Source organism: Pteropus vampyrus, unplaced genomic scaffold (assembly GCF_000151845.1).
Source record: "Pteropus vampyrus isolate Shadow unplaced genomic scaffold, Pvam_2.0 Scaffold1000001848, whole genome shotgun sequence".
Taxonomy (NCBI): domain Eukaryota; kingdom Metazoa; phylum Chordata; class Mammalia; order Chiroptera; family Pteropodidae; genus Pteropus; species Pteropus vampyrus.
In genome coordinates, this window is record NW_011916250.1 from 1 (window position 1) to 53399 (window position 53399).

The 53399-nt window shown below is 42.5% G+C and overlaps 1 protein-coding gene and 1 pseudogene across 1 annotated transcript; both read left to right on the forward strand.

Annotated features, from left to right (window-relative positions):
- The first annotated feature begins 3079 nt into the window (after positions 1-3079).
- Positions 3080-35995, forward strand: LOC105311203 (putative G antigen family E member 3). The gene is made up of 8 exons (XM_023526981.1): positions 3080-3110; positions 11928-12064; positions 26681-26772; positions 27270-27378; positions 29849-30004; positions 31111-31236; positions 32411-32536; positions 35421-35995. The coding sequence occupies exons 3-8, from the start codon at positions 26689-26691 to the stop codon at positions 35441-35443; spliced, it is 624 nt and encodes a 207-aa protein (XP_023382749.1). The 5' UTR covers positions 3080-3110; positions 11928-12064; positions 26681-26688; the 3' UTR covers positions 35444-35995.
- Positions 16941-20186, forward strand: LOC105311201 (annotated as a pseudogene).
- Positions 35996-53399: the final 17404 nt, after the last annotated feature.

Sequence of the window (53399 nt, forward strand, 5' to 3'; positions counted from 1 at the left end):
TCACATTTTGGGCATCATCTCTGTGTCTTGAAAACTACACCTAATATGGAACTTAAAGATCTCGTGTGGGTGACATGATTGTACGGAGCAACTATGGAAAATTAGGGGAGAGACAAGAAGCTCTCATCGCCTAGCATCTCTACTAGCTCTCAAAGAAGCCCTTTTCTCTGTCTTAAATTTGTACATTTAATTGTTTGATTTGGTTTTTAAAGCCATATCTCAAGAGAGAGGGAATTGTCTAGTCAAGGGTCTTCTTAAAGAGGACTGTTGTGAAAAGAGTTGGCTAATTAGTGCTTCTAACCCTCTCCGTACAATACACTATGTCTTTCTCCAGTGATAAGCTGCAGTCTGAAACTTTCTACAGTACTAGCAAAAGCAATATTACTGACCAAAATTATTGTGATTTGTGGCACACTCACTCTGTCCAAGCAATTGTGCTAAGTGCCCCATGTGTGGGATTTCATTTAATGCACATAGACACCAAGGCAGTATGTTCTATTGAACTCACACGCATAGACAAGAGGCAGTACATATTGTAAGTAATTCCATTTTATAGACAAAGAAACTGAAGCTTATAAAAGGGTAAGCCACCAACACAATATCATATAGACGAAACTTGGACAATCTAGGACTGACACCTAATTTGGGGCAAGTCGACCACTTAGCCCCTCAGTGTGTTCTATGCAAAATGACAAAAAGATTATCTACATGCTTGGAATGTTTGGAAGTTTTCATGGGGTAGCACATGTTCAAGTACCTACCCCAGTGCCTGGCACACAAGTACTGAATGAAAGTTTAGAGTAACAATGATGAGGATTAGGGCTGCTTTGTATCCAACACCTATTATAAAACGCAAGCCCAAGACGATAGCTAATTTCATCAATAGACTCCCAAATTGCACTTATTCTACACAAGCAATGACAACTGTTTTCATATTGTTATTCATCAGTATATTGCTATGTGGATATAGTTCTAACGAAAAATAACATTTGGGCATTGAGACGTATCACGTGGCACAGAATATTTTGAGTAGTGTTCCTTAGCTTGGTGAAAATCTAACCTTTCTGTGTCTCAGCTTTCATAACTATGTTTAAAAGGCATTACACAAGCTACATTGTGAGGTTGAGAAGGTAATAAAACCAGAATTTTGCAGTGCTACCATGACATATGGATGCAATAATGGGCCTCATTCCTAAAAGCATCATTGGGCGCCATCAGTATTCAGAGTTCTAGAGATGTATTGTCTCATTTAACAGGCAGAACAGTCCTAGGACATAGGGCTCATTAGTATCCCCATTTAACAGATAGGAAACAGAGACTGAAAGATTAAGTAATGAATAATCCTGGATTTTCCTTCTTCCTTTATCACCATTCTTTGCAGTCTGGGTTCTTCCAGCTGCACACGTCCCTGGCTGCCGCCTGGAGCTTTGAGAACCTTGATCTTCACCTTGTGTCTGGACCCAGGGGCTACCTGGAGCTTGGAGTGCGGACTAAATTTCCATGGATGCACTCCAGAAACATAGCTCAACGTTGATTTCTGAATCTTCTCCTGATGACGTCTGAAGAGACTTCCCGGGAAGTCACAGCAGCCATTCATCCTTCCTTCTCAGAACTGCTAATGCTGGGCCTCAGTGACCTGAACCCTTGTCCTGGCTCCAACTCAAGCCCCTCTACCGGAAAGGGAGCTCTAGCAGTAGGAGGGAAAGGAGAACTCTAACTAGAGAGGCAGCAGGAAAGCAAAAGAATAGTTCAGAGGCTCCTCAAACAGTGGTTAAAAGCATACTGACACTCCCACCCCATGTGACGGAGATCCAAATGGCTTCAACACGGACGCTGGTCTTGCCAGATCCTGGGCATGGATTTCTTTTGGGGACCAAACAGTAAGCAGTAGTTGGAGGAGTAACTCGACGAGTTTATGACCAAAAATCCTATCAGCATGAGCTTAGATCTGATCCCAGAGAGATCTTCATCTTTCCTGCCTGGAATTGGATCGCTCCGGGGCATTCTAAGGCCAGGGAAACTACGTCTCAGGGGTCCTTAGCTACTATATTATGTCTCCTGTGATGCATGTTGTCACCTTCACAACCTGGATCTCTGTCTTTCCTCCCAACACTATGGTCTACGAGATATAAATTGTCTGCAGTGTGAATGCCTTGGTGAGGTCCATGTGCTTTTGTGCCATTTTCCAGACTGCTTCCAAGAAGCAGCGCTAGGTCTGCTCGAATGCACGGCTGCTAATCTGAGATCCTTTCAAGAATCTGAGGCTAAAGAAAGTGTGCAAAGAGCATGTGGAATTGGAATGTGGTGGTTCACCGTTGTGTTCTTCGTGTAAGCCGTTATGAATTTGAGCTAAATGCCGATAAATGTTTCACTGCTCTATAACACTGAGTAGTAGTTTCCCTTGAAGGAGTTTTCTGAAGGGTTACCTCGTCGTGGATACCAAATAAATATCCGTGTTAGAGGCAACTAACTTAGAATTCAGATTTGTTCAACCATTTTGGTTTGTTCTTTGTCAGATCTGAGCAGCAGATCCGAGTTTATCAAGAGGAGCATATTTGGAACGGGGCGTGGGGGAGGACTCCAGAGAACATGTCAAGTCAGTTTGGGTGGCCCTGCCATAGGACTGCCTTGCAGATGATCCAGGTGGGGGAAATGGAAGCGAGTCCTGCTATCCAGGGAGAGTTGGAAGCAGAGTCGTGTCCACAGTAGGAGGTTTGGAAAGATGGGGCCCCATGTGGGATGGTGCTGGGTACCCTGGCGTAGGGCTCCAGGGGCCAGTCCTTGTTGTGTGGTATCCCCAGTTTGGTGAACGTGCTCAGCAGTTTCGTGCCTCCTGCATGAGAACCAGAACATTATTGAGTTATTAAGAGTCGTAATTTGGACATAATGCCTTTTCATTTCAGGAGACAAGAAGGATTGAATATTCCTCTCCCTCCCCCTTCCCCCCTCCCCCCACAGAATCCCATGAATTATACCCAGAATGTGACCATGCAGTTCTTCTGAAAGGAAAATAAATTCTACATTCTGTCAGTGTGCTTTCTGGTGGTCCTCAGAGCGGTATTGCAACAAAAATCTACGAGTGTCCTGCAGACAGAAGTGACTTGAAACAGGTATGTTTGTTTTTTTCGATTCTGAACTCGTGATCCCATCAGAGAGAGAGGGGGCTCCACATCTTGCCAGTCTAGTCGCCCAGTCCCAGGGGAGTAGGTCAGTAAAGCAGGGCTTCTCCGTTTTAAAACACAAAGGCCTTACTTCAGTCCAGTCATTTGGCATGTGTTGAGCAAGACAAACGGCATTTCGCTTTCATGGATCATTTACTAGGTGTCAGGCAATATTCTACATATTTTTAGCCAAAAGAGAATGCTAGTGGAGCCTACACTTTCAAGAAGCTGAGACTGAAAATAATCAAGAGACAGGGTAGGAGAAGCAGAGGGCTGTGTGCTTCCAGGGTAGGTTACTTGACTGTCCCCCCTAACGAGAGAGAAAACCACAGGAAGCAGGTACCAGAAATCCCTAGGGATCCCGAGGACTGCTGAATGGAAGACAGTGTCATGGAGACTTAGGATGAGCCTCGCAGGAGAAGCTTTAAGTTGAGGAAGGAAGAATGAGGGTATCCAGCAGCAGTGGGCTTGCAGGAAGACCCCCATCCACCGTCCCATCCCACGCCCATTCTTACCTCTGTGACCCACGGAGTTCTGGGTTGGGCCACACGATATCTTCCATGTAAAAGGCCTCAATAGGTGGTATCAGAGGCAAGTCCAGTTGACTTGAGTCAGAACACAGGGATGTCCTGGCAGAGGGTGTAGGGCGTTTTGGCAAAGGGGGCATAAGAATGAAAAGGAGTTCTGCGAGGGGAGTGGACAGCAGTTCTGTGATGAGGACAGTATATACCAGGTACTCGGTTTGGAGTGATGGCAGGTGCTGGAGACGTGGGCATTGGAAGGACCTCGAGACTTAGACAAAATGGCTCTTTCAAAGGCATTTCTTGGTTTAGGACTTTAGACGTCCAGGAAGCTGTGAGAAGGTAAAAGAGCTTTGCGTTGTCTAAGTGCCGAGCGTGGATAGACTGGAAGCATCTGTGAGCCTAAGCCCCGATGAGGCCTTGAGGACACATATCTGATGATGATGAGGCTGTCCTTGCGGTTCTGTCACGTGAGGAATGAGGGCCTGGGGCACTTAGAGCAGTAGAAAGGGGCTTGTGGTTCTGGCTCCGGCAGAGGGGAGATATCCATCGGGTCTTCAGATGACAACAAAAGGGATGCAGGGCCCCGGGTCCAGATGGATTGTTGGATGTGCAGGGAGAGACGCGAGTCTGAGTCTGCAGAGATCTTACAGGAGGACCACAGGTACCAGGCCAACATGATTTGACGACGGGGTATGCTCTCAGGTGAAGGAGCAGTTCCCAGCTCACAAGAGATTTATGCCGGGCGAAAGAGTGGGCTCCAACCCACAAGAGAATTCTACCATTGTTACGTGTTCACCACCCCGTACCATCAGAACTCAAGGGCTTTGTCAGGGAATCCGTGTCTTTCCAAAGCTCCTTAACCCCTGTTTGGTGGTAAGTGAGGGGAGGACTAGGTGTGAGACAGCCAAAGACGGGTAGAGGGGATCAGGCAGAGCATGACTGTGACAAGAGGCGAGCCAAGACCTTCCTGCACATTGACCACTTTCGATCCCTCGGTTGAGATGTAGGAGCCCAGGTGGCTTCCTGAGACGAGGCCCTGGTTTCCATTTGACATACTCATGGACCTCAGATCACTGCTGTCTCTCCTTGGTGATTTGCAAGCACCAAGTGAGACAATGAGTATGTACATGGTTTCTAAGTCACATAGCTCCACAATAGGTACGCCTGTTACAACCGTCCAGTTGTTGTTTTTGGTCCTATACCTTGGGCTCTCCTCGATGGAAACAGACTCAAGGGGCCAGGGCCCCCCAAGGTGCCAAGTAGTACGGACCTGTGCCTTGCCCTTTACTTGTTGGGCCTGATCGGTGCTCCCTCACCAAGCTGTTTAGAAAACATAATGCAAAGATTACAGGTATTCATGGAGGGAAGGGTTAGTCATGCAATTGTTTTTACAACAGGAAGGACTCCTCCCCTTCTCCATCTTTGTTCTGAGACTTGCCTACTTGACCCTTCATCACCTACCTCCTGCCTGTGTCCTACATGCTCCCACCATAGGCGCTAGTCGGTTGATGTCCATCTTCTCAGAGGCCTTAGAGGGAGGAGGCTGGTCGACCCGGGCCGGAGATTACAGTGATGACATGGAGGAATGCCAGAAAGGGACTTCGAACAGGAGCTCGGGGTTCTCTGATGCCAAGTCCCATGTCCTTGGGTATGGAGATGTTCGCTCGAGTAGAAGGGGACTATCTCTAAAGACAGAGAAGCTCCAGGGTTGACCAAGTCATGCTCTTGGGTCTTGATCTGGCCGGAAATGTTCCGAGGAGTGAGGGCTGAGAGGAGGAAGATGATTATGTCACTGGTCCCGAGTATCCACAGGTGGGGGCAGTGAGCCATTGGAAGATGTCGTGGGGATTGATACAGGTCGCATACTTGAAACAGAGGTGCGGCTGGGGCAATTGGGCAACAGGACCTGGTCATCACTTGTTTAGTCCCTCGACTGAGCGTTTACAGCAGGGTGAGGATAGAAACTTCTAGCAGACGCAGGCTCCAAGACCAGCACTGACCTCACTGGGCTCCGGAACAGAGACCCAGAACCCGCCAGTGGGAGCATAGATCTGGTTGAACAGGCCCCCGAGTCCTGTCACTGGGATTTCCGTGCCTTTGCTCCTACAAGAGGGCATGTCTAAGGCAGCAGCGTGCTTCGGCCAGTTCGCAGGGGTCTTGGCTGGTCCTTGTTTTTCCTGAGCCACCACTTTTGGTGCCTGAGACACCATCTGCTGTGTAGTTTAGGACAACTAGGGAATGAGAGGGAGTTACTTCTCCAAATGGTGGAGCTCAGTTTCTTTGGACTCTAGACAGCAGTGTTGAGTCATGAAAGAGCCTCTTGCCCCGCCCTTCGTGTTTGAAAAACACTGGAGGAGTCCTTTCTAAAGGGACACCCAGCTTATTTCTTGTGTAGCTCCCTGAGTTAGAGTAACCATGGGGTGACTGACTCCAAAGTAAAGTCCCTGCTGAAAACATTGTGCCTTGGGTCCTTCGCATCTTCTATTTCTGCTTTTTCGAATGTTCTTGTCATGGGTTTTCAGCTAGTAGTTTTAGGCTTTTATCAGTATATTCTTCAGTCACTCAAAACTTCCCAGAGAAAATTTGGAGGACCGAGAAAATATAATACAGTACTCGAAACCATATTCGCCTCACCCAGGGATGACCATTACTAATGATTTGTGATCAATTATTTCAGTGATTTTCTCATCCATACAGGCGCGTTGTAAACAGTAGGAGATTCATATCGCATTGTGAATTCAAAAAGTGTTATTAAACTCAACATGTTTGCATGAGATAGCCTTTCTAAAAATCATTTCGAAACACTTGAGGTTTTTACGCACTTTTCCCCCTAAAAGTATGAGTAGTGTCAAAGAGTGAAAATGCTATATTTCATAACTGAGCTAGCAGGCAGGAATAACCCCTGACTCCTATCTCAAAGGCACACAGCAGGCTGTAACCTTCCTTAGGACAGGAGCTATAATTTTTGCTCGGTTTTTTTAAATTTTCTATTTTATTTTACTCATTCATTTTGCTTAACATTGTATTTTCAGTGTTTGAAATCCACTCCTTTTGTCCTCCAGCATCCTTACCTTGTTGTCCCCATGGTGAGGGCCAGCTGCTTACTGGCTCCTGTCCTGTGGGGCTGGGAGTTTACAAAACCCCCTGAGATCTGTCATAGAGTCACTCCATTATTTTTCCCTCAGGCTATGAAAGGAAATTCTTCTGATTTTTGTCATTTGGGAAGACAGAGAAAAGACAACAGAAAGAAAGAGTAATCATCCTTGACCCAGCCACTTTCAACATGTTTTGCAATCCCCTTCATTTTTACATCCTTGTGACAGTACAGTATCTAGAGGGAATTTTGAAGTTTTAAGGGTTGACAGTGGGTAATTCATCTATTTCCTTGAAATTCAACTTTCCCTATACTCCAGCTCATATACCTTCTACCGCTCCTACGTTGTTTTGCGATTATGAAAAGTAGAGCTAGGACAAACTTTTTTTTTTTTTTTAAGAAATAGGAAAATCGCCTTCATTACATTCTTTGTTGTTGTTGTTATCTGATACCCTGAAATGTTTCCAGGATGAAAATAGTTTTTTTCAATTTGTTATTAGGTAAGCAGTAGGTTCCATAATGTCCTGAAAAGTATATCAGTAGCAGTCACAATTATTCATTTTGTAAAGAGGAGAGGGTCTCAAAAGGTATTCTTCCTCCTTAATGGAAAAAGTGAGAAATTAACTGACAATTAATAGGTTAAGACGAGTTGCAGGAATAGACACATGAACAAAAGCACAGGAAATATATACATACATTCCATACCATATGATAGCATACCTGAAACCCACCTGAATTTTGTGACGTAATAAATAGGCTCTATTTAGAACAGAAAAGCACTTGAATTTTTTCTTTGGTTATTGGCTCTACATCTGTCCTAGAACCATTGTTAATTTTATTAAAATTAGTTATTTGTTAAAAAAGTGAGTGAATAAATCTATGCCCACATTTTAGATAATTTGCCTTGCAGGGATTCCTACAGGCTGACACATATTGCCAAATTCCTTTAAACAGAAACATAGGCCAGTGCCTGCGTCATTGTATCCCGAAAGTACTGATAATTTTTTTAAGGGTTGCTAAGCTGAGAGGTAAAATATGTCATTATTGTTTTAAGAGAACCTTTTTATTTGTGAGTCTTAATGTCCATTGCTATATTGAAACTTATGTATTTACTTTTACATCTTCTGCCTGTAAAATGGATTGATGAGAATTCATATTAAGAGATTTAATTCATTTTAAAACGAGGGCTTGAAAACCTGTTTTTGAAGAACCACAGTTCCTATTCGAACTGCTTTTCAGGGACAGTGGGAGGGAGAGTGGAGAGAGGAGAGGGGAAGTGGTGAGACAGAGACAGAGACAGACAGAGAAGAGAAAGACAGAGACAGAGACGGAGAAATTGAGACACTTCCAGTATCCACCTCAAGGTACTTCCTTAACAGAAACCTAATGGATGAGGGACACCTAGTAGTCTGTGCAACACTGTGTCTTAACTTACTTGCAAACAGCTACTTTCTAATTTGGGTCCTCCAAAATGTCTTAAATTTATTATGAAACAGAAATTATATTTTTTAACTTTGTAGCATTTTTATTAAACACTGGTTGTGAATTATTTACATAATTCAGGACATGCATTATTTTATCAATTTGCCGTGAAAGAGTTTTCACAATACGACTGACAACACAGTCCATTTATGCTCACTGTAAGACAGAAATTTGGCCGTTTAGCACTAATAACTTGCTGTTACTTTCACTGCTTCCTTCTGAATGAGATGCGTGTATGGAGTGTGAGACATAGGGCCTGTGATCCCAAATATAACTGATTTTTCTTTGTCTTGCAGAACAAAATTTTATTCTAAAAATATATTTCAGTGTCAGTGAAATACCAAGGGTTTGTTATTGTGGTAAAAAGAAAAAAGTAAGAGGAATTAGCTTAAATTTTTTGTTTGGAAGATACAATACGATCACTGTAATATACTGACAACACCTATTTATCTGCATTTGAATTATTAATTTTATGAATTATCTAAGGAAATTTTAAAATCATTGATTGAATTCTTCCTAATATTTAGATATCATCTGGATTGGTTTATCTTCAAGAAAATACTTCCTCGAGGAATGCAAACAAAATCAAGCATTTGCTCTAGTGAACATAATTTGGAAGATAAATTTATGGATAGGAAATGTGATCCAAAGTAAAATATTGCTTCGCAGCACTGTTTTTCTCAATTACTATTTTTGCATATAACCAAAAAACCTGACCATATTGAAGTACTGGTATTTGACAGTAACCAATTCTGCATCTTATTTACAGAGAGCAGACGAATAAATTATTTCAACCTGAAAGCATGGGAAACTTTAAAGGCATATAATGACATTATTACTTCAAAGGGTTTTTTTTCCTGTATTTTCAGAGTGCTAAAGAAAGGGGTACTCAAGAAAATTTAAAGCCCATCTACAAAGTTTCGATTGATTTGACTACTGAAATATCAAGAATGCAGGGGACAAAACAACTTATATTTAAAAGGCTCCCATTACTATAAAAATGTATCTAAAGTATAATTTGCAAAGATATGAAAACAGTGGTTGAAAGACCAGTTTGGGGTATTTTGGTAACCTACAATTTACCTATCAGCCCACATCTTTTTTCAAACTAATGTAAACGATGTTCCATAACATTTTTGCGACACTGCATTGTGTCACATACATCCTGTCGCATACACATGATGGGCAGTTTTTATCATTCATACTCATCGCATCAGTTGGCCATAATGCACAGTGAGAAGAGATGATCTTTTTATATCAAAATTCTTGACATAGGGTATTCTTGTAAACCAAAAGCAGATCTCAAACACTTCTGACTTCCGTTCAAGGTTTTTTAGGAGGGATGAGCAAGCAGCCATAAATTTCTTTTTTTCTCTATAACGTCCTCCGTTCATTTGACAGTCAACAGATCTCACTCAGATGTCCCTCCAGCTGTTTGATTTGTCTTAGACCCCTAGTGTTATACATAATAACAAGTTACATCTCTGAGTCCTCATTCGCATCTTTACTCCCCAAAAACCATTTGTGTAACTAAGGACTCTATTCAGAATCTGCCTTACTTAGGGGGTGGCACAAGCTCATAAGCAGCAATTATTATTATTTTTACTTAATCAGCTTTAAAAACATGCCTCCACCCACGAAGACTGAAAATCTCTGTTCAGATGAAAAGATAAGAGGTTATCCCATTTTTCCAAAAACTATGTTAGAGGATCCTGGGTTGTGGAACTCGATGAAAAAAACTAGGGCCTAGGTAGTAGAAAAGGGAAAGGGACCAGGGCGACCGCTGAGGCAAAATTACTTGGGTCCCACCTACTCTGTCATTTTATATGCTGTGGCATGAAATAGGCAAGGATTTCCATCCTGGCTGTGACACATCCTGACTGTGATGGTGGGAAAGTATTTACATGCTTTGGTTCTGTTTTTCATTTCAGAAGAGAAATTACGATATTTGCACCAAACGATTGCTATGAAGAATAAATAACCCATGAAATAGGAATCACATCGCAGATGGATTTGGTTCATATTCCATTTTTCATTTAAACTTTCGAGTATTTTTATTTCATTTTACCTTTAGAAATAACGTCTCTAGCAAATGATAATTAATATTAAATTTCAAGTAGGGATATAAGGCTACCTTTCTAAATGAATTTGAGTTCAGAAATGTATTTTATTTGAAAAATATAATGATTAAATGGCACTGTAGCTAGTGTGCGGCATGGCATCCATTCTGCTCTTGGTTTGTAAATAACTGAGATCAGACAGGGCTACCCTGAGTCATGGTATGGGCTGAAAACTGCTCCTTGCTGTGTGTGATGCCAAAGAACATAAGGAAATATTGTGCTCATGCAACAACATACAACTCAACACCAGAGTCTGTGTGTCAAGCAGTCAGGCAGTCTTTGTGTACCACTGCAGGGGCCTACAGGGCCACCAGGTTCCCTACTGCAGTTGTTAGGTTGGCTTGTTACACTTCCATAGATTCTTGCAGTAAGGAGACAATGAGCCCAAATGGATTCAAACAGTTTATTACTTACAGACATGGCAAAAACAAGATTAGCTTGCTGTCACTTGCCTCTGTCTCTGGTCCCACAGTTTGACAGTGAATAGAGGTGTTCACTGAAACAGACATCAAGGTGGTGGCTCTTTCTGCCGGTAAAGAGCCCCAAACGGTACCTCAAGGCACTGAGCAGTTTTGTAGACCACAGTTGTATTCTCCCGTGGGGTAGGACGGACATCTTGTCCACAACTGAAACCAGGGATGGATGAGTAATGACCTCGAGTCAGCCTCCAGCTATGTACGGAGGGAGGTAAGAAACTGCCTGGTGGCAACTCCTCAACAGGCCGCTTATCTCCCCTTGCTCCAAGAGGAATCCCCAGGTGATCCGCCAAGATTCAGGTCTGCTTGCAGTCTAGCCCTGCCTACATGGCCTAAGTGGGCCCGTGCAGAGTTGCCAGGGCACCAAGGCTCCTGTGCAGTGTGTCTGGCACTGAACAACTGGCCATATGTATTGTGGCTACAAATACGGCATCTGTAATACAGATTTCTAAATGGAAGAGATATTTTTCCTGTTAGGGTCACTACAAAGAATTAATTGATTCCATAGACATGCATTGTTTCCTGCCATGTTTATGGATTATCTAGGATGCTGGAACTGAAAAGACCAGACATTTGGTGTTTGCCATGCGGAATATCACACTGTTGGGGCAGACAGACACATAAGAAGAAAAGCAGTTGAAGTGCAAAGGAAAACACAGAAGGGACCCAGCAGGAAAACAAAAACAAACAAAACAGTGGGTGAGATGACCAAGAAGCAAGAGGAAAGCAAGGGAAGGGGACGCATTGTGAGAGTGAAGGAGGGCAACTGGGCTTTTCACATCCACTGATCACTGGGTTTATATACTTGATTCTGTCGATGTAAAGCTGTTGACATCTATGTCTCTGCTATGAACTGAATTGTGTGCCCCTGCAAAAAAAAAATTCTGTGTTGAAGACCTAACCCTAACCCCCAAAGTGATGGTATGTAGAGACGAGGCCTTTGGGAGATAATAGAGTTTAGCTGAGTCAATGAGTGTGAGTGTGTTTTTCATGATGCGATTCATGCCCTTTTAAGAAAAAAACACCAGCACTTATAAGATTTTTCTCCTCCGCCTCTCTCTTTCATTTAGAAACAGAGGTGAAAGCACAAGGAAACGTACATGAAGTTCATCGGTGGTCAAAGAAGGAGGCGGGAGAAAGCAATGCTGGGAAATCTCTGGGACCGGACAGAAAGTCAACTGGAGACATACAGACTTCTTTTCCGACGGTTGGTACAGGACGGTTAACATTTACCATTAAAAGTAAATAGAGATGGTATGTGGGCAAAAAGATAACTGAGGAGTTTCGTGGTCTTGGGCTCTGGTGCCTGTCCTTGTTCCTGGGAGGGGTCCGTAAAAGAAAATTTCTCTGACATTTCACAGATACGTTATCCTAGATACACAAGACCAATGGATGGCACCCGCTTAAGGTAAAGATTATCCTTTTGCTGAAGAAGTTTCAGGTGTTGGACTTGACGACCTCCCACGATCTTCCCAGTTAAGAATTTACGATGAGACCATCCTGTGTGGTTACTTTTGGTCACTGAGCTTGTCAGGCTTGCCACATAGCCTCTTACGCTTATCACGTCTGCCCTGTAGCCCCTTTTCCGTTCACAGGAGTGTAGCATGCCTCCTCATGGGTCACTCTTTGTAACTCACCTTTAGAGACCTGCTGGGACTAGAGTCTATTTATAGGTCTAGAAGCAAAGAAGAACGACAGGGGTGAGTTCTGAGAAGAGTTAGCATTGTGTTGCATGTCCGCTGCATCAGGAGAGGTCATTACCCTTTCCTAAGGCAATGCAGGGTTAATCCCCACAGACAGAGTTGGAAAGGCCTGTCCTACTGTGGTTGGGGAAGCTCCCACTGGACGTGAGAAGGCCAAATCCACTGGGGTGGGATGGGGAAAATCTTCCACAGGCAAAGAAGTCTCATCAGACTTTAGGGGCTCAGTGTCCTCAGCTTCATCTGGGACTTTCCCACAGATTCCCATCTCAACTTAGAGGATCCCATCCTTTCCTAACCAATTACCCTCACTTTAACAGTAGACACCCTGCAAAGCTAGGACTTCGACATGCATTGTAATTCAGCCAGTTGCAAGATGAGGATCTGCATTTGGTTTTCAGCAATTTCGGCCCTGTGGACACATGAGATTAGGCTCTCCTTTGGGGCACATGTAGAAGATCTCAGGTCATATTGTTGCTCTCATGTTGGGAATTCAGATCCCACAACTCATTCTTTTCTTTTACCACTTTGTCCGGGGACATTAGAAGAAAGCAACGAATGTCGGTTTTTCTTTAGTTTAACAAAAATGTTCAAAACTATTATATACAGAGTCACTTAGGTCTTTGCTTCTTATACGAGGTTGAGTAGGAGTATCCAATGCAGACACTTTCCATGTCTCTATGAAGAGGATATGGACGATCAGGCCTCCCTTTCTACTGCAATCGTCTTCATTAATGTCTTTAAATCTAATCAGATTAGACAGCCAATTCCAGAAACACAAGACCAAATCCTGAAAACTCATTCTTAAAACGTGTTTCCCCTACAAGCACTCTCAGTACCAAGATGTGCATTAGCCAAGGTTCTCCAGAGAAACGGACAGGATAGGATGCACATAGGTACATATAATAGGATATCTGTATAAGAATTTGCACATGTGATTATGGAGCCTGAGAAGTCCCACGATTTGCTGTCTGCTAGCCGGAGAACAAGGAACGCCACTGGTGTGATTCAGTCCAAGTATGAAGTCCTGGGAATCCGGGGACCAACGGATCAATCCCTGTCACAGTCCAAAAGCCTGAGAATCAGCAGCGCTGATGTCCAAGAGCAGAAGAAAGATGTCTCATCTCAAACAGAGAGAGCACATTCTCTCCTAGGCTACATTTTGTTCCACAGTATTTAGGACTCCAAGGGATTGGATGGTGGCCACTCACGGTGGTGAGGGTAATCTCCTTTAGTCCACTGCTTCAAATGCTAATCTCCTCTGGAGACGCCCACAGACACACTCAGAAATAATGTTCTACAAGCTAGCAACCTGGGCATTTCCAGACAAGCGGAATATAAAATTAATTATCACACCAGTGAAGCCACAAGGCCCTTGAATTTTATTCAAGGAAAACCTTTTGTTTTGTTTTATTTCTATGTTGTTTTTAGTGAACCCAATTCCTATATCGCTATAAGGCCATTCAGGTTATGCATTTGTTCTTGAGTGAGCTATCTAGCCAGTGTCACTCCGGGAATTGTCCCATTTTATCTAAGAAATAAATAAGGGGGCTAATATTTTCCATAACGTTCTCTATCATACTTTTGAATATCTGAAGATTGTGTATTGATATAACCTCTGGAATTATTCATTTTGCTCACACACACACACACACACACACACACACACACACACACACACACACACACACACACTTCAGTCTCCTGAGGTGTATTACCTTGATTGCTGTTTTAAAGAAACAGATTCAGGGTTCACTGCTTTTCTATTGAATTCCTGGGTTTATTTACCTTTTCTCACTCTTCTAGGTTAGTTTATTAATTTATTTCTATTGAAAGTGAGTGTTTGTGATCAGTATGTAACATGAATTTTGCTTTTTCTAACCAATCCAACAAATTCTGACTTTTTATCAACACATGTAAGAAAATAACATTTAGCATGGAAAGAGTTCACCTTTAAATCTACCATCTTGCTATATTTTTCTACTCATCACATCCGTTTTTTATTCAGTTTTTCCTACATCTTCCCTTCTTTTGGGTCAGGTGACCATTTTGTATCATACCATTTCACGTCCACTGTTGGCTTCTTGGTTGTCTATCTGTGTTTACCATTTTTAGAGGTAGCTCCACGAGGTAACAATATATGTTTAACTCACAGTATGCCTTCAAATAAAATTACACCACTACGTATACAGTGCAATACCTTTTCCTCCATTCTCCCATTTTTTGTACTATTGTGTTTTACATTCAAATTGTATATGCGTGACAAATCTCGTACTCTGCTGTTACTATTTTTGCTTTAAACTGTTAAATATCTTCTAAAGAGATTTAGAGATTAAAGTCCTAGCATTGCAGGGTGTCTACTGTTAAAGCGAGGGTAAGTCTTTATATTCACCCACAGCATTATCATGTCCAGCACTACTCAACCCTTTGTGTAGATCCAAATTTCCTTCTGATATAATTATTTCTGCCTGAAGAACTTCATTTAGCAGATGACGTAGAGGAGATCAGCTGGGAATAAATTGTTTTGGCTTGTGGTTTGCTTACTTTTGAAAATACTAGCATTGATTAGAGAATTCTGGGTTGCACAGAGTCTGGTGAGCTGGCCGCTCTGCTGTCCTTCTTAAGTTTGTTCCTCTGTATGTAATGTGTCTTTTATTCTTCTCCTCTTCTGGCAGGGCTCTGGCGTTGGTGTTTGTGTCAATCTCGTCAGTAGTTGAGCTGGGCTTCAGTTCTATTGTTTCTATAGTTATTTTCAGTAGGCCACAGAGTTCCGATTCCTTCAGCAGTGGGCTGTGCTGTCTTGTGCTACTAGGATCTGGAGTGCTGGAGGTGCTCTACATGATCCTACTCGTCATTCGTCTTTCAGAATGACATGCTCACCTGGGCCAGAGTGGGCAAAACCCAAGCGGTTGACTGCTGATGCTCTTGGTGGAGGCAGAAGGGTTTCTCAGTTTTCCCGTTCCACCCTCAGACTTAGGCAGGTCCTTCATGTCGAACCCTCGGGGAGGGGTGTTTCACCGGCACCTCTGCACCCACTTTGTGTTGGCCAAATCCTTCGTAGTATCAGTGGGGGATCTTGGGTAGGAGTAAGATTTCCACCCCTCCCCAGAATATTGAACTTCTTATATCAGTGCAGGTTCCAGGGCCAAAGTGGGTATTTTGCTTCTCCTCCAGACACAAACATCTTTTGTTTTCTTTTCTTCCTCCCCCACCATCACCACACCTCCATTAGGGATCCATGATGAGCGGATTTCCTATTTCTCCTACAGTGGCTGATAACTACCCTTCTGATATGAGAAAGTGTCAAGAGCTAGGCAGGGATTCTTGTCTGTATGCTACTGAGAGGGCTCTATCGGGTCTCCTGGACTTTTCCTAATCTCACGCAGAAATGCCAAGTAGAGGTCTGCAAAAAAGACCTGGCAAGTGATCCTGGATTCTTTTTGCATCTGAGACCTCCAGGGATCTGAACTCTCCATTAGCTTGTATTTAAACTAATGAATTTGTTACAATTTCACTGGTTCTCTTCTTACCCACTCTTAGGACTGTCAAACTTCCTCACAGGTTGTAGCTGAAGTGAAACAGTTTCCATTTTCAAGAGTCTAGAGGGGCTCTTTGTTATCAGTTTGCATGGCTGCCCTATTACCTCAGCTCTCTCATGGTTTAGATTATCAAATAGGTTCATCAAATATGACAAGTGCGCCACCCTGGTGGGGGCTGTTGATAATGAAGGAGACTCTGCATTTGTAGAGGCAGGGGGCATATAGGAAAATTGTATATGTTCTTCTGAATTTTGCAGTGAACCTACAAAATGTGTCTAAATAAATGAAGCTCTTTTAAAAATCAATGATATGGTAGACGATTGCACTTTTTCTCATTTGTAGGGTGAAAATGACTTTCTCCTGTGACTTTCTACATCCCATAAGGAAATAGAACCCTCCATTGCTAGTATTATGACTGCCCGTAGAAAAATATTATTTAAATATGTGAATTCATATATAATCCCGGGACTAGCAAACGATGGCTTGCAGGAGAACTCTAGCCCATGATGTGTTTTGTATACCTTGGAGCTAAGAAACTTTGATTACATTTTAAGGAATTACTTAAAAAAAAACAAAACAAAAAAACCCAGAACTCTATGCCATGGAGACTGTCATTATTCCACAAAGTCTAACATTTTAACTTCTGGTCCCTATATAAAGAAGTTTGTTGTTCTCATATTTTACTAATATATAGTATTCTACTTACACTATTGCACACATGTTAGCAAATATAGATGGTAATCATTTCACTATATGTATATATATATACATATGCGTATACATATACGTATACATATACATATACATATGTATACATATATATATATATATAAAATCATTGTGCAGTCTACCCTAAAAATCATCACATCATACAACCAAAAGATATCTACACATGGATATACATTAAATTTTCATTTCTCAGTCATGCCTCGATAAAGCTCAGTAAAACAAAGAATATGCAGCCCTTTAACACATTTCTGAACTCACATATGCTCTCTTAATAGTTTACTTAAATCTCAATCATGTTCCCTACTAATTATTTGAAAGTTTTTCTCTTTTCTGGACACAATATTAACAGTATAACCAATCAGTACTAATTATTGTCAAATATTACTCTATCTATGATAACTATACATTTGTACTTTCACTTACTGGCAATGTATCAATATTAATCATACAAATAGAATTTTATTCAATGTCACATCTATAAATATCACTTGTCTTCATTCGGGCTGTTATAAGGACATACCATTGACTGGGTGACTTACAAACAACAAACATTTATTTTCCACAGTTCTGATGGCTGGAGCTGGAGCTCAGGGTGCCACCATGGTCGGGTTCTGGGCGGCAGAATTTTTGTCGTATATTCACACGGCAGAAAGCCAGTGAGAAAGCTCTCTGAGGTCCCTTTTATAAGGACACTGGTCTTATTCATAAGGGCTCCACTCAGATGACCTAATTATCTGTCAAAGGCCTCAGCTTTCTATATTGTCACATTGGGGTTTATGTTTCAATCTAAGAAATTTGAAGGGAAAAAAGATATTCAGCTCAGTAATTCTGTTCCCAGGCACCCCAAATTCGTGTGCTCACATGCAAAATACATTCATTTTTCTCTCAACATTCGCCAAGGTCAGAAATCATTCCAGCATTAACTCTAAAGTCTAAAGTCCGATATCTTCTAAATCAGATATAGACGAGATTCGAGGAAAAATTCATCTCGAGGCACAATTTCTCATGAGCTGTGAGATTCTGAAAACAAACAGGTCACGTGTTTTTAAAAGAGAAACTTGGGCCAGCGTGAGATAGACATTTGAATGCACAAAGAACGAATAGGTAAGAAGGAGGGCATGATGGCTCCCACCAAGTCCAATCCGAAGTAAGACAAGTTCTATGAGACCTTAAGGCTTGAGAATGATTCTCTTAGGCAAGATGCTCTGATTAGAGACACACTGAGAATAGGGTCCTGACATCCAAACACCCTAGGGCACTGAGATCACCCCACGTTTTGGAGGGGCACTGCCCTTGCTGTGGCTCTCTACTGTGGCCCCAGCCACCCCGAGGCTCTCTGCCAGGGTCCTGCCCAAACAGCAGCTCTCTCACCCAAACTGCAGTTGTCTGTCATAGCAGAAGCTGTGCACCCAGGGTTGTGAGGTCAGACTCACTGCCACAGCTCTGCAGGGTTTTGGTCCTGTCCTTTGAATTTGAGGTGGAGGCAGCACTGATCCTGTGCCCTAGCACTCTGGGCCTGGGTGGTCGGGATTCTTGGGAGCCCTGATGATCTCTGATTTGCCCTCGGGGTCCTTCTTTCCATGTCCTGAAGAACAGTACCTGTTCACAACCAAAGAGGTCCATTGTCTGTCCCTCTTGTGTCAAAGAAGTCCAACGGTCTTCATTTTGTCCCACTTTCTCTATGTATTTTGGCCCCGGCTGGCCCTGTTTCTAGTAGTATTATGCTATCTCCATTCCTGGCTTGTGATGAGATGGTTCAGTCCATGGTTCAACTCCATGTTATCTCCTTATGTAAAAGTCACGGACCACACCCCTGGGGCTCATTGCAAAGTTGTCTCAATTTTTTTGCAACATGGACAGGCTGAGTATTTTCTAAATCTTTAAGTTCCGGTCTTCTCTCTTCAACATTTCTATTTTCACTTCATTTTTCTCTTCCCGCAGTTTACTATAAGCAGTCAGGACGAACAAAGCCATCTTCAACACTTTCCTTACTAATTTGCTCAGCTAAGTATCCAATTTCCCTCACTTGCAAGTTATACCTTCTACAAAACAGTAGTCCTCATACACGACGTAGTCAACTTTTTTGTTACTTTATAACAAGGATCACCTCTTTGACACTGTCCCATGACAGTTTCTCATTTACCTCAGAGAGCTCATCAGAATGCCCTTTACCATCCATATTTCTACCAACATCCTCTACACGGTTATTTAGGTATTCTCTAGGAATATGGAAGCTTTCTCGACGGCTCTCCTCTCTTCTTATGGGGACCTCACCATAACTGTCCTCAGCTTCCTTATGTCTACGGGCACCTCAAAATTCTTCCAACCTCTACCCATTACCCAGTTTCAAAGTCGCTTCCACGTTGTTGGCTATGTTTTCCAGCAGCACCCCCAGTTCTTGGTACCAATTCCTCTGTTAGTCAATCGGGGCGGTTTTAACCAAGTACCATAGGACAGCCAGATGGTGGCGCAACAGCAGGACCGAGAGGGTGGTGTGCAGATGGCAGGCCTCCGGCGGAGCCCGACCCTCTGGGCTGGTGCATGTGTCCCATGTGCACGGAGGTGCAAGAGAGGTGGGCACAGGTGCTCTTTGGACATGCCTTTTGCTCTGCAGGCCTGCAGAAATTCTGAAGCCGAAAAAGCCTGTCGGTGGGGTGTGTCCTAGCCCTCTGGCACCTGGCAACCAAGCTGTGGAGCTCGGGTGGCAGTTTGAGAGCACAGAGACTTCGTGCCATGGCTGATGTAAAAATTTGTTCCGATCCAAGATCCTGATCCAAAAAGCTACCTGTTTCAAATGCCAGAATTACATCACGGAATGTGTGAAGCCCCCACAGAGGGTGCCTCCGTTCAGCCGACGCGTGTCCCAAACCGTAACACCTTTCCTTTCCCCTCGTCTCCTGAGAAGAACTTTGATCAAGAAGGACTTGAGGAACACTGCAAGTTATCCCATTGCACACATACCAGATCTGTGCTTTGTCGAATATGTGCCTTGATGCCCTAGGGAGCTGCAGATGCAACTTCATAGAGCACTTCCAGGTCCGGCACCAGTTTTCTTACGACACTTTTGTGCCCTATGATGTTGGTGAAGAGGACGTAACGAATCAGGTGTGGCAACGCTCCGTCATCCACCAGTGAGCAGAGTTGCTGCTGTCTGTCTCACTTTCCACAGCTCCCATTACATATCATGTGTGAATCATGTGACTCATTCACCTGAAATATGCAACAGACATGGAAGTGAGCTGTGGTAGTAGAACAGGGTCACTTCTGACCAAGAAGTAAGTCCCCAGATCAGAGCCCTCATTGCCTCTGTGCTCTTCCCCTACTCTTCACCCTGCTTGTCACATGTCTACTCTTGTATCGCTCCTCAGCTGCTTCCTGGAGCTTCCTGGAAGAGAAGCCAGCTTCTCCACCTGTCCCTGTTTCACACTTGGTCCTGGCATCCAGCGTTGGTCTCTCAGGTCCTCTGAGCCAGCCAGGAACTTTTCTGGATGATGAATAGCACGAATGAGACAAGCATCTCCTTTCCTCCCTGAGGTGTGTGAGCTCTGACACTAGTGCATCTGGTCAATGGCAGAGCTCCTGCACTGTGGAAGGTCCTGTGAGTTGGTCGTTGGCCGGAAACTGGATTCACCTCTCAGGAAACCTTTCCAAAGTCCTGCTGGGGTGAATGTTCTGGGTTTTGTGTGGTCTGATGCTAGAGGTTTTGATGGGTGATACCTATCTGCCACTCCCGCACAGCATTACAATGAAATGGTTCTGTCTTAAAGACCCACAAAGTGCCGCATGGTGCCTTTTTAGGACAAGGTGTAACCACATATTTTTAGTGGAAATGAGTGTTTCTAGGTTAGAAATTTAACCTCTATCACTCCATAAGAGGGGAGGAGGGTCAGCTCAGCAAGGCAGGAGGTTCAGAGCTTCTGGCTTCTGATTGTCAAACTAATGAGGTATTTGCAAATGACTGGGTCAGGTTTACCACTCTGTTTGGGAGCCTGCTTACATTCTTTTCCCCGAGGACTGAAAAGGAGGCTCGAATGAATAAGAACAAAGGGGTTGGAAGTTCCAGTGGATAGCGGTTCTTTTATCCTTATTTTGTAACTCAGATCAAACTGAATACTACTCCTCTATCGGAGAGAGATTGTAGGAAGTCTAGTATCACAGCCTGCCGTCTCTCCTGACAAGACACTGCTCAAAAGGCACTACATATTTCCTGTGAGCAATTGTTAAAGGAAACTGTCAACTGAAAAGTTGCTGTGGAAGCAGCTCAAGTAGCTTGGTGGTCCGCACGTTTCACCATGTTAATAAATACAAGGCTCAGAGGAGCCGGCAGTCTCATATGTGGGAGCAGAACCTCCGATTGACCAAAAGGCATATGCACTTAGATTCGCTTTTTCATGTCGGGTCTCTCTAATATGAAAATAGAATTTTTGGGGGGCAGTGGCTGAGATTGCAAGTGACAGGGGGCTTTGCACCTGTGTATTGCTGCTGTAGGACTCTCCCTACCTGCAAAAAGAACTGCAGATGCCAAGCAAGCAGCAAAGACAGGGCGCTTTGGGGATGAAATTATTTTTTCTAATGTGCAGTTGCTTGGGAGGGCCCAGATGATAAGGTCAGCTTCTTCACTGCACTTTTTGTGAAAAGTTCACTCAGACCTCCTTCAACTGAGATCATCTCAGTCTAAGTTTAAAGGGAAATTGAACAAAACTTTCATCGGAGGGAACAATGAGAACGTGTCCATCTCACTCGTGGTACCAAGACATTGATTTCCTTGTATTAAGTGCACTTCATGTATTTCTAATAAGATGACTTTCCGGAAAGTGAAATTTGTTACTTTGTGGATTTTAAAAGGTGAAATATAAAAAATTCCATGATTTAGACACACAAAAACACACACCAAGTTCCATAGACTGGGTGGCTCATAAACAACTAAAGTTTATTTCTCACAGGCCTGTAGAATGAAAGACCAAGATCAGGGTGGAGCATGGTCGAGTTCTGGTGAGCACCTTCCTCTGCGTTGCAGAAAGTTATCATATCTTCCTCAAACAGTTGAAAGGGATTGGGAGTGCTACCTGGGGTCCCTTTGGAAGGGCACTGATCTCGAATTCCTGAGGGTTCCACTCTATTGCTTAATTACATTCCAAAGGTCCTAGCTTCTAATACGAGTTTGTGTTGATGTAACTGCTCAAGTGTAACAACTATTGGTTTGATTAGAAATTCGTTGGGATGATTGCCGAGTAAAATCTGATGTTGAACATGATATTTAATCGCATTGAACTTCTCCATGTCCCTTAAGGGAAAGTCATTAAGAAGACATAACCATGCTTGAAAATATATGGAATATGCGTAATACGGTCAACCATGAGCACCACTGTTGGCACTGTCACTGGATGCTATTTAAATACACAATAGCAACCATATGAAAGGCTCCACAGTAAAGTGGGAAAAAAGAGAACAGTCAAGGGAACATCAGACCAGTGCAGAGTCAGAGACAGGAAGAAGCCTCACAGTTGTAGCTGTAGAAAGTCACAGCAGGAAAGCGATCTGGGCCTTAAAATAATGGTGATGAACAAAGGCCCACCGCTATTCACATCACTCTTCTCATAACTTAAAGATTCCACAATGGAGGTTGCTGAGGGTCAAGAGCCCACGGAAAAACCGAACCAAGGTAAAAAAACATTGAGAGATAGTTCAAGAACTGTGAAGAATGCTCCTGACGTGGGTGAAACACTGCTGAGCACGTGTAATCCATTTCCTCGTACACAGCTGAAGAAATGGTTTCTAGGCATTTGACTGATACCCTCTAAAGTAGCAACGTTCAGTCGTTTTATTAGTATGTGTGAGAAATACACATTTTGCACAGAATTCAAAAGACATATCAATACATACGTGCACGTACATGTATGGAGTATATTTTCATATTTTATGTGTTGCTCAGGCTAGTATTTCTTTTTTCATGTTTTCTCATTCTTTCAAAACAGAGTTCCTGGCCTACAAAATTAATCTGACGTCTTATGAATACAAACCACTGCTTTCTGAACAAGAAAGTCTTTTCACAGAACATCCACAATAACTAACAAATGTTGCTATGGAAGTACATGGAACAGATACACGTGAGAATCCCCATACGGTCCTCATCCTTGGAAATTCAGTATTTTCAGAGAAAAATGTCATCTGTGACAAGGGCCACTACGACTACCAAATTATTTCTAATTACTGATCAATGGTCAGCTCCATCTGCAAAGCTTCACATGAAAGTTCAGATAACGGTGTCTGCATTGCACATGACCTCTGTCTCTTGATCCAGAAAAGAACTCACAGGCAAAAGGGTGAGCAGGTTCCTATGCCTCTTATTTCCTTTGCAGCCTGAGGAAACTGAGCCTGGGCTGGGGCTCAGCCATATGTCATGCTTTGCAGTACTGTAGCAAAAGGACCCCATCTCCCACTGCGTTCCCATCTTATGGGGCAGGTGTGAGAGGTGCATTTCACATGATAAGTAAGAAAGAATTTGACCTCAACCACCAAGCAGTCTGAGCTGAGAGCCAACTGTTTATGGGCCTCCAGAAAATGGCAGCTGCTCAAAATCTGTGGAAATAATGTCGAATTGTAGAGATAGAGGAGAGAAAGAGTGAACAGGGGTGTCGTTTAGGCACTATATGAATGTCTAAACAATGTACTGTATACTTTAAACTAATAATGAAATAAAATTTTAAAAATGTCTTCAGATTTCTTCTGCTTGAGGGAAAGGAGGCTTTGGTCAATGTGCTTGATTGCAGTGCTCCCACAGGTAGAGGAGCTGCTGGCAGTCCCATTCCTAACTCATTTCTCAGAAGCCCAGACAGAGCTCCTGGATTCAGGTATCAAGCAATTCTTCTTGTCTCGATAGTGCCTTTCATAGCTTTGCTGCTTTCTGTGCATCACCAGAGCTACTTCACAACTTGCTTCCATCCAAATCCAATTATGGTCCTTTATCAAGCGGGCCAGTGGTTATTTCCCACAGGAATGGTGGGAGAAAGCTAAAGATTGGCATGAGACTGAAGTCTGCCCTCTGAAGTGGAGGGGAACAGTTCAGGAATGATCAAAGATCAGGTCCTCACGACGCACAGTTGTCCTGTCATCCGATGGCCTGAACTTGACTGTTAGGAGGTTAGGTTCTCACAGAAACTCTAAACCTACAAATCACTATCTCCCGTTCCTTGAGCATTTTTGAATGTAGTACCTGACAAACGGGTGTTAAGAGAAAGCGTAAGTAAAATTTGGTAATAATACTGTCTTGGTGAGAAAGATAAAAACCATAAAACGCAAGCTAAATAAAAGAGCAGAATTATGACTGTTCAAATTCTTAAATTTTTTTATTAAAGATTAACAATTCACACTCAAGCTGCCTTTTAGAGAAGATGGGAGGGACAGAAAAAGTAAAAATGGAGGGAGGGATGGGGAAAGGGAGAGACAGAGAGACAGGGAAAGACAGATACGGAGAAAGAGAGACAGAGAATGAGAGAGAAAGATTGGAGGGAGGAAGGGAGAGAAAGAGAATGAGAGAGAGAGAGAGAGAGAGAGAGAGAGAGAGAGAGAGAAAGAGAGAGAGAGAGGAGAGAGAGAATGATTTGAGAAACCTACAATATCCCACTCAAGGAATTTCCTTAAAAGAAGCATAATGGATGCGATACATAGTAGTCTTTGCAACAGTATATCTTAAATTCCTTTTAAAAAGCAACTTTCTGATTTGGGTCTTCTTCTTGTCTTTCCCTTACATATGCCATATCCCACACAAATTATGTAAAATTATTGAAACAGGTATGTGCACACTGCTACTGTCTACATTAACAAGAGTTTATATTCCACTGCCTTCATCAACATAAATTTACTACTATAGGAGTCTCCTGCCTAAAAAGATAAGAGCTGCAAATAACTTCATCCTTTATTACAGCAGCTACTGAAGAGACACGTCGAGTCTTCATTAAAAAGTGTCAAATGACATTTTTTGACCTCGATACTCTTTGAATACTCTGTCTTAATAACTTTGCCTTATGGTGTCCACAAGCCTGAATCATGATATCACGACTCACATCCTGCCCCAACTCTGAAAGACCTGCTTTACCCGAGATATCAAAATCTAAATTAACAACTCCCCTGGCGTTCCTCCTCCAAGACACCCTAGAGGCTCTGTCCAGGCAAGGCTCTCCATGACAGTGTTAGACAGTACTGTCATCTTTGCTTGTCAAGTTGCTTGGCTGATATTGGAGAATTAAAGTACATGATGAGCACAGTCACCACTGTCGTACCCAATGCGAGAGTGGATTGAGCCTAGATTGAGCCTTAGATCATTATCTAAGGGAAGCTCTGAAACATGCACTGACTGAATGACCAGAGGTGGATTCAGAGAATTCAGGCAGCAGTCTTGTATTGAAATGTACAAAAAGGCAAGCAAAAAAAGAAATAAAGGAAATAGAGGTGAACCAGTTTAAATTACATGAGCAAATGCCTTGTACTCATGACACAAAACCCAGAATGAGAGAAAGAAGCAATTAATCAAAGCTCGTGTAAAAAGAGGTATTAAAAGCCTTTATATGTACACATTCTCCACTAAAGGTAATCTAGAGTTGTATGTTCACGAACTTTCTGGAAGCATAGGAAAGATTGATAGGTGGGTTGGGGGAGGAAAATGGAACTTCAAGGCCCCTCTTTCGTCTACGGTAGACATCTTGGTTTCAATGCTCTAGGGCCTTGGCGGGAAAACCTGAATCCTCACCCCAGGCACCGAAGTCAGCGAGAATGCCCATTGCTGCGCAAGCCCATTGCTGCGCACGCCCATTGTTGCGCACGCCCATTGCAGCCCTTGACTGTTGCTGAGCATGCGCCTTGCTGTGCGCCTGCTGCCAGCACAGAGGGGCCAGAGGCGGTCGTATTCCTTCCTGCTTGGTTCGTTCTGGTTGGCGGAGACTCAGCTGGTAGGTCCACAGATCCGTCCTGCCCCGAGTCTAAGCGTGAAGAGAGTGAGGGGAGAGCCGGCGGGCTTCAGTCGGGTCAGGGCTGCTTCCTGTGGCCTCCGAGGAGGAAAGTCCTCGAGGTCATTGACTTTCTCCTGTCAGGGTCTCGGCCGCCAAGGCCGTCGTAGGCCTGGCGGGACCAGGACAAGGGAGGATGGTGGGCCGCAGAGTGGAGGGTTCAGGTGAAGATGGGGAGAGAATTGGGGACATTATCTCAGGTTTCTGGGTCCTAGGGGCACCTGGAACTTCCCAGAGAGCACAGAAGCGGTCAGGAGCCCACGGATGGGCCTTGGGCTCAGGGCGGGGTGGGCAGTAATGGCAGGGCCTAAAAACTCGAACGCGGTAGGACCATACCATTGTTCCCGAGTGTTTACGTGCACCAAACGGAGTGCCAGCGGTGAAGTGGGCCCATAGTCTGCATGGCAGCTAGTCACCTGTGCCTGTAGTCCGAGTGCAGAAAGACAGCCTTTATTTGCCCAGAAAACGTTATGTCGGGGACGAAATAGGACTTGTCATCGGGAGTGTGACAAAAACATTAGTCACTCAGGTTTTTAATTTCTAGTGTCATTTTTGTAAACGTGTTCATTATGGGGACTCCAGTTGTAAAATCAAAGTTCATCACAAAAGTCTTCTGCCTTGCTGTGTACCTTGAGTCGATTTCTCTGCCAACTAGGACATGACATAAATGGCTTTGGAAACAGCCCTAATGAGTGTAATTGGAAAGTATGTATAGTTATACATAACTTGAGACCATTTTTGCAAGTATTTTCTTTCTTTTTTTTTTAATTACAAATCATTTTTGGCTGTGGAAGTGGTCATATATAACTATCCCTTTAAATACATTATCCAAATCACAATGTTCTCCTTTCAGTGTGAAATATGAAGAAGCGTGTGAGATGGACATCCCTGTGGAAAACAATACCAGAAGAGCAAGAGCCTTCCGAGCCAGTTGGACCTGTGGTCGTGAGTGCTTTACTATTTCATGTTCCTCTTACCAGAAATTTTATTTTTCTGAAAGTCCTTTTCAACGAAATTAGGTACAGTGAGAGGAGTTTCCGTGTTCAGTAATGGAAGGAAACTTTGATCCTGGGGGAGTCCTTAGGAAAGAAACTTTCGTAAGGAACTTTCATCCTGGAGGATTACATTGTGGTCTTGCCAGTGGAAATACCCCCTATGACTTCTTTCTCATTGCTATTAACAACAGACTGCGTACATGCATCCCATCGGAGTTTAAAATAGCTTCCGAAGGCCTTGTGCGCTACTCCTCTTGGACTAGCCACACTCTGGGAAGACTAGATCCGTTAAGGACAATGATCTAGAATCATGTTTTCCTAAATGTCTATATACTTATTAATCTATCTATCTATCATCTACCTATCTGTGTATTCTGTATATTTTTATCACTGGCATGCATTAATAAGAAAACTTTTTCTTTTGCACCCACACATATACACCCGTAGGCCCAGGAACCCAGTGATGAAAAACCTGAGCGAAAGGAGCTGCCAACTGAGAGTCACGAAATTACACCTGATCAAGAGAAAGAAGATGAAGGCCCACCTGAGATTGAAGGTGAGAGAGAAGAAAGAAGAATGCCTGTGGGAGAAAGGGGGTGTACTTGTAGCTCAAGAATTGTGGCATAACATGACTGTTGTTGCAAAGAAAACATAGAAAAATATCTGAAACATTTTCTGAAAATGGGCTGAAAAAATTGGCAGAATAAGGTTTCCAGCTTGTTGAATCCCTTAACTATAATGAGTTTTCCCCATCCAAATTTTATCTCGTGTGCTCCAAAGGAGTTCCCTTGCTAAATCAGTGGAAACTATGTGTCATTTTAACTTCAAAAAATGTCCATTAGTTTGCTAGTTCTCTTTGTTCTTCTTAGAATGTGGTTGTGTGCCCCCTAAGTCATTGCATCAACAACATGAGTAATTTTTTAAAGCGTGGGCAGATTGCCAGGTCTGCGCATCTTGTAACGCCTAGAATAAAGCCTATTTGCATATGATGATAGTCCCATTTTATAATGGAGAAAGCTGTGGCCGAGCCTTGGACTCATCGAGACCTAGTTCATACTTCATTTCGAGGTTAGCGTTCTTCGTAGCATCTGTGTTATGTATACGAAATAGTGAATGTTTTTTCCTAAAATGCTACATTCTCAAGTGTGTCTCTACAGTAAAGTATTTCAGTACTGGCCCAGGAATAGATACAGTCCAGTGGACCAGGATAGAGACCCTGGCAAGGGGTTCAGTGAATGGTGGTCACTGTTTCCTTTGATTGGTATTTTGATATGGTAAATTTGGTAAAAGTTGGATAATTCAGAATACTGCCTCATAGGTAATTAGAAAGTATGTTATTTTTTTTATTTTTCAATTACAGTTGACATTTAATAATATTTTATATCAGCATAGTGGTTAGACATATAAATTCAGACATGATTTGGTCCCCCCAATTCTTCTAGTACCCTCCAAGTGGATTGTGATTTTTAAAGTGACCTTTATAAGAGTAGAAATAATTTTAGGTTTAGGAAAATCCAAAGTATTTTTCAATGATTATAAAGCTGAACTTATTTTTCTAACCATCTAGTATTTTCATCAATCGCTGGTAGTGAATTATTTACATAATTCAGGCCAGAGATCATTTTAGCAGTTTGCCAGGGAGAAGTTTCTCCAATGTGAATAACAAGAGTTTACTCATTTCTTTCCACCCTCCTTCCTTTATTCTCACTGAAAGACAGACATTTTGCTGTTTATCACTACTAATTTGCTATTATTCTTACCACTTTCTTCTGAATTGGCCTCGTTTATGGAAAGTTACAAGTAGGGCCTTTACACCTAAATGGAAATAGTAATTCGCATATAATAATTTTCGTGTTATTGTAGTAAGGGATTGATGCTACCACTGTCAGCTTTGTTATAGGGCAACGGATGCTCTCAGTAAATCCTTCAGTAAATTAAATTTTATTTATAATTACAAGACTATCTATGGTGTAGACCTCAGGTTCCTTCGATAGAGCTGATGCTCTACTCTTTAGACTATAGTGATACACAGGAACTGTAGGAGTGTTCTTTACATTAACATCATCATTTGATATATGTTTTCACACTACAGGAAAACAAAGATGTGAAGTTCGGCTTTGAGTTACACTTTTTATCACACTAGACTACAGGCTTTTATACTGTATAACAACGGAATGAAGCTTATATTTTTCTTATATATATCCCCTCTCTACAGCTCAAAATAATCCACTTTTGTTTTTTTTCCAAAAGCATCATTTTATTATATCATATTTGGGTTCAGTTATCTCTGTCAAAAACTTTACTCATGTGCATTCTCAAGGAAACGATATGACATGCTTCCACCTGACACACCTCTCTAATCTTCGGTCCCAGCCAGCTGAAACACAAACACTGCAGTTAGTCCAAGAATAATAAAAATGATGACATTATCTTTTTTCCAGATTTATAGAAGTATAACAGACAATTAGTTACTCGTATTTATGTTGTACAATTCAATGAGATTTTATTTCAGTTATATTTGGCATACAATAATACATTAGTTTCTGTTGTACAGCATAGTGACTAGAGATCTATATAATTCACAAAGTGATCACCCTACTAAATGTAGAACCCCTCTTCCCCTTTACATATTTATTACAACACTGTTAACCATTTTCCTTATGCTACACTTTATATTTCCATGTCAATTTTGTAACTATCTACTTGTTCTTCTTAATCCCTTTGCCCTTATTCGCCTTCCCCTTCCGTCTAGTAGTCCTCAAAATATTCTCTGTATCTTTGAGTTCATTTCCATTGTCGTTATTGTGGTTTATTTTGTTCTTTATATTCCACATGTACATGAAATCATGTGATATTTCTCTTTCTCTATCTGACTTATTTCATTCAGCGCAGTAACTTCTAGGTCTATCAAGGCAATACCATTTTCCATCCCCTTCCTTTTAGTCAGTGTCTGTCTTTTCATCTGAAGTGAGTGTTTTGTAGACACCATATATAGGGGTCCAGTTCGTGATCGCCATTTTTTTAAGGGCCTGGCACAGAAGCAGATCTCCAGGACCTGGCTCAGATAAACATTGTGGATAAGGGCAGACAGAGACCGGATGTCAAGAACGCTGACTTACCAAAAGCAGAAGCTGGTATGTCACACATAAGAATACAATTTATGGCGTTACTGTTTTCCCCAAGTCTATCCTGAACGATATAGAGATAACATACTGTAACTTTAATAGAACACACATTTAAAGATTTTGGAATGGAAGTTGAGAGCTTAAATGGCTGACTTGTAGTCTATGTGTGGAGAAACAGGTTGGGTCAAAGCCTCATTGAATTATAAAGTATGCAAAAGTTTCTTTACTTATGAGTATATGGACTTTAACCAAGAGGAAGTAATTTTCAAATTTTAAATAATTCCTACTATAAACAATACAGTAAGCACTTGAAATAATTATCGGTGTGTGTGACTAGCTGAGGCACTGAAGTAGGTGTTAGTACCAGCTTGAATATTCTTTAAGTGATCTGCTGGGAGAATCCCTTAACTTCTAAACTTATCTTTACTCTTGTAAATAGTGAAATCACATCAGAGATTTAAAAAAAATATTTCAGTACAGGTATTTTCCACTTCTGGTTCTCTTGGACAGAATACAGAGTGTACAAAGATATTCTGTTTTTCATGACGTTTATCGTGACGTTTTTTTCATCATGAAATGTTTTCTTCTGTCAAATTTCACCATCTGAATTGAGATTTTCATTGCTACTAAGGTAAAATATTATCTTCCGTCAGATTTCACCATCTGATTTGAAATTTTATTGCTACTAAAATAACGAGTCAGGACTCCACTTGGTGTTTCTTTTTATACATGGATATCTGTTCTTAACTTTTGTCAAAATCTGACTTCTGGCTTTAGAAAATAATTACACTTGGTCGTTTCCCCATTGAAACGTGAACTGAGTGAGTCAGGAAATGGCCAGAAATAGTCTAGTTTCTCTTTTCTGTGTCTAATTAAGTTGAGAATGTGCATGCAGTCACCGATGCTCAGGCGGCTGTGAGTAACATACCTACAATAAGCGTGCTCCCTGTCACCCGTGGCACTCTTAGGGAGTTACTGTTGCTAATACACATGTAGACATTATGGCAGAATCACCTCCAGCTATATAGAATGCGGCATAGTAATCGTTTCTGCCTTGAAACATTAACTGACAATGTTTGAAGGTGAAAGACTGAAACCTTATTAATTACTGAGTAACCCACTTATGATGGTTTGCCACTCACATTGATAACCTTTTTATTAAGGGCCAGACGTGGAAGCTGATCTCCAGGAACTGGCTCTACCAAAGACTGAAGGGGAAGGCAGAAAGGGTCCTGATATCCAGGGTGAGATTTTACCAATTCGAAAGCCCATTGAAGTGGCAGAAGTAGGTATGTCGTCTAATAAGAGTGCAACGTACATTTTTTTTTCCGTCTTTTACCATTACATCATTAATAATGTAGCGATAGCATTACTTCTTTTTAAATAAGAGATCACATATAAAGATTCTTTGAAAGGTAGTCCAAAACCCAAAGACTGAATGCCTAACTTATAGTTTATCAGAGAAACAAATTATGTTAAAGCCTTACTGAATTATAAAGTAGGAGAACATTTTCTTATATTGAAGTATTTCTACTTGAATCAGCAGCTAAAAATTATGTTAAAGCCTTACTGAATTATAAAGTAGGAGAACATTTTCTTATATTGAAGTATTTCTACTTGAATCAGCAGCTAATAATTTTTGGCCTTTTTCATCATTCCTGCTTTCAAGAATACTTGAAGTATTTGAAATAATAATCAGTGTATAAAATAAGGTGAGGCACTGATGTAGGATCAAGAGTAGGCTTTAACATAATTTCTGTGATTCTGGGAGATCCCCTTACATTCTAAAGTGGTGATTATTCTTATATGAATAGTGTATCAAATCAGATATACAAAAATCATTTTCAAGGCTGACTTTTGTGTTCTCATGTTCAGTTGTCTGTAATACATAGAATACATAGATATTTCGTTTTCCAGGACTTATCCCTTATAAGATACCACCTTGAGTCAAATTTTAAGGTTGGGTTTCAACTTACGCAAATGAGTAAACTCTCCACTAGAGGTTCCTTTTCTTGTATAGGGACCTGGATAGTTGTTCTTAGATCCTGCCAAATTCTGGATTCTTCTGGCTCTGAGAAAACAACTGATTTTTAAATCTTTTTCCGAATAGAGGCACAAATTCATGAATTATAAAATGGCAAGGATTGTCTAGTTCCCAGTTTCTAGGTCTGATCGAATTGAGAGGAAGCAGGCCGTCACTGATGTCATGGCGGGTGTGAGTTAGATACCCCAGCTTAGCACACTCATGGTCCCCAGTGTCAGTCTTAATGCGTTAGAGTACCTAATGAAAATATGGACACTATGAGGTTATCTCCTCTAACCATATCAAAAGTGGCATAGTATAAGTTTCTGCCTTCAAAAATCTATAGATAACATTTGAAGTTGAAAGAGAACAACATGAATAATTTCTGAGTAATCAACTTCAGGATGTTTTCCGTTCCAATTGATAATGTTTATTATCAGGGCCTGATACGGAATCTGATCTCCAGGACCTGGCTCAGCTGAATATTGGGGATGAGAGCAGACATGGACTGGATGTCAAGGAGGCTATCTTACCAAAGGCAGAATCCATTTATATGGCAGAAGCTGGTATGTCACGCATAAGAATACAATTTCCGGGGTTTCTGTTTCCCTCAAGACTATCCTGAACGATATAGAGAGAACATACTGTAACTTTAATAGAACACACATTTAAAGATTTTGGAATGGTAGTTCGGAGCTGAAATGTCTGACTGGCTGGCTGACTCGTCTATGCGTGTGAGAAACAGGTTGGGTCAAAATCTCATTGAAGTATAAGGTATGCAAAAGCTTCCTTTCTTTTGAGTATACGTGCTTTAACCAAGAGCAAGTAATTTTCAAGTTTTAAATAATTCCTACCTTAAACAAAAAATGCACTTGAAAAAATTATTGATGTGTGTGACTATGCTGAGGCAGTGAAGTACATGCTAGTTCCAGCTTTAATGTTCTTTATGTGATCTCCTGGGAGAACCCTTTAACTTTTAAACTTAACTTTAATGTTATAAGTACTGAAATCAAATCACAGATATTAAAAAATATTTCCATGTTGGATTTTCTACTTTGGTTCTCTCGGATAGAATACAGTGCACACAAAGATATTCTGTATTTCATGACATTTTTTTTCATCATGAAATATTTTCTTCTGTCAAATTTCACCATCTGAATTGAGATTTTCATTGCTACTAAAGTAATGAGTCAGCAGTCCACTTGGTGTTTCTTTACTATATACGGAATGGGATATCTGTTCTTAGCTTTTGTCAAAATCTGACTTCCTGTGGCTTTAGAAAATAACTACATTTCGGTCCTTTCCCCATTGAAACCTGAACCGAGTGAATCGCGAGATGTCCAAAATAGTCTACTTTCTCTTTTCTGTGTCTGATCAAGTAGAGAGAGTGTTCAGGCAGTCACAGATGCTCAAGGTGGCTGTGAGTAACATACTTCCACTAATCATGCTCCCTGTCACCCCGGGCAGTCTTAGCGAGTTACTGTTCCTAATACTCATATGAACACTATGGCAGAATCAGTTCCAGTCATATCAAATGCAGTGTAGTATCTGTTACTAGTTGAAACATCAATTGATAAGGTTTGAAGGTCAAAGACTATAACCTTACTCATTCCTGAGTAATCCCCTTAAGTCGGTTTGCCACTCAAGTTGATAACGTTTTTCTAAGGGCCTGATCCAAGATCTGAAATCCTGGAACCGACACTGCCAAAGACCGAGAGTGAGGGTTGACCGGTCATTACAAGAGCTTCTGAATTTCAAAGCAGCACTTTATGCTTAGGGGAGAAATGACCTTGCATTAGTCTTCTAAACCTTTGTAATCTACAAAGCTGGGCCCAGTCATTAGACTACTTACATTAAGAGAGCTTTCCGACTTCTTCCAGGAGCCTATTAAACATGGCTAAAATGTTTTCATAGGAATATGATAATCTTTTAAATGATATTTTATAAGAGAGGTAATAAAATGCATGAGCATCAGATATTAAAGTTAAGAAAAAAGAACAACAGAATATACCAAGAGGATATGATACGTGGTACATAATAAAAGCAGAGACCCTTAGGAAATGGAAACACAATTCAACTAAGAAATCTGAAAGATGGCCCTTTTGAAAAGTATTTGCAAAAAAATTAGGTATCGGACACAAAGACACTGAAAACAATTTTTTTGGGGGGAGTGCATTCATTACTTACATATGCTGGAGAATGTGGAAGAAGAAGTATACACAGTACGGAATTGGAGTAAGACACTAACCTCACAATTTATATGACTGAATGTGAATACATTCTTGAAGTTGAAAGTAGTAGTTTCAAAGTATGGATGAAATGGTTGCTATACTAGGAAAGCATATGTTATTTAATATATCCTAGCAGGATCAGAATATTGAAACATCACAGATAAAATGGTAAAAGTTCGATAATTTTTCAGAGTTGTCTCTCTAAAGCTCTTATGTTAGTTAACATCCTGGTAATGTGTACTTGAAAGTTGATGAAAGTAGAACTTAAGCATTCCCATCACAAAAAATAAATGTTAACTCTGCGCTGATTGAACTGTTAATTCTTTATCTTTGTCTTGGCAATCATTCCTCATTCTACAGCCACGAAATCACCGTATTTTATGCTTTAAGTATAGACAATTATATTTATTAGTTATTGCTCAATAAAATTTTCAAAAGCATTTTAGGAAACAGATGTTTGAATTTTCTGAGTTTCATTCTCTTCACTTGTACTCTCTTCCCTTCTCCCTCTCTCTCTTCATTCATTTCTTCTTCTTTCTCTTTCCATACTGTAAGGCATATCACATATGTGCTTCACATCTTGATGTCAAAAACGATGCTGAAGTTTTAAAACTACTGTGACAGTATCATTTTCTATACAAACTGAAACACTTTTGAATGTGTGAAAGGCATTAATTGTAATTACACTGGGACCACAGGTGAAGTTAGGGACACATGGTTACCCTACTTTGACAACCACATAAGTACTAAACTAGCCAAGAGGATCATTTTTGCATTTCTGCACCATAGAGAAAAAACATGTATCACTGACCTTTATATTTACTTCACGTAAGCAGTACCAAATGCCACTTTTCTCTCTTAGCTATCTTCTATTCAGAAGATTATTTCAAGTCAAAGAGTTTAAATTAAATTGAAGAGTCAATTCTATTTGCTTTTTTTTTTAGGTGTTTTGCATGTTACTTAGCAATTTAGTAAAAGCGTTCACGAATTTTGCTTCAATTTAAAGCTTCCACTTAACAGGTTCACTCCATCTCATGAGTTCTGAATGGGAATAGTCTTTTTGTTTTCTTGTATCAACAGAAAGAGAGGTGTGTTTTTAAAAATGCTGGCAAAATACATCCCTGGAAGTCTGTCTTGTAAAGCCAAAACGGTCATGTTTTTTGTATACGTTTAATGGAATCGACATAAAAGCATTTTACCACCTATTTTTGTCTTCCAGGAGATGGGCAACCACAGGAGTAAAGGAAGAAGAGTTGAAACCGCCAAATTGTTCTGTGGGATGTTTGTTAACATTCTCTCAATGAAGTTTTATGGCTTTCTTCAAAGTGTCATTCCACTCCTTGTTAAATTTATGCCCAAGTGTTCGATCCTATTGAAAAGCATCTCATTTTCTGACATTGTCTCTTCTGATCAAACTGGTATATCCAGATGTGTTTGTACATTGATATCCTCTCCAGCAGTCTTGCTAAATCTGCTTATTAATTCCAGAAGGTGATTGGCGTCTAGATCCTTTTCTGATTTTCAACATGGACAATCCTATCACTTTTTACTACTAGCAGTTTTGTTTTGTTTTGTTTTTGCAATCTTAAATATCATGCCCTCTTTCTTTTTCCCTGTTTTCAACATTGGACAGAGCTTCCCGGTACAGTGTTAAGAAAACTGATAAGAGGGGACCATCCTTGTCTTACTTCTGATAGGAAATTGAAAATTGTTAACATTTCACCAAGTTTACTGTGAAGTAATGGAAAGTCCCTTTCCAATCATAGCTCCTGAAGAATATATGTCTTGAATGTATGTTTTACTTCAAAACCTTGTGCATTTATTCAGATGATCACACGGCGTTGTTCCTCCATTCATCTGTTAAAATGATGAATGATATAGTTAAGTTCATACACTGAAACAAACCTCATCGTCTGGGGCTGGGGTCAGAGGAGAAACTTGGTCACGTGTGTGGGGTGACAAATCCCTGAGTTGTGTACTTATGACAATAATTCCCTTTCTTGAGTTCTTTAATAATAACAGGAAGAAGAAAAACTCACATCATGTGGTGCATACTGTCAATCTGTTGACCACTTCCCTGAGCTAGGTTGCGTACCTTTATGACCTGATGTAATCGTCACATATAATGAGGACCAGAGTGTATACAGAATTAAATCCGATGAGCCCCAGCCTTTGACAGAAGTAGGGATGACACAGTCCTAGTGCCACAGTCCCCAGTCCGGGCCTGGGCGACACCCTTTCTCAGACTTCCCCAGGAATGCTTTGGTCCCATTTCGGCTATGCCCATCACCTAAGTTTTGAACAAACTCGGAGCTCAGGAAGGGATAATGGATTACGTGTGGGAAGAGGAAGAGGAAGAGGAGGAGTCCAGGCCCGCTGGGTATTCAACCCACTGGAACACATCTGTCGCTCTTGAAGGAGCCAGGGAGGCATTCCCAGACCCAGGACCCTATGCACACACCAGGAGGTGCTATGTTCGGTGGGTGGGGCTATTCACTGAGAACTGGGGGGTCAGGGATTCCAGTCTGCACAATGTGGTCTCTTGTCCCATTACACGGCTGAGGACCCTTATCAGTCACAGGCGGGCTTAGTGCTATCACGAGCTCATAGCCATCTGGCGCTCGGTGCACGGGGCTCTGAGTTTTAGGGACTCCTTGATCCGATCAGCAGTGTCCTAGACACTTTTGAGATGCCATCTCACTTATTCTTTAAGGTGCTCCTGGAAGGAGATCCTGTCATCGAAGAGGACCCCTAGCCCCAGCAAAGGCAGGTATCTGGCTCAGGGGGTCCAGCTAGGGGAGGGCACAACCCGGCCAGATGACAAAGCCCATGAGAGAGGCAGCTGGGGCAGTCCTCCTGTTTGAGCTCCCCTGTTACTCAAGGGGTCCATTCCCTGTGCTCACAGACACAGCCCTGCACTGTGTCTTTCCTTCTCCTGCCGGTAGTCCGACCTCTGATCCACCTCTCAGAAAACTTCCCCTTTCCCCCAGCGCTGGGGGAACCATCCTGAACTCTACAGATTGAGTTTGGAGTCACACCTGGATGCTGGAAATTTTCAGTTCTTCCCGAACAGGGACTTTATGACAGAACCCCGCGGTGTGGCAGGGTCGAGGTCTGTCCTGCACAATATTCTGAGCCTGCAGGGAGCAGGGAGGGATCTGAGGAGATCCTCTGAGGCCCGGCTGGGTGCTGGGAGAGAGGAAGCAAATGGGTGTAACTTCGGTGTCATGAATAGGGCTGGAGGAGGGGTCTCATGGGGCCCTCGGGAGGAAGGGGTGGCCTGGTGCCCATAGAGGAAAGTGGATATATTTGGAGAGAGACAGGTTTGGCAGCTTCCAGCAGGAGAGGGAGTTTGCAGAAAGGATGGGGATGTTCAGAGGGTTTTAATGGGTGTTGCCATAGGCACTGTGATGGCAGAGCTCTTTCGGCTCTTCAGAATCCAGGACCAGACAGTGTGTGATGAGAAATGGCACAGATGACAGGTTCCACGGCCCAAATCCTGTGCATCTGGGGTTTAACCTAAATGCCTGTGTGGCAGGATGCCAAAATCGACAACAACAGAGATGTGCATGCTCGTTCATAAAATGGCCATTCCCAGGACCCCGACATGTGAGGTCACTCTAAGGAACCCTTGAACTCAGAGTTCCCTCCATTTTTGGAGTGAACGTTCCTTCCTCCCACGGACATGGCGTTTATTGCCGACTGAGGAAACTGCAATACCCGAGGCTTTTCTCACACAGGGTGGATTCAACAGAAACTCTCTGTCACTGCCCACCCATCAGCCGAGAGCTGAAGATTCATAGCCGTGTGTCGCAGGGTGCAGTCTGTAGGCCCTGGTGGGAGGTGTGTGAGGCCTCTGAGTGAAGGGCAACTGTGACCTATATGTAGGAATTATCTGAGCTGGTCGGGGTCCTAGTCCTCAGCTGTGTTTGGTGTTTGCGGTTGACGTCTACGGGAAAGGACTCGGAAACTTTTGTGGGTTTCTGTCCCAGGGCAGGCGGTCTCTCAACTATATGGAGGAGCCCTTTTGGTCCAGAGGTTTGGGTCTCTGAGCTGTTCACGTATTCCAGGACGTTCCTGAGAGGGAGGCAGGCAGGTTGGATCTTCCTCGCTCAGTGCTCTCACCATGTGTGTGGTTTCTCCTCTCCTGGGATTTCTCCCATCCCTGCCCTGAGCCTCAGAGATGAAATCTTAGGATCCCCGTCCTCAGGGAGGACAAGTACTCAGTCCTGGGCAGCTTGAAGGAGTCCATGCTAAGAATACTGATAAGAACAGTATGTGATGAAATCCACCCCACCTGTGAATGCGGCACGATAACAATCTTATGTCCACATATTAACTCAGAAAATCCTCCTAAATCCCTAAGAAGAGGTCACAATTTGCAGATGAGACTCATGGGGCTCAGTGAGAATGGAAGACCTCAGGTCCTGAGGAAGAAAGTACTGGAAACATCTTGACCCCTTGGAGGAGGCAGGGGAAAGCTTAGCACAGCCCAGGGCAGGTAGTGGAGGGGGGGCGGCGTCACAAGGAAGGGGGAGGGGCGAGCTTTACCTAAGGCCCCCAGGACCCTGCAACTGACTCACTGCCAAGATGTATGTCTCTCGCTCACAGGACATGCTTGGGACTTGATGTATAGGATGCAATCCTCACACCACCTGTGGAGTAGGTGGTGAAAGATCGAGAAGTGAACCTCCATGCAGGTGGGGAAATACTTCAGATTCATGAGTTTGCACAAGGCGCCACTGCAAATGTAGAGAACCCTGCCTCCTGTTCCCCCTTTAAAGCATTGTTTTGGCACTGAGATCAGCAAGAGGGCAGTCAAGGACCTGAGGAAGTATGTGGGACCCTGTGTACAGCACGATCTTCCTTTTAACCGGAACATGCCCTTGTCCAAATGAGCAGAGGGGCCTGCTGAGTGTCAAGACAGCGTAGCTGAGGTCCAGGCCCCGGGCAGCCTAGTCATCTCCTAGACGCCCTCCCCAGGGAGGGGCGTCCTGTCCCGTGAAGCGTCAGGCACATCATCCAGTAGCAGGGCTGGGGTCCCAGAGTTAGGAGCCAATCGAGTGGGGACACTGTCCTGCCAGAAATAGTCGCTCTGTGCCTGACTCTCTAATGCCCTCTCTCTCTGTCTTCTCTGTGCCTGTTACTTGGTCCCTCTCACACACTGGCCTCGGTATGACCTCACTCCTGCCTTGAGGGCCCTTGCCTCACCTCTCCTGAGGGTATCATCCTTTTATGTGTATCTGTGTGGGAAGCAGTTGTGGGAGTTCCCCCTGAGTGCACAGGATTGTCCAGGGAAGCCATGCTCTGTTGAAATGGTCTGGGCAAGGGGTTCTTCCTTGGGGCAAAATGCGAACAACTCCGCTTACATTTTGCGACCTGGGCTCTGGCCTCCTAAAGGGTCTTCTCTGCTAAAAGCCCTCTGATGGCTCACTCGGAGTAAGTCAAAGCCCCCACCACAGCCCAAATGGTCGGAAGGCCCTACATGTCTCGGTCCCCACTTCTTCTCTGACCACCTCACATCGTACCTCTCTCGTGATCATGCGTTGCCAGACACGCCACCCGCCACACTGCTCCTCATACGTGCTAGCCTGAGTTCCTCTGGCACTTTTCCACTGGCTCTTCCTCTGTCTGGGGTGACTTTCTCCCAGATGTTCATGTCTTCTAGGTTTCAGCTCAAATGTCACCATCTTAGACTTTCTTCTACCACTGTTTCTAGAAATGCTCCTCACGTTATTTCATTATTCCAATTTAATTTAATCACAGCAATTTCTAACACTTACAAATTACTTACATTTTTTGTGCTGTATGATCTCAATAGAATATAAGCTCCATGAGGGCAATTTTTTTTAATCTTCCCACACGGTTGTATTCCCAACTCCCTTTATAGAGGCCGACACATAGTCTGGCGAACCGAACGCAATAATGGAAGAAAATAACTTGCAACAACCACTGCTTGAGTGAGTTACTTAAAAATGGAGTCAGAGGCTGTTAGGTAAGTGGGGCCTTTGCACATCCTGTGCCTCTGTTCTCAGAGCTGCTTGAGTTGTTACAATGATGCTAAACGCAGCTCAAGCCTGAGTCATGGATAATCGGGAACAACAACTGCTGTATGGACACGTATTAAATTTACCTCCTTCCTGTGGTTTCTGCCTCCCTCGTTTGCACGTTAGAACTAACGCATCCCTGCTCACCTAGCCAGCAATTCTTCATTTCCATGAAAGAATTACACTTTGTGGTTATTGCCCTTATAAACCCAGCCTTTCTTTGTTCTCTCTGGAGTACAGGGTGGGTGCTACCTGGATCTGCAGTCTCGCAGGTGGCCGATCTTTTTGCTCAAATAAATGTTTCTACTCTTTATGAAGCCTGGAACTCTTCTCTGGGAAACAAAAGAATGAAAGAATGAATAAATGAATGCAAGGTTGCGGCGAAAGGCATAGCTTGTCAGGTTGAGGATTCTGCTAGGGAACATGTTCAGGGGTGACAGGATTGTGACAAAGCCTATGGTCTTCATCTCACCTACTCAGTGTCCTTGAGGCCCCTGGGGGATGGCCCCTTCCCTAACATAACCAAAGATCCTGCTGTCTCTCTCACCTCCTACTGACGGTCAAAGACTGAGACCTGCCCCACACCAGTCCTTCTGACCCCAGTCCGAAGCTCTAGCCCTCCTGCCCTTTGGCAGAGTGTGGCTGTTTGTTCCCACTAGACCTATTCTGCATTACCCAGGAAGACACAAGCCAGCACAACGCTCAGCCCATAGAAAATGCTTGCAACACACCCTGTTATCATGGTGGCCACCGCAGGGAGGTAAATTTCAGTTTAGGAGACATTTTTAAGAATCCAAGACTGCAGTGAACTTGGGATTTTCATGCTGACTTTGCCCTCCCATCTTTTGAGGACCGGCCTAGAATGGTCCACCGCTCTCTCTGAGGACAAGCTGTTCCAGGTTCGCACCACCAAGGGGCGCGCGAGAAGCAACAACGCGGACCTGAAGTACCACTGAGGCGCTCAGAGTAGGACCGTCCGCTCCGGGAAGTACCACTGGAGGGGGGAATCCATTTGAAAATAATCCACTGCGTTTGTCACGACACTGAGGGTATGCATACAATTCCGCCGTATCCATCCGTACTCGGAGCTCTCAATTCTCCTGTCGCATTGGAGCCCGAGTGGACACCGGGTCTGGGGCTGCGGCCCTGATGTTCACTTACTTAGAGAGATGAACATCACTCCACCCCTCCGTATCTACATGGTCTCACCCAGTTGGGACGGCCACGGCGAGAATGAGGGATTAAGCGCTTCCTGGGTGCAGAGTGCCTCCGACTGGACCCCAAGTGGTGGCCTCGCTCTTCCCCGGCCCAGGCCCATTGGCCATCTGTGTGGAACGGCGCGACGATTGTGAGCTGGAGCTGAGGGCGAGGCTGTGTTCGTGCGTCCGTGCGTGTCCGTGTGTGTGCGCGCGCGCGCATGTTTTGAGAGCGTAAAATTTTTCTACGGGTTGGATTACCCACCGACTGACTGTCGGGTCAGGGCTGAGGATGCCGCCCCAGTGGGTGGCGAGGTTCAGCGCAATCGCTGCCTGGTAGCCAGAGTCCGACGCTGGATTCGCGGGTGAGGGCGCTGTCTGCTTCAGCCCGAACTCAGTCCCCAGCCTAGCGAGGCGCGTTGGGCAGGGCACCGTCCATCCGACCGATGCGCGCAGTTAAGGTGCAGAGGGCGGCGGGGCGGGGGTTTGGGTTTGAGCTGGTTTGGTGTCCCTGCCTAAGAAGTAAGGCGTCCGGCCTCTTGGGGATGTGTATCGCGAGGGCTGGCATCACAGCTGCTGTTTGGGTACCTTTGATATCTCTGAGTCTTTTGGGGACTTGAGAGTGAGTGGGATATTTTGTCTGAGTGGATTTTGTTCACCTGGTGTAAGGTCTCTTAGGGTGTGTGTGCCTGTGTACCTAACTGTGCGTTTTCTGAGCTTTGGGGATTGTGTCCCTGTGTGTGAGATCTCCGTGTCCAGGTCCGCACCCCAGGCTATGAAATCCCAGCAGTTTGTGATTTCGGGTCCTGGATAGTCTCCGAGTTTCTTGGGTGTGGGGGTTGGGGGTGGGGTGGGGGGAAGGAGGCTTAATCTTAATGTAGAAAGTATCCGAGCTGGTTGGGGTTTTGTATCCAGGTTGTCGGTCCTCTGATTTGTATGGGGACTTTATCTTAAGGTAATGCGGGGTTTCTGAGTTATTTGAACTTCTGTCTTTCTGTTTTGGGGTTCTGGGTACTCCGTTGGGAGGTGTCTGCATGCTTCCGGGGTCTGTCTCTAGGATGTGAGGTATCAGCAGTTTTCATTTATCTCCCGAGAGAGGACTTTGGTCCACTGGTGTGAGGGAGGTTGTCGCAGTGTGCAGGATCTCTGCTCTGATTCGGGGTCTGTGACTCAAGTTGTGAGCTCTCTCTGCGGAGATTTTTGGAATCTGTTTTAGGTTGTGTTCAGTGAGCTGTTTTTGGTGTCCCTGGGTATCTGATTTCTTTGGGGTCTGTGTCTCTGGCAAAATCTCTTACCGTTTTGGTTGTGAGGACTCTGTCCAGGAACTGAGGGTTTTGGATCCCGGCAGATAAGATTCTAAAACGTGGAGCCCCAGGTCCTGGTTGTGTGTCCTTGGGCAAGTCAGTTGTCTCTTGGAGACTCGATATGCATCAGAATGAATAAAATGATGCCAGTGCCCATATTGGAGGGTACCGTATATCTTATCAATGTGTGTAAAGAGCGTGGGTCCCAGTCCTCTTCCACAAGAAATTTCTGAGCACCTGCTGTGTCCCTGAGCACTCTTCTAGGAGTTGGGCAGTACAACAGAGAACAACACTGGCAGAGTCTCTGATTCCATGGAGCTGGTCAGTACACATAGAACGTATCTGTGAGTGGCAAGTGCTATGGAGAAAGATAAGGGCAGGCCAGGGGAAAGAGTATGAGGGGAGGATGTTATTAATATATTCAGGGTAATGAAGGAAGGTGTTCCTGGAAAGGTGACAAGTGAGCAGAGACCTGGAGGAAATGAGGGAGCAGGTGGTAGATTACCTGAGGGAAGAGCGTGCCGGGCAGAAGGAACGACAAGTGCAAGAGTGCTGAAGGGGACATCCACTCGGTGTGTTCCTGGATATCAAGGAGCCCTGGGATGCTGGTAAAGCCCTCATCACTGGGTTTGGCACATAGCTCTCATAAAAGGTGTCTGGTGTTGCCATCTCTATTTCTGCTCCCACTTGTGAGGGAGAGGAGGTCATCCTCATTTTCCAGACGAAGGACCTGAGTTTCCGCGAAGTGGTCTGAGCCGGCTCTCCCACTTACAGTTGACATTGGTAAAAGAGGGTGCCATCTTGGACTCTGTCATGAGAAACAGAGAGCTCCAGTGTCAGAGCTGCATAGAGGACACCATCCACGCCGAAGGTCAGTTAACAAGCCGATATAAATGATTATACGGCAGTCATGCCCACGATAACATTTCTTTTTCTTTCATTTTTAAATTTTTTTTTATGTCGACATCGGTTAACGAAATCCAATAAGTTTCAGCTGTACACTTTAACAGTAAGGCATATATACCTACATACATACATACACACACACACACACACACACTGTGTTCACCTCCCATAGTTACATTTCTATATGTATATATATATACATACACATATATATATGTATATATATATATATGTATATATATATATTTACACTGTGTTCACCTCCCATAGTTACGTTTCTGTCTGTCACCTAATTTTTGGCCCTGTCTACCTCCCCCCTCCCCCTCCCCTCTGTTACCCACTAGTCTATAGTCCATGTCCATGAGTCTCTGTTTGTCTGTCCTGCTCATTTGTTGCTTTTAGGTTCGTATCCCACATATAAGTGATATCATGTGATTTTCAACTTTTTGTGTCTGGCTTATTTCGCTTAGCATGATTATCTTGAGGTCCATCCATGTTGCAAATGGCAGTATTTCATCTCTTCCTATGGCTGAGTAATATTCCATTGTATATATGTACCACAGATTCTTTATCTAATCATCTATCGTAGGACACTTTAGTTGCTTCCGTGTCCTGGCTACTGTGAATAATGCTGCTGTGATCATCAGTGTGCAAATATATTTTCGGATATGAGCTTTCAAGTCTTTGGGGGTAAATACCCAGTAGAGGTATTGCTGGATCGTATGGTAGATCAATACTTAGTTTTTTGAGGAACATCCATACCGTTTTCCATAGCGGTTGTACCAGTTGCAGTCCCACCAGCAGTGTCTGAGGGTTCGTTTTCATAATAACATTTCTACTCTCGATAGAGGGCAGGACGTTAGGAATGAGAGAGCAGTTGGGGCTGAGGAGTGAGGCAGGAGGGGGAAGCTGGAGAACGGTGAGAAAAAACACACGGGCTTCATAATGTTGCCTGGATTTGTCCCGATTCACTTTAATTAAGTAATTGTATTAGATATATTCACCTTTTCTTCTTCCTGGCCTGTATTTCACTTCCTTTCTCTTTTGTGCCAGAGCAGTTCTGTCGTAAAGCTATGGTATCAGGTGTGACAGAGCAAGGCAAGCTTATGCTTGTAGGGGCATCCCGGCTTGGGGATTCAGAGCGGGTGATAGGACCCAAAGCGGTGAGGAGGATGTGTCTGGGTGTGGATGAGTTGGGGGGAGGGCTAACTGGCTCAGGAATTCAATGCTGAGTGAGTTGTGGAGGTCAAGGGCAGGGGATGCTTCAGCACAGCACAGGAGGAGGGCCTCTGTGTGAGAAAGGAATGGCTTACATGCATTGGGACTCATCGGTCCAGTAATGCATAAGGATAATGGGAGACACGACTGTCACTTTGAGAAAGGAGAGTTTCAAATCAAAAACGAGGAAAACTGTTACAAACTCTGAGCTGTTATACTGGAACTGGAGGCCTCCGTGTGAACTCATGGTTTTCAGTCTACGTACATGTGTATAGATGTAGATGTACATGTTTACACGTGCGTGTGTTGGAGTGCGTGCATGTCATATTCGAGCAGTTTTGGTTACAACAACATTCCAGTAGCAATAAGCACACCCAGCCCCCGGATCCTGTCTTTTAAATACCACTCTCCACTAAATGATTCATTCCAGGACTCGGGGAGGGCAAGGATACAAGAATCTGGCTCAATTTGTGGTGTGAATAATAAGGGTCAGTTCAAAAATGATGGGTCGATGTCAGAAGGACACAGAAGATAGCTTGAAGTGGCTCCCACTTGATGGTTTCATTTTATTGTTTTCAGTTTTGAGATATTCCTGACATGTAACATAGTTACGTTTAAGGTATACAGCCTGATGATTTGATACATGTTTGTACTGTGAAGTGACTACCACAACAATGTTAGGGAACATCTCCATCCCCTCACATAATTACCATTTTGCCTGTGTGAGGATAACGTCTAAGACCTACTCTCTTAACAACTCTCAGTACGCAGTACAGTGTTGCTCATTATAGTTACCATGCTGTACATTAGATCCCCTTAACTTCTTCCTCTTATAGCTGGAAGTTTGTATGCTTTGGCCAACATTTCCTCCAGCCCTTGGCAACCAGCATGGGAATCTCTGTTTCTCTGACTATCTTCTTTTGTTTCCAGGTATGGGAGAACATAGAGTTTTTACCTTGCCCTGTCTGACATATTTCGGTCAGCATAATGCCCTCGAGGTCCAAGCATGGAGTCTCAAAAGGCGAGATTTCCTTTTTATGTCTGAATAACAAATGTGAGTGAGTGTGCGCGTGTATGTGCACTAATGCATTTTCTCTATCCATCCATCCCTCGACGCACACATAGGTTGTTTCCATGTCTCGGCTCTAGCGGCATAGCACATCTTAAAATCGGTGTTACTCCTTTAATTTTATTCTTCTTTCTCAACATAATTTGGCTCTTCTAGTTTCTTTGCCTTTCCCCATAAATTTCTAATCAGTTAGACTCTACTACAAAAACTCCTACTGAGATTTTTGACTGGAATTGTGTAAAATCGGTTCATCCATTTGGGGAATATCAACATCTTCATCTAATGGAATTTGTCAGCCCGAGAACACAGTATGTGTCTCTGTTTCTTTAGGTCTTCATTTATTTCTTTCCCCAGCTTTCTGGAGTTTTCAGAATACAGTTCCCGCATATGTTTTGAGAGGTTTTCTTGGGAATCTGTTGTAAAAGATTTGTGCACGTGGCTTTTTTTATTTGTTTGTTAGTTTTGTAATTGTTCGTTGCCGATACTTGGATTGAAATGTGCTCTATATGTTGCGTTGGAATTGCATGTGGCAACATTGCTGAATGCACCTAATAGGCCTAGGAATTTTAAAGGTAGATTTCATGAGAATTTTCTGTGAAGATAACTGCGTCATCCGTGAATCGGAGCCGTTTTAGTGCTTCTTTCTCAATCTGTAAGCCATTTATTTCTTTTTCACGCCTTATTGGAGTGACTAGGACTTCCAGTACAATGTCTCACGACAGGGCCAAGAGCTGATATCCTGGGCTCGTTCCTGATCTTAAGCAGAAAGCATTTAGTCTTTCTCCTCTAAATAGGAGGGAAGGCGTGGGCATGTTTATAGATGCTCTGTATCAGATTAAGAAAACGCCTTTCTACAACTGAATCTTTTTATCATGAATGGATGTTGAATTTTGTCAAATTCTTTTCTGTGTCAGTTGACCCGATCATGTGGTTCTGTTTCTTTGGTACGCTGATATGGTGGATTGATTGATTGAGTTTTCAGTGCTTCACCAGGTTTGTATTTCTGTGATAAATGCCACTTGGTCACAGACTGTGAGTTTTTACATGTTATTGAATTTGATGTGCTAATACTTTTGTTGTCTGACTTTTTATCAGAGTGTAAGCTTCTGATAGAGGGATTCAGGAAGTACTGCCTCTCTTCTATTTTCTGAAGGGACTGTGTAGAATTGCTGTTAACTTCGTAACAGCTTTGAGGGTTTTTCCAGGGAAATCATTGGGACCTGGAGCTTTCTTTTCTGAAAGGTTTTCGATGACAGATTCGATGTTTTAGATATACAACCATTCAGATTCTCTGTGTATTTGGGGGTTAGCTTAGGTAGTTTGTGTCTTTCGAGCAGTTGTTCTATTTTATCACAGTGGCCATAATGCAGTGTGTAGAATTATTCATAGATTCCTTTTCATTTCCATGCAATCTGTAACATATTTTATTTCTGATATTGGTAAGTCGTGTGTGTTCTTTCCACACACACACACACACACACACACACATACACATATATAGGTCATATATATATATTGGTCATTTCAGGTAGAATGCTGTGAACTTTGTTGTCCTTTTCAAAGATCCGGCTTTTGGTTTCATTGATCGTCTGCATTCCGTTTTCTCATTTCTGATGCCAACTTGATTTCCCCTATGCTGCTTGCTTTGAGTTTATTTTGCTATTCTTTTTCTAGGTTCCTAAGGAGGAAGCTTTTGTTATTGATCTAGGTCCTTTATTTCCTTTCGATACAAACATTTGTGACTGTACATTTACCGCCTAGTACTGCTTTCACTACATCCTGCACATTTCGATATGTCGTATTTTCAGTTTCATCCACTTTAAAGTATTTCCTCATTTCCCCTGAGTATTGTCGTTTGCCCCATGGATTATTTGCAAGTGTGTGGTTTCATTCCCTTGTGGTCAGAGATTTTCTTCTTAACATTTTGTTATATATTGGGGGTTCTCTGATGCCCAGGCCCATGTCCTTGGGTATGGGGATGTTCGATTGAGTAGAAAGGGAACATCCTTAAAGACAGAGAGGCTACTGGGCTGACCAAGTCATGCTTGTGGGCCTTCATATGGCCAGCAGGTTTCTGAAGAGTGAGGGCTGAGAGGAGGAAGGCGATTATGTCACTGGTCCCGAGGTAGGGAGAGTGAGCCATTGGAAGTTGTCCTGTGGATTGATATAGGTCGCATACTTGTAACAGAGGGGCAGCTGGGGCACTTGTTTAGTCCCTCAACTGACCATTTACAGCAGGGTGAGGATAGAAACTTCTAGCAGACGCACGCTCCAAGACTGGCACTGACCTCACTGGACTCCGGAACAGAGACCCAGAACCTGCCAGTGGGAGCACAGCTCTGGTCGAACAGGCCCCCGAGTCCTGTCACTGGGAGTTCCATGCCCTTGCTCCTGCAGGAGGGCAGGTGTAATTGAGCAGTGTGCTTCGGCCAGTTCGCAGGGGTTTCGGGCTGGTCCTTGTTTTTACTGAGTCATCACTTTTGGTGCCTGAGACACCATCTCTTGTGTATTTTAGGAAAACTAGGGAATGAGAGAGAATTACTTCCGGAAATGTTGGAGCTAAGGTTCTTTGGACTCTAGAAGGCAGTGTTGAGCCATGAACAAGCCTCTTGTCCCGCCCTTTGTGTTTGAAAACACTTTGGAGGAGTCCTTTCTGGGACACTCAGCTCTTTGCTTGTGTACCTCCCTGAGTTACACTAACCCTGTGGTGACTGATGCCAAAGTAAAGACCCTGATGAAAACATTATGTCCTGGGTCCTTAGCATTTTCTTTTTCCTTTTCTTTTCTTTTTGTTTCTTTTTTTTTTCTTTTCTTTTCTTTTAATTAAGTTTATTGGGATAACATTGGTTAATACAATTATATAATTTTCAGGGGTACATTATCATTTGACATCTGTATATTCTTCTGTGAGTTTACCACCCAAAAGACCAGTTTTCCTCAGCTACCATATATTTGACCCCCTTTACCCCATCTACCTCCTCCCTCCTCCCCCAACCCGACTAGTAACCACTAGTCTATAGTCCTTTGGTAACCAGTAGCCTGTAGTCCATGTCCATGAGTCTCTGTTTGTTTGTCCTGCTCATTTCTTGCTTTTAGGTTTATATCCCACGTATAAGTGATATCATGTGATTTTCAACTTTTTGTGTCTGGCTTATTTCGCTTAGCATGATTATCTCGTGGTCCATCCATGTTGTCGCAAATGGCAGTATTTCATCTCTTCTTAGGGCTGAGTAATATTCCATCGTATATATGTACCATAGCTTCTTTAGCCAATCATCTATCGTAGGACACTTCGGTTGCTTCCATGTCCTGGCCACTGTGAATAATGCTGCTATGAACATCGGTGTGCAAATATCTTTTTGGATATGGGTTTTCAAGTCTTTGGGGGTGAATACCCAGTAGAGGGATTGCTGGATCATATGGTAGATCAATTCTTAGTTTTTTGAGGAACCTCCACACCGTTTTCCATAGTGGCTGTACCCATTTGCAGTCCCACCAGCTATACATGAGGGTTCCTTTTTCTATGCATCCTCTCCAACATTTGTTATAACTTGTCCTGTTGATTATAGCTATTCTAACAGGTGTGAGATGATATTGCATCGTGGTTTTGATTTGCATTTCCCTCATAGCTAATATTTGTTGGCCATTTGTATGTACTCTAGATAGAAGTGTCTGTTCAGGTCTTCTGCCCATTTTTTGATTGAATCTTTTGTTTTGTTGTTGTTATTGAGTTGTATGAGTTCATTGTATATTTTGGATATTAGGCCCTTATCGGAGGTATTGCTTGCAAATGTACTTTCCCATTGGGATGGTTGCCCCTTAACCTTGTTGACGGTTTATTTTGCCGAGCAGACGCTTTTTAGTTTGATGTAGTCCCATTCATTTATTTTAGCTTTTACTTCCCTTGCCTTAGCATTTTATATTTCTGCTTTTGCGAATGTTCTTGTCATGGGTTTCCCATTAGCACTTTTAGACTATATTCTTCAGTCACTCGAAACTCCCCGGAGAAAATTTAGAGGACCGAGAAAATATATTACAATACTCGAAACCATGGTCTCCTCACCCAGGGACGACCATTACTAATGATTTGTGATCGATTTTTTTTCGATGGTTTTCTCATCCATAAAGGTGCATTGTAAACACTAGGAGATTCATATCACTTTGTGACTTCAACAAGTTTTATTAAACTCAAAATTTTAGCCTGAGTTATCCTTTCTAAAAATCATTTCAAAACCTTGAGGTTTTTACTCATTCGTCCCCCTAAAAGTATGAGTTGTCTCAAAGAATGAAAATGCTGTATTTCGTAACTGAGACAGCAAGCAGGAATAACCCCTGACTCCTATCTCAAAGGCACGAAGCAGGCTGTAACCTTCCTAAGGACAGGAGCTGTATTTTTTGCTCAGGTTTTTTTATTTTCTATTTTATTTCATTCATTCATTTTACTTAACATTGTATTTTCAATGTTTGATAGTTGGGCACGAGGATGGGGAGCATGGCAGAGGGAATGCAGTTAGTATTAATATGATGGCTAAGTGGAGGGCCAAGCGGGAGAGGGCGCAAATGGGGGGATCGTTTTATGAATATTATCGATGTCTAACCAATGTACTGCATACTTGAAACTAGTTTAACTAATTTTTTTTTTTAACAAAGAATATGATGGTTATTACCTCAGGGAGGAAAAAAAGAAGTAGGAAAATTGCCTTCATTCCATTCTTTGTCATTAGTGGAGTATCTGATACCCTGAAGTGTTTCCAGGATGAAAATAGTTTTTTTCAATTTGTTATTAGGTAAGCAGTAGGTTCAATAATGACCTGAAAAGTATATCAGTGGCAGTCACAATTATTCATTTTGTAAAGAGGAGAGGGTCTCAAAAGGTATTCTTCCTCCTTAATGGAAAAAGTGAGAAATTAACTGACAATTAATAGGTTAAGACGAGTTGCAGGAATAGACACATGAACAAAAGCACAACAAATGTATACGTACATTCCATATCATCCTATAGCATACCTGAAACCCACCTGAATTTGTTGACGTAATAAAGAGGCTCCATTTAGAATAGAAAAACACTTGAATTTTTTTGTTTGGTTATTGGATCTACATCTGTCCTAGAACCATTGTTAATTTTTCTTAAAAGTTTGTTATTGGTTAAAAACGTGAGTGAATAAATCTATGTCCACATTTTAGATAATTTGCCTTGCAGGGATTCCTCCCAGTTGCCACATATTGCCAAATTCCTTTAACCAGAAACATAGGCCAGTGCCTGCATCATTGTATCCTGAAAGTACTGATAATTTTTTAAGGGTTGCTAAGCTGAGAGACAAAATATGTCATTCTTATTTTAAAATAACATTTTTATTTGTGAGTCAATATCCGTTGCTCTATTTAAACTTACGTATTTATTTTTATATCTTCTGCCTGTAAAATGGATTGATGAGAATGCATATCAGGAGATTTAATTCATTTTAAAATGAAGACTTGAAAAATAGTTTTTGAAGAACCACAGGTCCTATTCAAGCTGCTTTTCAGGGAAGGTGGGAGGGAATGAGAAGGGGTGAGAGAGACAGAGACAAAGACAGAGATGGACAGAGAGAGAAGAGACAGAGAGAGACAGAGAGAAATTGATTGAGACACCTCCAGTATCCCCCTCAAGGTACTTCCTTAACAGAAGCCTAATGGATGGGATACCTAGTAGTCTGTGCAACACTTTGTCTTAACTTACGTGCAAACCGCTACTTTCTGCTTTGGGTCCTCTTCCTGTCTTTCCCTTACATATCCTACTTCACACTCAAAACTAATACGTTATGTAAAACGAATGGAATGCAAACCTGCACACAGCTACTCTTTGCATTAACAAGAGTTTGTATTCCACTGGCTTCATCAACATACCTTTACTAATCCAGGAATCTCCTGCCTAGGGAGATAACGTTTGGAAACAACTTCATTCTGTATTACAATTTGCCGTGAAAGGGTTTTCACAATATGACTGACAACACAGTCCATTCATTTCTTTCAGTCCTACTACCTTTATGCTCGCTGTAAGACAGAAATTTTGCCGTTTATCACTATTAACTTGCTGTTACTTCTGCTACTTCCTTCTGAATGAGATGCATGTAGGGAGTGTGAGACATAGGGCCTGTGACCCTAAATATAACTGGTTTTTCTTTTTCTTGGAGAACAAAATTTTATTCTAAAAATACATTTCAGTGACAATGAAATACCAAGGGTTTCTTATTATGGTAAGAAGAAAAAAAAGTAAGAGGAATTTGCTTAAAATTTTTGTCTGGAAAATACAATATGATCACTGTAATATACTGCCAGCTCCCATTTATCTGCATTTGAATTATTAATTTCATGAGTTATCTAAGGAAATTTTAAAATCACTGATTGAATTCTTCCTAATATTTAGATATGCATCTGGATTGCCTTTATCTTCAAGTAAATACCTGCTCAAGGAATGCAAACAAAATCAAACAGGTGCTTAAGTGAACGTAATTAGGAAGGTAAATTTATGGTTAGGAAATGTGATCCTAAGTAACATATTGGTTTGCATCACCGTTTTTCTCAATTTTTGTTTTTGCATATAACCAAAATACCTGATGGTATTGACGTACTGGTATTTGACAGTAACCAATTATGCATCTTATTTACAGAGAGCAGACAGCTAAATTATTTCAGACTGAAAGCATGGAGAACTTTAAAGGCACATAACGACATTTAGTACTTCAAAGGTTTTGTTTGTTTGTTTTTTATCTTCAGAGGGCTAAAGAAAGACGTACTCAAGAAAATTTCAGGCCCGTCTACAAAGTTCTGACTGATTTGAAGTACTGAAATATCAAGAATGCAGAGGACTAAACAACTTAAATTTAAAAGGCCTCCGTTACTATAAAAATGTATCTGAAGTATAATGTGCAAAGATATGAAAGCAGCGGTTGAAAGCCCAGTTAGGGCTAATTTGGTAATCTACAATTTACCTATCGGCCTACATCTTTTTTCAAACTAAAGTAAACGATGTTTCATAACATTCCTTCCACACTGCATTGTGATACACACATCCTGTCACATTCATATGTTGGACAATTTTTATCTTTCACATTCATCGCATCAGTTGGCCATAATGCACAGTGAGAAGAGATGATTCTTTCATATCAAAATTCTTGACCTAGGGTATTCTCTGTAAACCAAAAGCAGATCACAAAAATTACATTTAGTTTCTAATGCAATTCCTATTAGGACATCTTAGCTCATTTTTAGACTATTAGAAATTGGTGCGATTTACTTTGGCCAATCTGAGATAGAAATAGTATTTACTGTGACTAAATACCCCTTTTGTCTAAACTGGACCCTGAGTGTTCAGTGTTGGAATATAAACTGTAGAACTGGAAGCACTCCATAATGAGTTGGCTAATGTTGGTGTTCCTACAATACTGTGCTTTTTCTTTCCGTTAACATAGTACTTCT

What these genes read in the sequence shown, in the direction of transcription:
- LOC105311203 (XM_023526981.1), top strand. Translation starts at nt 26,689, where the DNA reads ATGAAGAAGCGTGTGAGATGGACATCCCTGTGGAAAACAATACCAGAA. An exon ending in AGCCAGTTGGACCTGTGGTC is followed by an intron (nt 26,773 to 27,269) that starts GTGAGTGCTTTA and finishes ATACACCCGTAG; the next exon opens with GCCCAGGAACCCAGTGATGA. An exon ending in GGCGTTACTGTTTTCCCCAA is followed by an intron (nt 30,005 to 31,110) that starts GTCTATCCTGAA and finishes CTTTTTATTAAG; the next exon opens with GGCCAGACGTGGAAGCTGAT.